The sequence below is a fragment of the Triturus cristatus genome, chromosome 4_2 (genome assembly GCF_964204655.1).
Source record: "Triturus cristatus chromosome 4_2, aTriCri1.1, whole genome shotgun sequence".
Taxonomy (NCBI): domain Eukaryota; kingdom Metazoa; phylum Chordata; class Amphibia; order Caudata; family Salamandridae; genus Triturus; species Triturus cristatus.
The window spans coordinates 144,044,291-144,116,379 of record NC_140586.1 but is presented as its reverse complement, the minus strand read 5'-3'; the positions used below and the strand labels follow the sequence as shown (position 1 = coordinate 144,116,379).

Sequence of the window (72,089 nt, the reverse complement as noted above, 5' to 3'; positions counted from 1 at the left end):
TAGGAGAGGGGCTGGGCGCTGATCAAACTCACCAGGGTTGTCATAACCAGACACCCCTGGGCAATGTAGGACCTCTGCTGCCCTACACAAAGTCTACAGATCACCATGGGTTCTGGGGGTCTCCTGCTACATAGACCCCTGATACATTAAATGGCATTGGCTGCCCAGTATCCTGCCCTACAAGGACTCTACGTCCTTCGGCTCTCCATCCAGAGTAGCGCCAGGACACAGAAGGCCTGAGTGAAAGTGGATCTCTGGAGCTGTCCAGCATGCACCTGGGTCAGGGGAGCGCTCGTATGACTGGATTTGCCATGGTGTGGGGAGGCTTGTGAGGAGCTCCACACCTTTATGCAGTTGTACCCCAATCTGACTTCTGGCCTTCCAGAGCACCCAGCACCACCCTGCTGCCCATAGGGTGTTAGATGAGTAAAAATGGCATCGGCCAAGGCGAAGAAGGAGCGATCGGTCCACTATTCACTCCTGAAGGGTGCTGGGGAATCCTTAGGTGAAAAAGTGCCTGCGGGTGAGCTGGAAACATCCGGCGGAGGAGAGGGAGCTGAGAGTCCAGTGACACTTGAATTTCTGGAGGCTGTGTTTGCTTCCCTGCAAGAAGATCTTCACGCAGTGAAGACGGATTTGCAAATGAACTCAGAGAGGTTCACCGAGATGTCAACACAGTTGGTGAGTGGGTCGTGGTCCTCAAGGAGGGCTCCGCAGCCAGCGATGAAGAAATGGAAGCCCTCCAAGAGGAAGTTATCTGACTGTAGACCAACTGATTGATTTAAAGGCACATACAGACGACCTGGAAAACAAGTCCAGATGGAATATTATCTGCATCCGTGGGGTCCCTACGAACGCAGAGGGCTCAACCCTTGAGGGCTATGTCCAGGCCTTGTTTAGCTTTGTCTTGGGCACTACAGCAGAGATCAATGTCAAAATATACCAGTGTCATTGCGTGGGCCCTCCCCGCTAGCCTTCCCATCCTCCCACAGATGTCTTGGTCTGCGTGCACTGTTTCACAGTTAAAGAGGCTATAATCAAGGTGGCTCAAAATGCTCAGAAGCTGCAATTCATGGACCACGAACCGCAACTCTTCCAGGACCTCACAGCTTGTACCTTACAGAAACGGAAGGACTTTCGGCCTGTGACTAATCATCTGCATGCAGCGGGCATTGCCTAGTCATGAGGCCACCCATTTTGTGTTTTTTTCCACTTCAAGGGCAAAACTATGTTCCCTGGCTGAAACTTCTAAGTTCCTCAACCTAGATCTTAGTCAGCAGGCACCCTAGCGATCCCCGGTGGATGACAAAGCACCTAACAGAAACCGCCGAAGAGCTCGGTTCGGATCTAGACTCGGGCACCACCGCCCTGATCTGGACACAATCATCAAAGAAAGATCGGCTGTGCTACGCTCTCACTCTGGCGCTGGTGGAGAAGAAGCTGACCCTCCTTCCTGAGATATTGCGCAGAATAACTGGTGGAGTTACTCAAGGTAGGGACTAATTAAAAACAGTGAGGCTACGTGTAATAAGTGAGGGTATTCGAGTAGCCTTTTGTTGTGATTAGGTCAACATGTTTCGTGTTTGGTGCTCTAGGGTAAAGCGACACTTCTTCAGGACCGATATGATCTGACCGCTAGTCGTCAGTCAAGGGATGGAAACTCCCCTTCTTAAAGACAAAATCCTTAGTCTAGTGTTCTTGATATGGCGTTCCACCTAAATAGATAGGGCCAAAAAAGAGGAGAGAAGGAATATGGATACCATCAGAAACTGGTATGGGTGGACTAGTCAGCTACATTAGACACCAGTACATCACCCAGAAAGGACCAGATAAGACCGGTCTCCTCTAGTAACAATTAGTTTGTGGAAAGGAAGGTTAAAAATATCTAATGAACTAACGCTAGATGAACGTTAAAAAACATGACATGACAGAGTTAAGAAAATGACATGACTGAGCTGAGAAGTAACACCTCATACAGGGGGAAGGCAACGTTGTCAAAGTAAAGAAACAGTTCTTACCTCCTAGAGGTTGGATGGAAGGCCTCATAGATGAGGGAAGACAACCCGACCACTGGAACGGGTATACTACATGACAAGGAGTAAATCAAACATAGAGACAACAACCAAACAACATGACACTGTCAATTGAGACAACACAGGATTACATATATATATAGTGAAACCAGGCGGGAGTGAACTGATAATTCGCATGCCTCTGGTGTGTGTCAACGTTAGTTGCTCAAAAAAGGGAGGTGTATCGACGTTAGTTGCTCACATCAAAACAGGGAGGTGTATCAACATAAGTTGCTCACGTAACAACGAGAAGGGAGGTAAATGATCTCCCACCTACCCGTAGTGCCGCGCTAGTGTTGGTGGGGGTTTTTTTTGTAACGTGAGTACCTCAATGTTAAGTGAGGAAAGGGGAGCGATTCGCCGGAAGTGTCCCGTCAGTATCACAGAGGGAGGACTATAAGTGAAAAACACCGGAGTGCCGTACCGGAAAAATAAAAAAATAAATATTAAATATTAGCCGTGTTCACAATATAAATGGCCCCGCGGTCTTGTGTAATTAGTGGTTAACGGGCTCGTGTTGCAATACCGAAGCGGGTGACGCGTATGCAGAAGCGTCTCAGAGTGCAAGACCGTGGACTATCAAAATGTAAACACAAATGCAGTGGGCCGACATGCTGCGGCTTCGTGCGGGTGGTCCATATAAACGGCGCCTATCGCAGGGGAGCGGAGGTTGCAAGGAAGCGTACACAGAGGAGCCGAACTTACCCTAAGTAGGAAGCGGGCTCGTAGTAGAACCTATTCGTCTGGTCTCACCTGGATGTTGCCATAGGAAGTCAGACCCCGGGATTTGAAGTTGCACTAGAATACCGAGATCTCGTGAGATTTTGCCACCCCGTCGGCCATGTTGTCCCAAAACGGGATGCCTGACCCAGTAGTGACAGGTTTGGCGATTTTCAAAGGACTAGTTGTCAAATGATAGTTGATCATAGATCACAAGTAGAAAAACATTTTTTATTAGTGGTCAAAGGTTCCCAAGGTCCCTTGATAAACAGAAAAGTGAAATAGTAGCCATGGAGGTGCCTGGTCTAGTAGGTGACGGTTTTATGATTAATTTAGAGGGGTAGCTGGGAGAGCAACAGTTCAAATATTCATCATGGTGGTATTGGGGTTCATCGTGTTGTTGTATTATTCACTTCTGTCCATGAAATGTCATCGTTAAGGCCCTGTTTATGTGTGGAAAGCCGGAAAATCCACCGTTGTTCAGTTTCAAAAAGTTTTTGACAGGACCAAGCAGGGTTACTTTCAAGTACTGTCCAGTGTAGTTCATTCGGACCGTGTCGGTTGGCAATAAAGTGGGTACTCATTTTTGTGGTGGTTCTCCCACATCGTATATTGCTCCGATGCTCCATGATTCTTGTCTTTACTGGACGTGAGGTCATGCCTATGTAGCGGAGGTTGCACGGGCACGTAATCATGTAAACACAATTTCTGGAATTGCAATTAGTATGGTTCTTTTGAGTCCAAACTTTGCCTAATTCTAGATTGAGTTCTTTTGTTGCCTTTGTCAAATTGCATACTCCACAGTCTCCACAGGGATAGTGACCTCTAACTGGTGATGATCCCCAAAGGGTACCTTGGGCTGCTGCTTTGGTAGTTTTAGGACGTGTATGCACCAAGATGTCACTTAAATTGCTTGTGCGTTTATTGGCAAACCTTGGTTTCGGTAAAGATAATGTACCTGTGGCAAGAATCTTCCAATTTTTTGTGATAATTCTTTGTATTTTATTGGATTCTGGTGTATAGGTGGTGACGCAAGTGAGAGTGTCATCCATCTTCTTAATTCAGAGCCTCTCGGTTGTTATTGAGAGCCCTTTAATTGCAGCTAGTATTGGTCATCACATTTTTGTGACAAAGGGGGGAGATGTAGTGTCCTGGAAGTGGACACTAGGACCTGGGGATGGGCGATGACCAGGAAGGTCATCGGACACCACATCCGGTCGGGGGGCGTGGACATACGCACAACGAGGGCAAGGGGACAGCAGGAAGGTCAGCAGACATGCGATCTGTATGCCAAGTAAATAAATAAAGAAGTACGAACGCTTACCTGTGTGTCGTGATCCTTTACTGTGGAGCGACACGACAAACAGTTTACCTAAAGAAGTGCTTACCTCAATTTAAGGGTACGTTTGCAGATGCTGTGTTTAAGAAGTGCATATGTATATGATGTCTGTTCAATTAGGGTATATAAGTATAAATTGCAATGTATATGCACACTATCATCTGAGAGGTTATTGTAATGCTGAGCAGGTGATTCTCTAGCCAATCCAAAAAAGGAGAGGAAGAGAGGACCAGCGATCCAGCACCAGTCCTACCAAATAGATTATATAGATAAAGTGTGCAGTTCAGAGGGAGTGATGAAGAAGTCACTTTATCCAAAACATGCATAGTTCATGCATTTCTGTACTTATCATAGACAACATAGTTGTGGAGCACAGGCCTTAATCCAACAAATAATAGCATGCATCATAATCTGGCTGTGCTTCTCGTTGGACTGGCATTGCAATGCCCAAACGGTGCCCTTGAAAGGGCTCTTTGCTGGAGATCCTTTTCAAAGAAGCCTGGAATGCCAGGTTAGTTTGGCCCTAGTGTTAATGATAGGGAAGGGGAAAGTGGAAAAAGTTTTAATAAACTAAAGACGCACTAATTATTCTTTTTTTAATTATAGGGAGTCTTTGTTAAGATTAAAAACGAAAGTAAGACCACATGGCTAAACAGGTCAACATGTTTCTTGCCTTTAACCATCCACAAGTGGATCAGAGGCAATTCTTCTGGACCAAAATGTGTGCTAAATCTACATAAACAGTTCTTTGATTCAGAACGTGATGGGAAAAATAATTGTGTGATATGTAATGCATACAATTTTGTAATAATACCCAAACGTTGCGGCCCCTATTCAGGATACTATGATTAGTGTTACAAAAGCTAATGAAAATGCAAATATATAAACATATAGAAATTGGTTACACATATAATAATATTGACACCCAAAAACTAGCATCCTTTTCAGTATAATGACTTGCTGAATACATGCAAAATGATATCTATTGCTGCGCGTTCTCAGCGGAACATGGCGGTCAGCTAGCAAGGCGAGTCAGGAGCTTCACCCATGGGCTCCAGGAGTGTGGTGAGATTGCGGCGTTGAGTGCTTACCTGCTAATCATCAAGGTGAAGGACGAAGGAGGGCATGGACTTCAGCTGTGGGGCAACATCCATCTATTACGGTTACCCTGAGGTCCTATGTGCGGGCTACCTGGACTGCCGTGGTTTGCAGCAGCAAGCGCACTCTCCTGCATCAGAGCAGCTCAGCGTGCCCTTCCCCAACAGGGAAGCAGTCCCTGAGGGGGGATGACTGCAAGAGTCAGCATCAGCACAGGAAACAATGGTGACTGCAACGTACGAGGGCTACAAGGAGCAACATACCAACACCAGAGAAAGAAGTAGGACAGGACCATTAATTGCCTAACAGCCTACCGAGCTGAGGGAGGGAAAGATGGCAGAAGGACACTGCCAGTCCTGAAAATATGGAACCTGTGATTCTTTGACTGGATTATAATGTGACTAAAGGGCAGGAGGTGGGTGTGACAGGAGAGCAAAAATAATTGGATACAGTAGACTTAGTAGTGAAGGAGCAAGCTTTGGGGAAAAGGTACAAGCTTAGATCAAATACCTTCTTGTCAAAGGAATTAAGTTCCGAGATTGAACCGATTAGAGGGAAGAGTATGTAGTCATTGGGGTTTACCTCATGGAAAGCCTAGAGGTCCCTTAATAAATCATCACAAAAGAAGGACATTGCTCCAAAAGAGAAAATAAATAAGACTGCTTTAGGAGGCCCTAGAGTAACACCCTCACTGAGATCTTACTTTAAAGTGAATATCATGACTAATGTAGAAAACACAAGACTGAAGGAGAAATTGTTAAGTCAGGAGAAGGATGAGCCCAGGGAAGCAGACAGCCTCGTAATTTATCCGGATGTACCTACTGCAAATAGATTCTCATCATTGGAGGGATCAGCTGTAAAGCTAAGTGATAAGGAGGAGAGTGGTGGTATAGAAAACATGGCAGAGTTGCGTGGGAGCTGTAAACATAATACCCCACTGAACCAAGCAGTCGCACGCTAGGTTTGGAGACGGTCCAGGGGATTGTACGTCAACTCTCGCCAGAGAATAAGGAATGATTCTCAAGATCCGAAGCTAAACAGAGATGGAGACAGGACATGTGTCGCAGGCTGGAGGAAAAGATGTCAATTTTAACACAATGCACAGAAGCTCTAGAAAGTAAGATCCAGGAGTTGGGGTTAAATGTGATTGATAACACCTGAGAGGTAGTAAGGTTAAAACAAAGGGAGAAGGATTTAACAGAGAAGCAAGAAAGAATGGACAATAATTCCAGAAGAAACAACATCAGGATTTTAGATGTTAAGGGAGGGGCAGAGGGGGGTTACATTAAATCATTTGTGGTAGATCTTTAGACCAAAGCTTTCACCCAAGTGATCTATGTTATGAACCTACAAACTGGGATTCAGAGAGTGCAACGAGATCCCTTTAAACTGGGCGGAAGAAGACTAGAAAAATTCTAGTCAACTTCCAGTCATATGTAGCCAAAGAAATAATTCTGGGAGAAGCCCTTATGGAGAAATCATTGCAGGTTCAGGAGCACACCTTCAAAATTAGGTCAGATATTTCCTGCACCACAGAAAATAGATGGTGGTAGCTGAGCAAGTGAATGGAGCCTCTCAGGGAAATGAGGCACAAACGCAGTTAAGGTTACCAGCAATCTTGAAAGTTACGTGGGCTAATAAAATGCATAACTTCCTAGCCCCAGAGGAGGTGGATAGCTTTACAGCCCAGAATACAGCAAGAGATAAGTAGGTTAGGCATATTGGTCAAATGAAGCGAATATGAGTTGGTTGACACTAGATTGTTAATTCTAGATTCCCATGGATGGTAGCTCGAATTGGGGGGGTGCACTTGTGGTTGGGAGCATAGGGAGAAAAAGAAAAAAAATCCTAATACAGGTTAGGTTGGGTCACAGGTTTTTGAGGGGTGTTCCATAGTGAAGGAAATAGGGTCATTCGGGTTACTAAACCACCTTTCGGCCTTACCTATATCTTTGAAGAGTCGGTCAGCCAGTAGAGAATGCAAACAAGCAGTTTATTATCAATACTCTGCAGAGGAGCCCAAATACAACAAGCCGCATGCAATGCTTGCTATTGGACTGGCTCTGTAATCATGCGCAGCATAGTATAATACATCAAACATGTCATGAACCTCTGGAGCACGCCTACAAGGGAAAGTTACAGATTTGGGGATGCGTATTTTAGGGAGGCAGAGGAGCGTACATTCACCAGCCCGAGACAGGCAAACGGTAAGGCAGTCAGCTGCATCCCTGCTCCTCCCCACGTAGGACAGGTGCTGCGAATAGAACATTGCTTACACACACAGAAAGGGCCTATTCATAAGCAAGGCCCTTGTTCAATAAAGAAACAAAACTGGGCGTATACTTATCAGGTGAACAACAAGTGTCATGGCGCAAATATCTGGGCCTACCTCGTTCGCAGTTTAAACTCACCGCGTGCTTATATATAACCATAATATAAAATGGCGGCCAGCATACAAAATGGATGCCACCTGTCCAAGACTAACCCATATTATAAAACATCATCTTTATTATTATAGCTCAGTGGGTTGTCAATATAGATGCTTGCCACTTCTCTATTTAGCTATATAAGCTAATCTAAATAGCGTAGGCAACATTTGATCCTTCAATATTTGAAAGAAAGCCCATCTAAGTAACCTTGTTACTAGTGACCCATCTACTATGATCAGAAAGTATGGGGCGTTTTACAAGGCGAAGATGGATAGATAAGTTAGTAGTCACAGATGAGCAACACTGTAGAAAAGGAGTATCTATAATAGTGTAGGCAAAATCTGGGGTAGGGCTGCGGAGGTCTAAGGTGGATGAAAGAGTACGCTGGATAGTAGCAGAGATCAAAGCTGGACAGACTTTGTACACCCTAGCTAGCTACTATGGCCAAAATGTGGATGATGTCACAACATTGAACAACTTGTTTTCTAGTCTGTTAGATTTTGAAGCCCCACTTATATTGGGAGGCGACTTCAATGTTTCAATGTTTTATTAAATACCAAACCTGACAGGTCCTCAACCCGTACCCAAATCAGTTCACCAAGAAACAGGGCTTATCTTTTATTAAGAATAGATCATTTGAATCTTTGTGATGTGTGGCGCAGAGTAAAATGTAAAACCAGAAACTACTCCTTTTACAATAAGAAGAATATTCACTATTCTAGGATAGATTATCTTTTTCTGGAGGCACTAGAAGTAGAAAGAGTTAGAGATATTGAATATCAAGCTATCCAAATATCTGATCATGCTGCAATATGTTTAAAGGTAAATTACCACTGTGTCCTGCACTAAGAAGGACTTTAAACAGAAGGCTACTCCTGCAATCAGAAATTATGAAAGGAATAGAAGGGGGAGCAACTAATATTTTTAGGTAGAATCTAGCTTCAGCTCCTACATTTGTGGTATGGGATACATTCACAGCTTTATTGAGGGAGATCTTAAGGAGCTTGTCTGTGGCTTTGATCAGAGAAAACAAGAAGCAGGTTTTGTTATTGGAAGATAAGTTGGGGAGAGGATGTAGCCTTATGGCTAGAGCAGTCGACCTCGAAGCTGGGGAACTGGGTTCGAATCTCAGCAACAACGCTCAACATCCTGTGATTCTGGGCAAATCACTTAATCTCCCCGTGCCTAAAAAAATGAATGCGTCCTCATGTAACTAAACTGGTGCTCATGTAAAGCACTCTGATACCCGATGTCTTGGGTCTAGTTCGCGCTATGTAAAACAAAACAAAAAAAAAGTTAGCAGAAGCCAATTTGAAATCAGGGCATTTCCAGGGGAATACAAGAGAACAAGTTGAGGACTTACAACTCCAGTTCAGATTGAAGATGAGGAGAGACTGCAACGGCAATGGGATGTGAATATGTTGAGGGAGTATGAGCAGGGAGAGAAGTGCGGAAAATTGCTGGCTAGGAAGACTAGGATGGACAGGTCACGCAACTATATAAGAAACATTAAGGTAGAAGAAGATAATTGAGTGGAGAAGGACTCAGAACGGATAGAGTATGCATTTTCTAAATTCTTGCAGGACTAATACCTAAAAGATCTCAAGTTAGATGAGGCTGAGTTAGATCACTGGCTCTCAAAAATACAACTACCAAAACCGAGCACTGAGGATCAGCAATATCTGAATCAGGAAATAACAGGGAATGAAATCCTGATAACAGTCCAAAAACTTAAAAGGGGGAAATCAGCTGGGCTAGACGCAATCCCGAATGAAATCTATATATTGTTCTCCGAGGTAGTAATCCCGATCTGGCTAGATCTATTTAAGAAGGTGTTGAGGAAAAATTCTCCACTGCTGGAGTCCTGGAATGAGGCTGTTATCTCGCTTATTTTTAAACCGGGCAAGATCCCACGCAGTGTCAGTCATACTGACCGATATCGTTGCTGAACTGCGACTGCAAAATATCACCAGCATACTGGCATAACGGTTATGCAAGATAGCTGGGACGCTAATTAATGAAGATCGGAAGGGCTTCCAACCAGGAAAACAGATAATGGATCTCATACATACTTTGATAGGCTCAATAGGTCTTGCCTCAACTTAGGTAGCACCTCAATCATATAGTAAGTCTGGATGCAGCTTAAGTTTTTGATTGAGTGAATTGGAAATACCTGAGCGGTACATTAAAATCGTTTGGTGTTGGTGAAGTATTTCAGGACATTCTGAGCAAAATATACAGGGCACCTCGTGCACAAATACAAGTCAACGGCAGCACCATGGCTCTGGTACAGATAGGAATAGGGATGAGATAGGGCTGCCCCCTGTCACCCATCCTCTTTGATTTATACATTGAACCCCTGGCACAAAGCTTAAGGAAGCATAGGGAAATATGCCCTTTCACCGTGGGCAACTTCTCTAGGAAGCTAGCTCTATAGGCTGATGATCTGATTTTGTTCACCGCAGACTTTAACCAGGCTCTTCTGAATTTGATGGCGGAGGTGAACTCGTTTGGGAGGTTGTCGGGCTACAGGATTAACAACAGTAAAACATAAGTGATGGCATGGCATTAAGATCTCCAAGACACCAAGCTATCAAAGGAACTAAGATATCTGGGGGTAACAATATTGCAGGATCTGGAAGAGGTCACCAAAGTGAATTTAGAGAAAGTTTTTTAAAAAGTAGATAAGATTATAAAGAAATGGCATGATCTCCCGCTTACCTTGTAGGGTTGGGTCAACCTGGTCAAGATGTCCATTTTACCTAAGTTTTCTTACCTGTTTGATAGCATGCCACTAGTGTTTAATAAAAAATGCCCTTATGAGAATACAGGGAATACATCTTTCATTTGGGCAAGAAAGGGGATTAGACTTTCCTGGAAGAAGTTAAGAAGGACACAAGAAAGTGGTTGTCTGGGGCTCCCAGATTTCCAATTATATTGTTGAGCATATCAATCGAAGAATAGCAGGATGCTTCTACTATGGCTGATAGCATACTCGTGGGTTGTTTGTATAATGCTAAGCTGGCTAATACTTCAGAAGTGGGCTTCATGTATACATTTGAGGCTATTTTAGAGCGAGGTGGGATGAGGACCATCCAGTCCCGCTGACGAATGGCCAGTTGAGGAGACCACTGGCACCAGTAGCAGAGGCAACAAGCAATTGTCAGTTCAAACTCATTTAGGTTTATTCTTTACACCGCACATATTTGACTCCACAGCGCCATGCACGGTTCGCCCCAGGGTTGTCCTGTTCGTGTCAACGATGCGGCATAGACCCCACCACGTTCCTACATATGATCTGGAGCTGTTTACGCCTACAGCAGTAACGGACCCAGGTGGTGCAATCTCTCCACACAGCAACAACGGTGTGAATTGAAACCTCCATAAAACAATGCATCCTGTTTGTACTCCCAACACCCAGCAAAAATACGGATAACGATCTACTGGATACGGCTGCCCCTCCACGTGGGATAGATGGAGAGATGACCTGCGTGAGTGGTGTGTGGCTGAAGAGTGCCATCTTAGAGCAGTATGAACCAATTAGAATGCAGAGAGTCATCTTTTACATTGGGGTTAAATGTGACTGCATTGTCTACAGCAACAACTCAAAGTGAGAATGAAAGCATACACAGTTCACCATCCACCCGGCCCACATCGCCATTTAATGCAACAAAAATGTAAGTGCCCTCTCACACCATATTAACGCGAATTACAAACCAGTCTCATGCACACTGCCAGATTGCACTTATCAGGAAATAGCAACACTTGCTGTTCTCTGCCAGGGGGGAGAGGGGGATGTACACATAAAGGGGAATTTAGTTTTTTTTTTATTATCGTTATTGTATTATTGGTATTATGATTGAGAGTCAATTCAAAATGAACTGTTCCTTAAAGCAACTCAGTTCCCGGGTAGTGAGGGCGAAGAAAAAGTGAAGTCATGTTATTAACTTATTGCAACAAAACAACTGTCGAGATGTAAATGTATGTTCACGACAAATGTTATAGATATTCTTTGATGCAGTGCTTAATAAAAAGCAAGTTAAAAAAAAAAGTTCTACCAAATGTCAGCGTGGTGCAGAAATCACTAGTGGTCTTCCCCAAGCAAAAATTAGATGGAGAAGAACCTTCCAGATTTAAGACAAAGAAAGAAGAAAGTTGCTTATTGGTATGGATATTTGGTTGCAGCAGCAGAAGAAAGCAAGAGACCCCCTTACCTGGTCTGGGAAGGTTGCTCGCCAAGTGAAGAGCTGGATGAATTATGGCAAGTATCTTTAAGTATGCTTTATTCTGTAATTAATCGGGTTGCATTAAGAAGAAATCACTTCATTACTTTGCACAGAGTATATTGGTCACAGCTGAAGCTGACTAGGGTAAGAGGCGGTGGGGAGGCCAAACGTAAAAGGTGTGGAGATCAAGACCGGATGTCATTTACATGTTTGCTAGCTGCCCAGTCCTGAAAAAGTTCTCGAGGAAAGTGGTTCTACAATGTCTGACATTCTGGGTGTGGAAGTGAAGGTAAGGCCCACTTTAATCATGTTTGGTATTGTACAGGATCTGGACCTGAGGGCTTTTCAAAGTTTCAAATTGAGTTAATATTCTATTTAGTCCTCCTGGCAAGAAGGGAGATACGTAAAAGGTGGTGTCAGGCCACACCTCCTATTTTGAGGAAGTGGTGGAACTCTGTGACATACTTTAGGGATCTAGACCAAATGTTTAATCTGAATAGAAGTAAGGCCGAACATGGTTGAATTAGCAATTTATTAGACCCTAACAGAAGATCATGAACTCCAATGATTAAACCTCTTGGTCAGCTTGTGATGTACATCGCTGGTTGGTCTTGCCATTAACACTGGTTGAGAATAGTCCCCCGATATAAGCACCAGGGTTAGTGGTGATCATGAGGGTGCTTCCTTATTTGAGGTAATATGAGGACAAAAAAAAGGGAGATGTAGTGTTTTGCATTCAAAGTGCCTGCTGATAAAATGGGTCTCACACAGGTGGGAAGTCCATGATTATGTGCAAAAGTGCCCCAAAGCAAAACATTCTTAATGAGTACATAGGTCATGTCCCCTGTTAAATGGTAGCGGCAGTTTCAGTCGAAAACCTTTCAAGTATTGCCCGGCGGTAATCGCCTCTTATACCATTCGATAATTAACCAACAAAAGAGGCAGGCGCCGGAGACTGGAAGGCAGGAAACAAAGTTTTATTCCGTCGGAGCAGAACACATCAGATCGGACAGCAAGGTATCGTCTCGAGGTGCTCTAACCACATCTCTGAGGCCTGGCCTCTTATACACAAGTTTATTGCTTTATTGCACGTGACACATTCTTGTTGAGACTTTGATGTACGGAAAGACATCCTTGGAATCCCCACTTCAAGCTCGTTCCCACACATATCTACAGTGGAAGTCCCCACCCCACCCACAGTAGGAGATGGCTATCACACAGCTGGACATTCCGCCAAATCCCGGGGGTGTGTGCGACTGGTCGGGTCTCAGGGGATGGGGGCCTTGATCTACTGTAATCCCTTTGATGTGAGGTGTTTCCCTTACAGTAGGGGCAATAAACTGCATCCGCAGGGCTAGGTGATGGCCTGGGATCGGTTCGGACAATCGGGCGCAGAGGAAGGGGGTTATCAAAAGGATGTATGACCATGTATGGGATGAAAGGAGGTGTTGGTCAGGCGCGGGATGTGGTTCCATGGCAGGGTCGCGCAGAAGGAGAGGGTTTATGGCCCATGTATGAGAGAGCGGGGGGTGGCCGGCGCGCGGGGGATGTTTGCAGCGCCTGAGGGACGCGCTGGCGATCGGCAATGAGACCATGGTGCCTAAAATGGCCGTCGCGCGTTTTCTGCGTGTGGCACTTGGGGAGAGACAAGATGGCGCAGATAATGTTCAGATACGAACTAAATTTCCACACCCCCAGATATCTTAGTTGAATCCTCATAGGAAAAGGGCCCCTTGGGAACACATAAATGCACAGACCTTAATATCACTTGCCTGTAAAAAGGTCAGAATTCAAGTAATGAGGTAAAAAACCCAAAAGAATAAAGAGTTTTATGCTGTGCCCACTGCAGCATAGAAAACCATTACTTGTAGTGTAAAGGTTTCTGGCAATTTAGCCTGCACTTATCCCATTGTTCCAGACACAAATGGGATCGCTGGAACATGTTGTGACTTGTCTTACTTAAGATGTCCATATTCAACCTCTATGCTATAATAAAAGAAGATCATCATTTAAAACTCTCTAACTTACTTTTTTGAAGCAATGACTGACCAATTGTTATTTCTTGGGATACCAATCTTGAGGCCTCATTTAGATCTTAGTGGACCGGTTACTCCAACACAAAAGTGATAGATATCTAATCCACCGAATTATAAATTACATTATATTCTGTGGGATTTATATTTTTCGGACAGGATATCCGTCACTGTTGTGATGGAGTAACTAAATCAGGCAAGATCTAAATTAGTTATCAAAAAAGGAGCATAAAAGAGAACTAATGACCAGGTTGCCCTCCACTCACGAACTTCACAACAAGAAAAACCTGGTTATAAAACCACAAATCACCTATGCATAATTTCCATCAAATGGGTATCATATCTCACTCCTTGGTAAGGCTATGCTCATGTATCTAGTCATGCACACCCATATGTGTTAGTCATTGTCAAAAGATCATCAACCACCCAGTTCAGATCACAGGCCCATCGGTCAACGGTCTCAAAATGGGCTCATCAATTATAATAAAGAAGAAATGTGAGGTGAGTCAGAAAGTGCCTCACGTAAGCACCATCCATTAAGCTACTGGTTGGTACTCACCAGTTTGCTCACTCTGTCATCCTCGGCACTTTCTTGACAGAAAAATAATATACCCTAACTCAAAAGCTAATGTGATGAAAAGGTGTGTAAATGCAGGTGATATCTATCCACCATCTAAGCCCTGTAATGGAACAAAAGGTGAACTAAACACCCCAAACATTAAAATAGAGATGTGAACATCCATCCCACATTTTTTTTTTATCTAAATCAGGCCTGTAGTCTCAGTGGCAAAGATCTCCCTAGATAGGGATAAGCAAGTGATAATGCTCCTAGACAAACTGAACTTAGTTAATATCACTGGCTGATTTTACTCTGGTAGCCCTGACCGTGTCACATTCAGAATTGGCAAGCAAACTGCACCAATTGAGTATTCCTTTGATTCATGTGAACATTTTAAGCCTTCCCTTGGAGTTAGTGATCATCTCAATGTAGAGGACATTTTAAGGATAAATATTCTAAAACTGTGAATTTTGTTTTTATAACTAGATATGTTTTACAGTCTTAGAGTCAAAATCTCTGATGATAACTTAGACACATTATTTAATATTAGAGCTGAAGAGCTTAAAAGAAATTTGAATGCAAATCTGGAACTTTTTGATGTTGAATTGTGTAACCGGCTCTTGAACAGAGTACTTAAGCTGATTTCACTACTTGAAATGCCCTTGAGGTGTTTAGGACAAGAAATGCTATGGCAAAACTGAATACTATAACCTAAGGAAGGAACTTAATTCAATACACAGTAAATTGATTACAACAAAAAGCCTTGGTAACATCTGTGTGCTGAGGAACAAAGGAAACAGATTTCACACATTTTAAATGAAACTCCAGTTCTCCTAGGTCAGCTGGTCTAAAATGAAAGAAGCAATAGTACAAGATAAGTCAAACACATTTTGGTCCTTGCAAATATGTGATGAAACTATCAACTGATATAGCTTAGAGTACACAGTGCCTGAGAATAAATCGGTTTGGTACATCTCCGCTTTACATGAAAGCACTTTATAGGTAGCAAATTATTCTCAGCATATTGAATATTGTTCAGACCCAGGCCTATTATAGCTTTGGGAGGTTGACTTTTTTGCAGAGATTCTTAAAATTATGAAACCTTCTTAAAAAGAAGGCCCTGACAGCCTTTCTACTTCATAATTTTGTGCTGACCACCTATGTTGGGCCTCAACGATAGGCCTCTTTTTACAGTGTGTGTGATACCTAAGAGTAACATTCCTGATTTATGGTGATGTGACTTTAGTAAACAAATTAATATAAAAAAGGTGTCACGAGCCAGCTAATTATAATATGATTTAATTGCTTGATATCCCCTTGAAGATTGTTCTTACAAGCCCCTTAAAATATTTAGAACACTGCACCACGGCATTGCTTTAATGCCAATGAAATAAGGGGGGTTCATGGCACATTATTCCAAAATAGACCACCGTACGGTGCTTTTGGTCACTTGCAAAGAAAACCATAGTAACGATTGGAAATCTACGCTGCTGTTTTGGGGATTTTCAGGCTGCTTTTAAGATGGTGGGCTGGAACCTTCTATAGAATAAACTTCAGTCTTATAACATTCCTTATGGCCTACTGGCTATGATCCAGGTGTTGCACTCAAGTAAATCGGTCCAGGCGGACCTAAATGGAAATGGCACCTTATCAGGTTGAATTTTTGTAAGGAATGGCTTGAGTCACAGCCCATTTTATGATATTGACATCTTAAATAAGACAGGTCATGATCAAATTTGAGTAAGTTCTAATCAAACGATGACACACATTTGGCAGATTATAAACATTAAAACATACAATAGAACCACAGGTATTTCGAGAATTGCTTAACAAAATTCACCTGGCTAATATCCAATTGTAGGTTGTGTCAAGTATTGCAACAAATCTAGTAAACATCACCAGTATAGGGTGTTCACTCAAGAAGCGACCAGTACCTTGCAATTTAGTGCTTTTAGTGCAGATAGTAAAACCTTCAACCACGGGGCTTGTCCATAACAAGTTTTCCTGAAACACATTATAGAATATTTGCCCACGTTTTCTCCCAATAGTATTTAATTCAGCACTGTTCTAAAACCATGAACATTCCATATCAGGATGGCTGGATTTGCAGACTGTTTTATCACATAAGAACAGACACTTGAACAGTCTTAGCCCCATGGGCTGCTATTTTGCCATGTATAAGTGCTAGGAGGAGAGGATATAAAGTTTGAAGTATTGTCAAATATCATGTCTTACTCTAACTGCGATTGTTTCTCTAGGTAGGTCTGTCTAGTCATGGGGATCCTTCTCATTCTTACTATGTAGGTGCCATAGGGTGTCATATTGCCATACTTGGCTGGAAACTAAACAACCACTCTTAGCTCTTTGCATTTCTCAATACCTATTCTGCTTATCTTTGTCCTGGCTTCTTGAGTTGTTGCGGCAACAAAATTAGAAAAGAACAGGTCTTCCCTCTACTTCTTCCGTATACCTCACACCTGTGTCCAGGATCAGCAGAGGACTCAGGCCGTCCCTGGGGGCCCTTGATCACAAATATACTATCCCTCCGGGTGTCCACGCCCCCCAGACCAAATGTGACTTCTCCCCGACACCGACCTCGTTTCTGGAGTCTGAATTCCAAATCGGCTTACTGTGCCGGACTGAAGTCGGAAGTCGAGCCGTATGACAGCCGCTCGGACTCTACGCCAGAGCCTTGCACCTCGTCCGCTGCAGGCTCCAACTCCTCCACACCAGTCCTCTTTCGCTGACGTCCACGTCTCTACACCCATCGGCAGATCCTCCTACTCCTCGATCCTCCCCGGGTCCCACCGGGAGGAAGCGTTACAATTTCGTATATCTCTCTGTTTTTACTTATAAGAAAGTCGCTGTGCTCTCACCGCTTCGTTTTGGTTATGCATCTCGGCAGTCTCACTCAGTCAGGGGACGGAGCTCCTGCAGCCAGCGTCAGCCCGCCGCCATGTTCCTCCTGTCAACCTTCAATATCGACGCATCTTTTTTTAACTCAAAGTGCGATAGATCAGCCCCAATTAACCTCCCCTAAAGAGTGCCCCGTGGAGCTAATACTTCACAAGGGAGGGAATCCAGACGAGCTTAGGGAAGGAGAAGCAGGTAGGATAGGTAGTTATCAGGCACAGCTCCCTCAGGATCGAAATCAAACAGCTCCACTAGAGGCGAGAAACAGATATTTACTCCGCTCCCAGCCTGAGAGGGAGCAGCTCCTTTCCCACACCAGCAGGACAGGGAGACCCATTCCCATGCCCATTATACCCAGACAGAAAAAGAGAGAGAAAAGCAAGATAAGCGAAGTTAAGAGACCTAAAATTCGCCCAAGCATAGTTAAGCCCACTCCTTCACTAAAATCCTATTTTAGGATAATGGAAAAAATGACGGCTCAAAAGACGCCTATAAATACGCCTATAAACACAAACCCCACCGTGGCTGTCTGCAGAAGCAAGGTAGCTAAGGTGGGCAAGCAAACTCTTCCCCCCACAACCCCACAGGCTTTGTCCACCCAGGCCAATAGATACTCCCCATTGCTCTCAGATCCAGAGACAGACCTTGGTGCTGCAGATTTGGAGCCTGCGTGTGCGGTAAAGGGAGGCTTAAGACGGCAGACAACGCTGGGGGAAAATGGTATGCCAGAAGCCAGTTCTACTCTTGATATTTCATCACTACCGCCCCGGGTGACTCACGTAGAGGAACAAGGAACTAGTCAGTCTCAGCTCGAGCTGCTTCTCCAGTCATTGCGTGAGGATCTTCTTTCAAAATTATTGCCTAAATTCGAAATATCGGAAGGCAACCAGAAGGAGATTAATGAGAAGTGTACTAACTTGGAGAGTAAACTAGATGACATTTGCTCCCGAACAGAGGCTTTGGAAGGGGAAGTTGCCACTCTCACCCAGGTCTCGCAGGCCCAAATAAAAGATATATCGGAGCTAAAAGCTCAGAATAGGTCACTCCAGATGGACATGGAAAGACTGGAGATCCATGCTAGAAGGAACAACTTAAAATTCTTAAAAATCCACGAGGGAGCCGAACACGGTGATGTAAAGTACCTGGTGTGTAAGCTATTGAGAGAGGGAGTGCTAAAAGATAAGCCTGACTTAGACATTGAGAGCGAAATACAGCGGGCCCACAGGGATCCCTTCAGACAGCACCCTGACAGGAAAGCGCCGAGGAGGATACTGGTGAACTTTCATACTTATGCCGTAAAAGAGTTGATACTGAGTAGGGCCCTAGTAGATACGTCCCTACAGATAGAGTCCACCAAATACCTCATACATTCAGATGTAGGTAGAGTAACAGCTCAGAGGCAGTGGGAGCTGGGGTCACGTATGGCAGAAATAAGAAGCCTAGGGGGTCAGGTACTAATGAAATTTCCAGCCTCATTGAGGGTGGTTTGGAGAAATAAAACCTATAACTTTACCTCACCCCAAGAGGTGGATACATTTCTGACCGATATGAAGGAGTCCATGCGCTAGTTTTTTTTTTTTTTCGTTCTACGTTCTGTGTTAAGACGCTGTTCTGGGGTTATTCTATCCTACGGCTATATACCTCTTTTATGTTTTTTCTTTAGAATACAATCTTTGATAGATACAAGAGATGGTACATTATAGGCCATAGGGTAGTTATACTCTATGAAAGGTAAAGAGAGAAAAAAGGACAAGGTGAAGAGAGGGGGAAAAGGGGAAAAAAGGGGGTAAAAGAAGAAAAGGAAAAAAAAAAAAAATATATATATATATATATAACATATATAAATATGGGGATTGTAGGTACTTGTAGGTAGCTTAAATTCTTAATTCTTATTCTTACTTTGAACTCAGAGGCAGATCTCATGTCAGGGACCGGGGCACCTAAACGGCGACATGATCGCCAAGGTTTCTAAGGGAGGGTTCCTCAAGGGTGGGGGGCAGGGGCAGGGGGGGATGGGTGCAAAAAAAGAAAAAAATATTCCTCATGTTACCATAACATCTGAGAGCAACTTGAAGCAATTCCTTTGTAGAAAAAAAATTTGGGGGACCTTTGAGTTTCCTATTCTAGAATCTCCTCTTACATGATAGATACAGCTAAAAAAATAATAAAGATAGTAAACTGGAATGTTAATGGACTAAGGGAAAGGAGGAAACTCTTTAGGATTTGCGAGTTCCTGAATAAATCAAAGGCTGACATATGTCTTCTCGAAGAAACCCACCTGGAGCAACAAGAGTGCAAGATAGCGTTCAGGGGCCAAAGGTGGATTCAGGATCTCCTCTGCTCCAACCAGAGCGGAAACACTAGGGGAGTGGCAATTATAGTCCGAGCCAATAGTAGGATTAAGGTAGAGAAGGTTGAGACCGACTGCTCAGGTAGATGGCTGACTGCATCCCTTGCGATTGATAGCTCACGATTCACATGCGCAGTTTATTACGGACCTAATATTGATTCCCCAGGGGCTCTCTCCAGCTTAAGAATGAGTCTTTTAAATTATGAAACAACGATTATCTTAGGAGGGGATTTTAATTTGGTCCTTAATGAAGATCTGGACCGTACTTCAAGAGTCAGATTTACCCCTCCTCGTAAAACACAAACAGAGATTAAAAATATCATTAAAGACTTTAATCTACTTGATATCTGGAGGGTTAGAAACAGTAGCAGCAGGGAGTATTCTTTTTATAGCCACAGACATAGACACCACTCCAGAATAGATTTTTTCCTGTTAGATCAAATATTATTATCTGGGGTAGACACTGTATCCTATAGCCCAGCCATACTTTCAGATCATTCTATGGTCGAATTAAGGCTTAGGTTTAAGCAAGAAGATCAGGTAAGGAGGTGGACTTTAGACAGGTCAATACTCTTGAAAGAGGAAAGAAGAGTGGATTTGGAGGCGGAGATGGCGGAGTTCTTTAAGATAAACAGTGGTACTGCGACTGATCAATTGGTCTGGGAAACATTTAAGGCATGGTTGAGAGGATATTTAACCTCCCTAATGATTAGCAGAAATAAATCACGAAGGAGAGAGGAAGATGACCGTCTTGCTAAAATTAAGCTGAAAGAACAACAGTTGCAGATGGCCTCATTAGATCACCAGGCCAATTTAGGCATCATACAGAATGAATTGGATTCTTTGAGAGCCAAATATCAGGCTAACATTGACAAAATAGTCAAGGATAGGTGGGATGCAAGCAAATTGCAAAACTTTTCGTACGGGGAAAAATGTGGACGACTGCTCGCCTGGAAGGCCAGGTCTGATAGGGCCAGAAATATGATTAAGGGTCTAGCTCTATGTGGCGCCGGGGTTATTTCCCACGACAACTATCTCATATCTGGGGAGGCAAGACGGTTCATGCAGGATCTGTACGCAGAAGAGGGCGGTCTCTCAACTTATGACGCAGAAGATTGGCTAAATCAGCTTGATTTACCACAACTTTCAGAGGCTGATAGGGGACATCTGAGCTCGGAAATAAGAGAGGGGGAAGTGTATAACCAGATTAAAAAAATGGTAAAAGGGAAGGCAGCCAGTCCTGATGGACTCCCTGCAGAAATCTATCAAATAGGTCTAGATAAAGTTGCCCCGGTTCTCACGTCTATGTTTAATAAAATATTAGTATTAGGGGCGATAACTCCACAAACCTGGTCAGAAGCGACAGTCACTCTGATCTTGAAACCCGACAAGGACCCCGCAAAGATTGAGTCGTATAGGCCAATCTCACTACTGAACGTAGATTATAAGATCTTTGCGGGAGTTTTGGCGGTGAGACTGGCTAAAGTCATAAAATCTATAGTTCATGGAGATCAGAGAGGCTTCATCCCAGGCAGGCAGCTAAATGAATTAACCTTCCAGGCTATTGCTGCCATAGATGTTGCTACTGATAAAAAACTCCCTTTGACCATCGTAGCCATTGATGCAGCCTAGGCTTTCGACCAAGTTAACTGGGCATATTTATGGTTGGCTCTGGCCAGGTTTGGATTCCCAGAAAAATTTATAACAGCAATCAGATCACTCTATCTATCTCCTAAGGCAAAAATCTTGATCAATGGTTTACTTACTGACTGGGTCGATATCTCGCGTGGAACAAGACAGGGGTGTCCTCTCTCCCCTCTATTGTTTAACCTTTATATTGAGCCCTTTGTCTGTCAGCTGAGAGCTGACCCGGTAATTAAACCCTTTAATATAGCGGATCTCACCTTAAAACTTGCCCTATATGCTGACGATCTATTACTGTTTACTTCTAATCCTGAAGAAGCTATCCCCAGGCTATTTGATCAGGCAGAGTCCTTCGGGAAGATCTCTGGATATAAGATCAATAAGGAAAAGACAGAGATTATGCAATGGAATCAGGAGGTGGCAACTCCAGAAGCAAAACTACGTATGAGATACCTTGGAATTCATCTAGTTCAGGATATCTCAGAAATATCAAAAGTTAATCTAAATAGAATACATAAGGATGTATGTTGCCTCCTGCAACGGTGGTCAGGCCTCCCGCTAAATAGTGAACCTAATTAGAATGATTATATGACCTAAAATCACTTTCTTGTTTAACTCCATCCCTTTAATGTTTAGTCCGTTAGACATAGCTAAACTCCAGGGGAAAATAGGCTCTTTTATTTGGAACACAAAGACATCGAGAATCTCCTGGAAGAAAATGAGGAGAACCTTGAAAATGGGAGGGTTAGCTTTACCTGACCTATTAATGTACTGCCACTCCTTTCATTTTAAAAACTTCAGACTTCTGGCAGATAAGACAGATTCCTCCTCTTTAGGTTTATTGTTCCAGGCGCTCCTCCATGGTATTCCACAAGGGCAGGAATACTTTCTATTTAAATTTGGAGACGCTAAATACTACAAAAAGGTCAGATTAAAAACCTTAGGCACGGCACTGTAAAATTGGATGTATATCAGGAAAAGATTGAACATCCCCTATTACACCCCTAAAGCCCCTATATGGGATTCACCGGGGACACCAGATTGTCTCAAGGATAGGCTTTCATCTCCCCTCAAAACAGCAGGATTAATATACTGGAGTGACCTACAGAAAGATTCCAAGCTTTTAGATTGGGAATCCCTCTCGAGTATGACCAGGGGAACACTTACTAGATTTAAATATTACCAGCTTTCGGGTTGGTGGGCCACTATCCCATGGAATATTAACATCCCAAACCCGAAGTTCGATCTAGTAAATAAGAAGGGTAGATGGACAAAAAGAGTTATCCTACTGGTATTGGGCTTTGATCGAGGTGGAGGGTGTGACGGAGTCCGAACTTCAAAGACTGTGGGGTAATGTTATAGATTTAGATGCTAACAGCTTAGGGGATGTATGGGCGGATTCCTTTACACTGCTTCATGCGGTGGTTAAGCCTGCCCCCCTAAAAAGAAATCACCTTTTCACAATGTATAGAGTGTATATTTCACCCAAAAAATTAGTTAAAATCACAAGTTTGAACCACTACTGCCCAAGATGTAAATTGCCGGCTGCAGATGATCTGCATATGTTTGTAGAATGCCCAATGTTAAAGAGCTATTGGATTAAAATACAAAGATTCTTGTCTGAGGTACTAGACAGTCAATTAGTAGTCACTACTGGGATGATTATGTTCGGACTAACACCGCATCTCGAATTGAATAAATTGGCTTCTAAATTTATTTTTTATGTCATCATCCTGGCACGACGGGAAATATGCAAGGCATTGGAAAAGCGAAAATGCCCCTAACTTTGCAGAATGTCTGAAGTACCTCATATATATAAGTGAATCAGATATGGCCTGTGATAGCACAAGCCATGATAAGATCTGGGTGGCCCTTGTGGCATGGCGGAACAGATGAGAGTATTCCAATGATTTTCACCTGGACACTGCTGGTTCTTTGTCTCCAAACCATATATGGTCAAGCAGATCGAATGGAATGGAGTGGAATAAGAAAACATTGCCACTAGAGGGGTGTCACCTCCCTACCCCTCCTCGGACTTTAAATACTGGGATCGGAATAATTCGGTCTGAGGGGAGGGGGCGGGTTTCCCCATCTAGAATGCCCACTTTGGAATATGAGGAATACAAAAAAAAAAAAAAAGAGAGAAAAGAACAGGTCTTTTTTGACCAGGCACCCTTAAGCAAAACAAAAGCCCACCTCATTCAGATCTTTCAAACTTATGTCTATACAGGCTTTGTGGCTGGAAAAGCTGCAAACAGCCTTCTCCTAGTTAGTGAACAAAATTAAAATTTCCACTGCCTGTTGTTTTTGGGATTAACAAACAGGCTATCAGTAGTAATCTGCCGTGGTGGGGAAGTCATGATCTTGGGGTCTGAGCTTTCACTGAAACATGACTATGCTATTTACCGACCCACAGACTATCCATTTTGCATAATGAACTATATAGTAGTAGTAGAAAATACTTTATGTTGGATGTAGGCCATTAAAGTAGCATAAAATATTTTATATATACATATATATATTCACTGAAAAAACCATAGGTTTCAGGGGTGTTATAGTTAGCTGGACTTTTCACTCGTACAAAACCATTGAAATTCCCCCGTTTATAGTTAGTTCAGCTAACTATAACTCGCGCGCCGCAATGCACTGCTGATGACGTCACATATTACATCACTCATGACATGGTCAGTGACATCACTTATGACATCACTGATGACATCTCAAATGACATCACTGATGACATCACTGATGACATCATCCAGTGAATGTGTGTTTTTCTGAAAATTCCAAATGTTTTATATATGTATATCTCAAGGTCGATGGAAGAATAAATGGGTATATAAGTGTCTAAATGGATGATTTGTTTTTGAAAAATTGATTGTATAACTGACTGATTAAGTGTATCTTAGTGAATACATGGCTTAGTGAGTAATGTTTAAATATGTAAATATCTGTATCAGTCTCTCACTTTGTGTATAAGTGGCTGCATGGGTTGGTGAGTAGCTACATGAGTGTCTATATAGGTTATTAGTTGGTTTTTTGAGTATCAGTATGAGTGTCTGAGTGTCTGTATGGTTCAGTGGGGGGTATTGCGTAGTGCATAGGTGTATGAATGAGTGACTCACTGGTTGTATGTGTTGAAGACAGCATGTGTGCAGGACTGTATGGGTGGATGAGTGTGTGCATGGGTGTGTTAGTGAGTGAATGGCTGTCTCAATAGTGTCTTTATGAGTAACTACATATGTTTTAAACTAGTATATGTGACTATTGGTGTATATAAGTGAGTATATGTGAGAGTGAGAGATTGAAAGAGTTCCTGTATGAATAAGTATGTGTTTCTATAAGTGATTGTTTAAAAGACTAAGTATGTGTAAGTTTCTATAGAAGTATGTGTGGTGGTGTGTGTATAACTGTATATGCAAGTAAATGGATGTCTGATTCTTTATTAGCATGAGTGACTATGTGTGTGAGTAACTTTATGGATGAGTGGCGTTGTGTAACAGGATGTATAGGTGTATGAGTACATATGATGAGTGAGTACATGTATGAGTGACTGTATAGGACTGTTGGTGAATGAGTGGATGTGTATGTGGATCTTAGAATTACTGAATAGGTTGTTGTAACTGATATTGGTATGTCAATTGTTTTGAAAATTTTAGTTTCTATTTTTGAATGTGTGTATCAAAGGTCATATTAGGGGGAGAGGAGGTCTGCCACACTATCACAAGGATGATGTCATCAGTGATGTCATTTGAGATGTCATCAGTGATGTCATGAGTGATGTCACTGACCATGTCATGAGTGATGTAATATGTGACGTCATCAGCAGTGCATTGCGGGCGCGCGAGTTATAGTTAGCTGAACTAACTATCACAGGGGAATTTCAATGGTTTTGTACGAGTGAAAAGTCCAGCTAACTATAACGCCCCTGAAACCTATGGTTTTTTCAGTGAATTTCTAAGGTTTCTTAAATGCTAATTCCTAACTATAACGTGCCTAAAACCTATGGTTTTTTCAGTGAATTTCAAAGGTTTTTTTAAATGCTAATTTCTAACTATGCCTACAGAGATAGGACATGTGAAGAAAGAAGAAAAAACGCACAGAAAGTAAAAAAAAAGAAATGCAGAAAGAAGCAACAGAAGTCCTCAAAGACGAAGAAAAGTGCAGGAAGAAGGATAACGTGCAGAAAGAACAAACAGAAGAGCAGAAAGAAGCCTTGTTGCAAAATCATCCTGTACCCTCAACTTTTTCAGACGAATACTGGTGGTAACTGAGTCTGACTAGCCAGTCCTAGAGCCAGTGCTATGTTAAAATACACTCAGAATACAGTGAAACCACCTACATACACTATGGAACACTATGCGTTGGGATCACCGTGTGATCAGCATGACCTCCTCTGTAAGCCCCTAGTATATAACAGGGCAGGGGATTAAAACTACCTCTTAAAACGTGCCACAGGGCGTGTTTGCACACGTCATCTCAGGCCCGTCCCCTCACTTCCCCACTGTGTAAACACGCCCTGTGGCTGTTTTAAGTTGGGAGATTAAGTCCCCTTGATTCCTGAGGGTCCCTAGGGTTCAACTAGACCACTAGGTACCTCCAGTAAGCGCCACAGAGCTGCGTTGCAGAGAGATGTAAAAAGGGGCACGGCCTAGACCACCTCTCTGCAACGCAGCGCAGTGGTGCTTGCTGGAAGCACCTGGTGGGCTAGTTGGCCCCCAGGGTCCCTCAGGATTGAAAGGGAATTATTTCCCCAACTTAAAACACGCCACAGGGCGTGTTTTCACACGTCACCTCAGGCCCTGTCCCCTCCCTTCGCCACTGTGTAAACGCACCCTGTGGCCGTTCTAAGTTGAGAGATTAAGTCCCCTTGAATCCTAAGGGTCCCTAGGGTCAAACTAGCCCACTAGGTACCTCCAGTAAGCGCCACAGAGCTGCGTTGCATAGAGGTGTAAAAAGTGGCATGGCCTCAGAACACCTGTCTGCAACACAGCTCCCTGGCGCATACTGGAGATACCTGTTGGGCTAGTTGGCCCTCAGGGACCCTCAGTATTGAAGGGGAATTAATTCCCCAACTTACAACTGGCCAGGGGGCGCGTTTTCAGAGTGCTGCAAGGAGGGGGCATGGCCTCCGGCGCGATGCCGGTCTTTTATTTATTTTATTTTTTAAGAAGGAGGGCTGTACTGGCCCTGGGGACCCCATCCCCCAAGGTCTGCACCCTAATTTTTTTTGTTGAAAAAAATTAATTTGGCCCTCCCAAGGTCTTAATCGGCCCTGGGGACCCCAACCCCCGGGTCATGGCCTTTTTTAATTCTTTAGGAGGGGGCTGCGTGGCCCCCCTCCTTAGGCCACTTATGGCCCCGGGGACACCATCCCACGGGGCCGGCCTTTGTTTTTTTTTATTTAAAAAAAAATATATATTTATAGAAACACCTAGGACATGCTGGACAAACCGTATATACCTATCACTATGACGATTTGCGTGATATTCATTAAAAGGCGACTATGCATAGAATGAATCCACGTGGAATGTATTTACACCGGTAGTGAAGCTCTGACGTGTCTGATGACCCACCGTGCCTAATCCCGGCGTCCCCGCCAGTGGGTACTCTCCAAGTAGACACCCTTGTCGTTTATTTATACAAACATGGATAGCTATTGACGGGCACATTTAATATACATGCACACCAAGCCATTCAAAGGGGATTCGACAAAAATTCGACCAAACTATGCAAGAAACCCCCCTCACGGTTAATAAAATACACATCCACCACCGGATGTGTAATACTTTTTATTTTACTCTCTGGAAAGGAGATGAATCTCACTTGAGAGTCACAGCGTGCTCCGGGCTGAGCCCAATGCTGTGTTACACCCACCAGTGCCCGCCGAGTGCCTCACACCTCTGTGTTGTATTCCACCAGCTAGTGCGTGTGCTATGACACTCTCTAGCCCATGTGCACTGTAACACCACCCCGTGAATATGTCATGCCACACTTGCCTTCGCACGGGTTATATTGCCCCATCTAATGTGCCTTCCTCGATGCCTATGTTATAACGCACAGCTCTATGCCATACATATTACAATCTGGGATCCATATCTTTGTCACAGTGCATATGCAACGTTACACTCCCCAGCACATTTTTTATATTACAACTTTAGAGACTAGTTAGGTTACACAACACTGCCCTGTGTATATGACACTCCAAGGCGCATATTGCATAGCACACGCTAGCGCCTGTGCTATCTCGCGCTCTCCAATGAATCTGTCATTGCGCACAATGTATTGCATATTATATTTCAAGCCCCGGTTCATCTTATATCACACTTTTTGGTGCATAGTTTATACCATATACTATATCTAGTTTTCATTTTCAATCGTGCTCTCAGGACTATGTTCTATATAACACTGCGTCCACCTACCCTTTTCACAGGTATTACATTTTCCGATGGGGGAGCTAAGGGTCAGGGGGTGTTTCTGCCAAGTGAGCCCGGAGTCACAGTCACAAACGTCCTCTTCTTCCTGAATAAAAGTGAGATTATGCTGCATACTTGTTCATATTTTAAGTAGTTCGCACAGACACACATTTTAAAAACAATAAAGTTCCTAATACCCACCTTCTCTGAACAGTTAGCTTGCTGCCCCATCCACCTCCTCCCTATCCTCTGTTGTCTGAATCCATGGACTAGCCTCCTCCCTCCTGCCATGCATGGTCTGATGTGCTGCCACTGCCCTCCATTTAGCATGATGTACCAGTCCACTCCACCTGCCCTCCATTGCCCAATTCTATGGCCCATCATTGACCTACTGCTTAGCCTCTGTGCTTAGCTTGCCGCCCCTATTCTCCTTCCCCCTGCCCTCCGATGTCTTTGTGCATGCCCCTGCTCCATCCTTTTTGCCCACCATGTACCATGGACCTGCCACTCCTATCTACTCTGAGTGTTCTGTTGAGCTGCCACTCCCCTCCCACCTGCCTAGCATTGTCAGATGACTGTAACTTGTCCCTGCCACCTCCACCCTGCCTGTCCACATGCCATGCCCCTATCCCCTTCTTCCTGTCCTCCAAGGTCCATTTTACTGCCACACCCTTCTGCCCTCCCTGGTCTGTTGTGCTGCAACCGCCCCTCCTGCCTGCCCCACGCGGTCTGTTGAGAAGCCCCTTCCCCTGAACTCTCTTGTCTGTGCCAGGTCCTGACCCTCCCTTCTATCCTCCATGGTCCTTTGTGCATGTCCCTGCACCCTCCTTCCTGCCCATCATAGCCATTGTGCTGCCACTAACCCTCCCGCTTGCCATGCATGGTCTTCTGTGCTGCCATGGCCCATCCCACCTTCCCTGTGTGGTCAGCTAGCTGCCCCTGACCCCCTCCCACCTTCCCTCCATGGTCTGTGTGTATGCCATCATAGTCTCATTGTTGCTCTCCATGGTGTGTCTTGTTTCTAGTGCCCATCCTGCCTGACCTCCATGGTCATCTTGCTGCTCCTGCCCTGCCCCCTTGCCCCCAGCCCTCTGTTTCCATGTGCAGACCCCTATTCCCCCCCCCTCCTGGCTTGTCTGTTCCATTGTAATGCCCCTGATCCGTCCCTCCGCCATTTATGGTCTGTTATGCTGCAGCTTTCTCTCCTGTCTGTCCATTATGGTCAGCTAGCTACCATTGCCTCTTTCCCCTCTGTTCTCTGTTGTCCATGTGCATGGTCCTGTCCCCTCCCTATTGCTTTCTATGGATTGTTGTGCTGCACTCTCGTCCCGCATGCGCTGTGTGGTGTATTGTGCTGCTGCAAACCCTGATGCCTGCCCTGGAGGGTCAGTTTGGTGCACCTCTCCATGTCCCTCCTGTCCTCTGTTATCCGAGTCCATGTCCCTACCCCAACTCCTCCTGCCTACCATGATCCAATGTACCATACTTGCGAACATTTTGAACTTGGTAAGAGGGAGATTTTGAAAAAACTGAGGTATTGATGTTCCCCTTTGAGTTACATTGAAAAAGAGGAGATTGTAGACAGGAGACAGATCAAATAAAGCCCATTTGAGCTTAAAAACATTGGACGTTTCCTGGCTGAAACGGGTCTGTTGGCATGTATGGTTGTACTACCATTGCCTCTTCCTTCTGCCCACAATGGTCTTTTATATTGCCACAGCCTCTCTTGCCAGTCCTGTATTGTTGGTTTGTTGCCCCTGTCCCCCTTTCCACTGCCCTCCATAGTCTGTTGTGCTGCCACTGCCCTTCCTGCCTGCCCAGTGTGGTAAAATTGTTGCCTCTGCACTCTCCTACCTGCCTTCAATTTTCAGAGTCCGTGCCCCTGGCCTCTGCCTCTCAACAGTATCCCAATGAACAACTAGATTGCTAACATTTGGCCTCTTTTGTCTCTGGAGGCCGTCTTGGGAGATTTATTTGTTATGAAGTTTCCTAATTTCCTCATTTACTGCAGTCTCCTCAGTAGGAAAAACTTTCAGTTTTTTACTTTGGTTCCATCAAGAAGGCATTCAGATGTGTCACACATTTGCCATAAATTCAGAATGTTAGCACACTAGTTGCTTATTAGATCACTGCAGTAAAGCTACTGCTCACCAGGGAAGTCTGCATGTCAGAATTTTTTAATGAAATAAAAGAGGATTTGAGAAGTCACTCAAAATGTGCCCTAATTTTTCTTTCTGCAGCACTAATCATCTTTCTATGGCAAAATGAACCCCCTCATTTTGTTCCTTTTTAAATTAAATGTTTTAAGAGTTACCACTTTATTCCAACCAAGATGGCTTCAGTTGTGCCATACGTTTGTCATAAGTAGGACTGTTAGCGCTCTAGTTGTTCTTTAGAACACTCTGGGAAGCTGCAGTAGAACACAAAGGAATCAACTGACAGTCTCTGCCCTTGTTGGATGTACATGTTTTCTAGAGAATGTCAGACTTCATTCTCACGTGACTGAGAAAGATAATGCGAATTTACAGAAAATATGCTCTCAGTTTAGCTTATAGATCACCTTCCAAACCTCTGTGGGAAAAGCATGAGAAAATAGTTTTCTCTCAAACATGATTCATGATATCACAGCAGAAGGCTTTTTCACATGGTAAAATCACCTGAGAACACACCACAATACCTAAAATAAGTATGGTACCATCAACAAATGATTTATAATGTAACTAAAGTCTTAAAACCTTCTATTAACTGCAATGCTTTTTAATGAGGTGCTATCATGTATATTGGTCCCAAGATGGCTGCCAACACTTCTTGGATGAAGTGCTGACAGCCAATCAGATCTCACGATGAGATGTGTATTTGGGCTCCGCCCAGATATATATGTGATTTTACTTCTGATTTTCTCAGGAACTACTGAACAGATTGACACCATATATGCAAAAGGCACGTGCCTGACCTGAGGACTACCTCTTTGCCAAATTTCAAGTAATTCTGTTCAGCCGTTCGGGCTGTACCTTCGACTAAAGGTCCTATGGGAAAATGCATGGGGAAAATGCGTTTTGGGACCCCCCTTTTTTCTCAGCCCCCACTTGACGAATCACCGTGAAATTTTCAGGATAGGAGCGGATTGGAGGTGGCCAAAAGTTTTGAAACTTTTGCGAAGATTCGTCAATCGGCGCCAACGTTATTCCAAATAGAATGTTGCGGATTTGCTATGGAAAATAGGTCCTAACTATAACTACCTACTGGCGACTGCCAGTAGGTAATACATATATATATATATATTATATATATATATATATATATATATATATATATATATATATAGCTGGCTTCGTCTCCACAACATCCAGATTGTCCCAGAAGAAGACAAACACTGACCCAAGGTTTCTGGTGCAAAGGTTATTAGTTGCCCCGCACCGCCGCCATTACGTGTTTCGTACACTCAAAGTCCTTGATCACATGACGCATTGCTATGTGTTCCCCCTCCATTTAAAGTGCATGTGCAACAAGTGTGCAAAACAGGTGACTGAACCATAAACATGGAAGAGTTACTGTTGTAAATGACAATAGCATAAAGACTAAAATGCACCAAAATACAGGTTAAAATTCATACACATATGTGAATACATACCTATATAAATGTATAAATACGCATTTTATGGCTCATCAATTAATATATCTTAAAATAAGAATTATTAAAAGCGTTTAAAAATCGCCAATCCTAGAGGTACTTTATGGACAGCCCTCCAATTACCACATTCTGTATTGAACCTGTAAATTATTTAAAACACTATGTATATTCATAACAATACCAGTGTTAAAAATTGTGCTAAAAAGAAGTAATAAATAAGATAAAAACAATGCTTAACAGTAAGTACTTAGCTACTCTTTATCATACTTTTTCACCAACTAGCACTATCTTATTGTGCCTGGAAGGTTGCCATTAGTTCTATTATATATATATATATTCGTGATCAAACGTTGGAGTGTGTGTGTCTGAAGGATTTTGAAGGTTTGGCGTGTCTGGCTAAAGTAGGTGAAGGATTGGGTGATTGGTCAAGAGAGAGAGCTCTATTAGAGGAACTAGGTCTGGAAACAAGAGGGGTGGCACCTACTAAGTTCAAGCCCAAGTCTACTTTTAACCCCATCCTGCCACATGATGGTTTTGGATACTTTTCATGAGGTTGTTACGCGGGACCTTATGAGGATATGGAATAAGACAAAAAATATGGGATGGGGGAGAAACAGCTGGTATGGATAGAGAGAAATGAGCATTTGACCAGGCACATCATATTCTGGATACGGTTCATTGACAATGTCTTCATGATATGGAGTGTACCAAAACTGACTTAGAAAGATTCTTTTGAATGATAGCAGACAATGAGATCAATCTTTGCTTCACATACAGGTATGATAAGAAAGAGATGTATTTCTTAGACGTCTGTGTTAAAACTGAGAATGGGATAATTTTGACAGAGGTGCACAGAAAAGCTACCTCAGGCAACGGCCCCCATCCACCTAAACTCAGGTGGAGTATTCCCTTCGGCGAATTTGTCAGGGCGAAATGTAATTGTAGCACACAACAGGCCTAAGAGAAAGAAAAGGACAACATGATGGGTAGGTTCAGGAGAAGAGGGTATCCTGAGAAAGTCTTGAGAATAGCAAGGGAGAAGGCAGCCAATATATATATATATATATATATATATATATATATATATATACTCACTTAAAAAACCATAGGTTTCACACATGTTATAGTTAGCTGGACATTTCCCTCGTAAAAAACCAATGAAATTCCCCCGTTATAGTTAGTGCAGGCAACTCACGCAATCCTCTGCTGATGATGTCAGATATTACATCACTGTATTTAGACACCTATTTACCCATGTCTTCTTCCATTAATCTTTAGCTATACATATATTACAAATATTTATTTTTCAGAAAGACACATATGTAATCAGTGATGTAATATCTGACGTCATCAGCAGAGGATTGCGGTCGCGTGAGTTATAGTTGCCTGCACTAACTATAACGGGGGAATTTCATTGTTTATTTACGAGGGAAATGTCCAGCTAACTATAACATGTGTGAAACCTATGGTTTTTTAAGTGAATTTGCAAGGTTTTTTAAATGCTAATTCCTAACTATAACGTGTGTGAAACCTATGGTTTTTAAGTGAATTTGTACGTTTTTTGAAATGCTAAGTTAGGTATTTATTAATATATATTTTTTTTCAGGTTTTTCACCGTGCGCGCACCGTTTTGGGACCCCTCTTTTTTCTCAGCCCCCGCTTGACGAATCCCCCCCGAGACTTTCAGGGTAGGAGCGGAGCGGAGCGCCCCAATTTTGAAAATTTTGCGAGGATTCATCAATCGGCGCCAAAGTTATTCCAAATAGAATGTTGCGGATTTCCTATGGAAACACGGTCCTAACTATAACTATCTACTGGCGACCACCAGTAGATAATATATATATATATATATATATATATATATATTATCTACTGGCGATCGCCAGTAGATAGTTATAGTTAGGACCATGTTTCCATAGGAAATCCGCAACATTCTATTTGGAATAACTTTGGCGTCGGTTGACGAATCCTCGCGCATTTTTCAAAACTAATGGGGCGCTCCGCTCCGCTCCTACCCTGAAAGTTTCGGGGGGATTCGTCAAGCGGGGGCTGAGAAAAAAGGGGGGTCCCAAAACGCATTTTCCCCATGCATTTTTCCATAGGACCTTTAGTCCGAGCTACAGCCCGAAGGGCTGAACAGAATTACTTGAAATTTGGCAGAGAGGTAGCCCTCAGGTCAGGGATGTGCCTTTTGCAGGTCTTGTGTAAATCTGTTCAGTATTTCCTGAGAAAATAGCATTTAAATCAATATATATATCTGTGGGCGCGCTCCGTGCGCTTACGGTAAGCTTACCGTACGCGTACGGTGCCGTGCGCGAGCTCAAATCTGATTGGTTGTCACATGACTGTAAACATTCGAATCGGACGAAATCAGGAAGTGTCGGCCGCCATTTCGTGTGTTTCACACAGAAAAAAAAAGGTGGATGACGTGAAAAGGGGGCAAGGAAGAGAGTTACAGACCCCCTAACATTTGAAAGGGGGTCAAAGAAGGACACAAAAGTACGAAAAATACATTTATTAATTTTTAAAAAAAATCGCGGAGTGCGCGTACGGTAAGCTTACCGTACACGTACGGCAGAAAAAAAAAAAAAAAAAAGAAATAAAATTCAGATTTAAGTGTTTAGATATTAGGGGGCTCTAAAAAGAGCCGTTGTGTTTATGAAGTGATTTTTTAGTGGTACCTACAAGTAAGTACCGATGCAGAGTCTAAGGTTCAAGAGAAAGACTCTGTTCCCTTCATTAGTGAAGTGTACACCATCTCCTCTATAAATGTCTTGCATGTTGTAACGCAAGTTGTTGTGGTAAATGGAACCCATACCATAGTCTCGGAGGAAAACAGAAACAGATTTGTTGACGTGCTTTCTTGCTTTGTCAATCTGTGGACAAAAATGATTGGACCAGTTCCATTTTTGCCTTTGGCATATGTTAGAATACGCAAAGGCAGTTTTAGGGAAAAGTGAAAACAGTTGTGCAAAGGTCTCCTTCATAAGCATTTCCAGACCTACCCCAGTCAAAGTGCCTAGGTCATTGCCACCACAGTGCACTATTATGAGGTCAGGGTGTTGGATTTGCATGAAGGATTTCACCAATGGCATCAATTGGTGCCACTTTAACCCTCTCTGACCAATCCATTTAATGTCTACATTTGGCAAAGCAAGGTCTCTCACCATACCTGTTTTCTCTGCATACTTTTCACTCCAGAAGACATAGCTGTGCCCTACAATCCACACTGTGAACATCTTCAAAGGAGATCTGGACGCACTCAGGAGGTGTATTTCAGTAGAATGGGGAAAAAAAATGAAAGACAGTTTGGAAATGGAGGCATACATATTTTTTTAAAATAAAAAGAACTCATTGGCTGTTTCACACCATTCTACACTAAAAACTAGGCTGTATGTGTAAATTTATAGAAGCATGTTTTGTATTGGTACAGAAAAATGTGTTACCAAAGAACATTACTATGGATTTGCTGTTAGGTTTGAAAAGTCAAGCACTCTTGCTCTTTGGAAATGAAACATTGTGTGGTGAACTTCTGACCTGACTCCACACAGCAGTGTTCCATGAGCTGTTGCTATGGTAGCAGGCAGAAGTCAAGTTGGGGGAAGGGTAAGGAGATCTGGATGCACTCAGGAGGTGTATTTCAGTAGAATGGGAAAAAAATGAAAGACAGTTTGGAAATGGAGGCATACATATTTTTTTTAAATAAAAAGAACTCATTGGCTGTTTCACACCATTCTACACTAAAAACTAGGCTGTATGTGTAAATTTATAGAAGCATGTTTTGTATTGGTACAGAAAAATGTGTTACCAAAGAACATTACTATGGATTTGCTGTTAGGTTTGAAAAGTCAAGCACTCTTGCTCTTTGGAAATGAAACATTGTGTGGTGAACTTCTGACCTAACTCCACACAGCAGTGTTCCATGAGCTGTTGCTATGGTAGCAGGCAGAAGTCAAGTTGGGGGAAGGGTAATTTTGGAAAAGGGTTGGTTTTCAACCAATAGAAATGTGTGATTTCATTTGAAAAAAAGGGGGAAGCACTGAGATTTGTAATTAACATGTATATGTGTGGAAAAAGAGAGGGAAACATTGCCATTATCTGGTTCTGCTGAGAGGAGAGAGGTGTACAGAACAGAGATCCTGGCTCTGATAATCTGCTGTTTGAGTGCCACATTTCTTTCACAACTAACTAATTTTAAAGGTGAGTTAACAGTTTGAGAGGGGATGTATGTGGTAAATTTAGAAATGAATAATAGAATTGGAATTCATTTTGTTGAAGTTGTGTTTTTCAATTTGTGTTTTGGGAGAAATTTAAATGTAAGGAACAAGTAAAATATTATGGACTATGTTTTCACCATAAATTAAGATGTACTGGTATGAATGAGGAATACTGTTTTCTGCATAGAATCAGAATAAATTGATATTTAATTTTTTGGGTGGGTCAGGTAAGTCAGAAATTTCATGGTCCTTTTTTTCCACTTCTCCTCAATCAGATTTTCACTTTTTCATTATTAATCCCTCAAGGACTTTGTAATGTGGTAATTGTTTTTTAGTGTTTTTTAAAAAAAAAAAAAAATACGCTTACCGTACGCGTACGGTAAAAAAAAAGAAAAAAAAGTTTTTAAAAAAAATTTTCAAAAAGTTGAAAGGTAAGGTTGGCTCTTAAAAGAGCCGTTGTGTTCATACAGGGACAGAGGAAAGAAAGAATGGGAGTATTAGCTGGTAGGACAAATGTGCTGGTCTATTCTGTTGTTAATTAGGGGAACACTGGTCTCCCCCCGAACAATTAGACCATGACAATTTGAGCACCGCATTGTAACCCTCGCAAATCGATGGTTAGTTTCCAGAGGACCAGAAAAAGGTGATTCTCCCCCCACAGATGAAGGGCTCAGCTGAGATGCCGAAGATGGACTCGGCTGAGCTGCTGTGGATGCGCTCGGTCGACTTACTGAAGGGTTTGCTCCAGTATGTCGAGCATTTGTCCTAGGGTGTACATCCTCAAGGTGTCTTAACATAGTGTGATTCCCAAAGGAATACTTCTTGTTAGGATTACCTCTAGAAAGTACACGCTGGCAAAGCTTGCAAGTCACTAAAGGAGCATTTACCTTTTTTTGGCCATCAGGAAACGTAAAATACTCCCATATAAAAGAGCTCTTTTGTTTCCTCCTTCTCTGCCTGATGGTGGTGCTGCTAGCCTCACTCTCAGAAGAGGACTGCTGGTCTGCCATTGTATCCCAAAGACAACTCAGCTCCTTCTCCTAAGGGATCACAAGCAGAAATGAGGGGAATGGGTGTGGTGTTGGAGAGTTCTAGAACTGAAAGTAGTTTAAACCAATCAAAAGTGTTGTTTCTTGATCACATGACCCACCATGCGCATACGTTACGCTTACGGAGCGCTTACGGAGCGCTTACGGTAAAAGTACGCATGCGCGTATAAAAGACACGCGCACGTGCGCATGCGCATAACAGGCACGCCCCAACACTTCCGCGTAACGTGCGCATGTAACGTATGCGCTTACGCGCCGCGTACGCAGTACGCACGTCTACGTAAATTGCGTAACCATACGCAAAAAGCGTAGAAATATTACGTACGCCAAGCAAAACGTGCGCTTACGGGAAGCTTACCGTACGCACACGGAAAAAAAAATAAATAAATAAAAAAATTGGAAAAAAAGAATCACTATGTTATACTAATATATCTTACTTGTTTGGTTAAAAAAAAAGGAGGAAAAAATATATATTGCAGAATTTTTAAAATTTTACCACAGTGTTTAAAGAGAATATAAAGTAAAAATAAAAAGATGTAAAAAACCTTGCAAAAAAAAAACAAAAAAAAACACGTTAAATATAAGAATTAGCATTTAAAAAACCATACAAATTCACTGAAAAAACCATGGGTTTCACACACGTTATAGTTAGGAATTAGCATTTAAAAAACCATACAAATTCACTGAAAAAAACATGGGTTTCACACACGTTATAGTTAGGAATTAGCATTTAAAAAACCTTGCAAATTCAGTGAAAAAACCATAGGTTTCACAGACGTTATAGTTAGGTGGACATTTCACTCGTAAAAAACCATTGAAATTCCCCCGTTATAGTTAGTTAAGCTAACTATAACTCGCGCACCCGCAATCCACTGCTAATGACGTCACATATAACATCACTCATAACATGGTCACTGACATCACTCATGACATCACTGATGACATCTCAAATGACATCACTGATGACATCACTGATGACATCATCCTTGTGAAGAAGTGGCAGACCTCCTCTTACCCTAATATAACCTTTGATACACACATTAAAAAATAGAGACTAAAAAATAAAAAAATAATGGAAATTCCAATACCAGTTTCAACAAACTCTTCTGTAATTCTAAGAACCACATACACATCTACTCATTTACCAACAGTCCTATACAGTCACTCATACATGTACTCACTCATATGTACTCATACACCTGTACATCCTATTACACAATGCCACTCATCCATAGAGTTACTCACACACATAGTCACTCATGCTAATAAAGAATCAAACATCCATTTACCTTCATATACAGTTATACACCCACCACCACACTTACTTCTACGGAAACTTACACATACTTGGTCTTTTAAACAATCACTTATAGAAACACATACTTATTAATACAGGAACTCTTCCAATCTCTCACTATCCCATATACTCACTTATATACACCAATAGTCACATATACTAGTTTAAAACATAACTAGTTACTCATGGAGACACTATTGAGACAGTCATTCACTCACTAACACACCCATACACACACTCATCCACCCATACAGTCCTGCACACATGCTGTCTTCAACACATACAGTGAGTCACTCATTCATGCTCCTATGCACTACGTAATTTCTTCCTCCAAACCATGCAGACACTCAGACTGATACTCAAAAAACCAACTAATAACCTATATAGACACCCATGTAGCTACTCATCAACCCATGCAGCCACTTATACACAAAGTGAGAGACTGATACAGATATTTACATATTAAAACATTACTCACTAAGCCATACATTCACTTTGATACACTTTATCAGTCAGTTACAAAATATATATTTTTTTAAAAAACATCCATTTAGACACTTATATACCCATTTATTCTTCCATCGACCTTGAGATATACATATATAAAACATATTTAATTTTCAAAAAAACACACATTCACTGGATGATGTCATCAGTGATGTCATTTGAGATGTCATCAGTGATGTCATGAGTGATGTCAGTGACCATGTCATGAGTGATGTTATATGTGACGTCATCAGCAGTGGATTGCGGGTGCGCGAGTTATAGTTAGCTTAACTAACTATAACGGGGGAATTTCAATGGTTTTTTACGAGTGAAATGTCCACCTAACTATAACGTCTGTGAAACCTATGGTTTTTTCACTGAATTTGCAAGGTTTTTTAAATGCTAATTCCTAATTATAACGTGTGTGAAACCCATGGTTTTTTCAGTGAATATATATATATATATATATATATACATATATCTGGCACATACTGGAGATACCTGTTGGGCTAGTTGGCCAGGGGGCGCGTTTGCACAATGGTGAAGGAAGGTTGCGTGGCCTGAGGTGACATGTCTGCAAACATGCCCTGTGGCGCGTTTTAAGTTGGAGAATTAATTCCTCCTCAATCCTGAGGGTCCCTGGGGGCCAACTAGCCCACCAGGTACCTCCAGTATGCGCCAGAGAGCTGCGTTGCAGAGAGGTGTTCAGAGGCCACGCCTCTTTTTTACAACACTCTGCAACGCAGCTCCGTGGCGCTTACTGGAGGTACCTGGTGGGCTAGTTAGCCCCCAGGGACCCTCAGGATTGAAGAGGAATTAATTCCTCAACCTAAAACGTGCCACAAGGCGTGCTCGCACACGTCACCTCAGGCCCCGCCCCCTTCCTTCACCACTGTGCAAACACGCCCCGTGGCGCGTTTTAAGTTGAGGGATTAACTCCCCTTGAATCCTGAGGGTCCCTGGGGTGCAACTGGCCCACCAGCTACCTCCACTAAGCACCACAGAGCTGCGTTCCAGAGAGGTGTAAAAAGGGGCGGTCCTCAGAACACCTCTCCGCATACTGGAGGTTCCTGATGGGCTAGTTGGCCCCCAGGCACCCAGTATTCAAGGGGAATTCGTTCCCCATCTGCAAACGCACCAGGGCGCGCATTTGCAGAGTGCTGCAAGGAGGGGGTCTTTTATTTATTTTATTTTTTAAGAAGGGGGCTGTGTGGCCCACCTTCTTTTTCTAATTTATTGGTCCTGGGGACCCCATCCCCCAGGGCCTGCCCCCTAATTGAAAAAAAAAAAAGAAATTTGGAAGGGGGCCGCGTGGCCCCCCTCCCGAGGCCTTAAACGGCCCCAGGGACCCCATCCCCAGGGGCATGGGCTTTTTTTGAAAAAAAATGTTATAACATTTTGGGGAGGGGAACCACATGGCCCCCCCTCCCGGGCCACTTGTAGCCCCGGGGACCCCATCCCCCGGGGCCGGCCTTTGTTTTGTTTTTTTATAACATTTAGGGGAGGGTATCCACATGGACCCCTCCCGGGCCACTTGTAGCCCCGGGGACCCCATCCCCCGGGGCTGGCCCTCTCCGTTGGGGACTGTGGGGGTTCCCAATACCCCCACGGTCCGACCGGCTCCCCGCGTCCCTCGGGAGCCGGGATTGCGTTCCCACATGGGGAGATACTAAGATGCAGCTCCCCGTGTGGAAAAGCAATTTGGTTTGCATTTTGAAAGAGGTAGCAGGTTTCCCTGCTCTCTCTTTCAAAATCCAAACCAAGTTTGCTATAGCAGGGCGGGAGCCATAGCAAACTACAGTGTCCCCGGGACACTGCAGGAGCCGGCCCTGGGGGGTGGTGGTCACCAGGGACATGACAAGGCTCCAGGAGGGGTGCCGTGCAGCCCCCCTCCCACAATTTACAAAGCCCTTGGGGGTGGTGGTCACCGGGGTTGGGGGGGTCTGTCACAGACCCCCCCAATTTTAATATTTAGAGGCCTGGGGAGGTGGTGGTCCCCGGGGCGTGTGGGGGGGCTTGAGCCCCCACACAGGTTATTTTGTTTTTTTAAAGCCCCGGTGGGTGGCGGTCCCTGGGGCTGCATCGGGGCAGTGTGCCCCCCGCATTAACAATTAAGTAGAGCCCCGGGGGTGGCGGTCCCCGGGGCCTGGTGGGGCCTTAGAGGCCCCCCGAACATTAAACTAAGAAGCCCCGGGGGTGGCGGTCCCAGGGGCTGGGGGCCCCCATTACATAAAAATATTGCCCCAGGGGCTTGGCCCCCCGGGGGCTAAATAGTATCAAAGCGCCGGAGCCCGCGCTTCATTTTGTTTCCCTGCGGCTGGATCCACGGATCCTCCTCGAATTTTTCTTGTGGGACCCCCTAAGCAGGCCTAGGGGGGCAGGGTGTTTATGCCCTGCCCCCTTTTTGCGTTTTGCGTACTTGTATGACTGATTTCTTGTGCCTCGGTTCTACCGAGGCACAAAATGGCTGCCAACACTTCCTGGTTTGGAGTGTTGACCGCCAATTAGCATACAGCTCGTGATCAGGAGGGTGCACGGATCCTCCGCAGCCATAGATATATATGTGTTTTTACATTTAATTTTCTCAGAAACTATTGAACGGATTTACACCATCTAACAAAAAGGGTTCTTTCTGAACCAAGAACTACCTCTTTGCCAAATTTGGTGTAATTCCGTTCAGCAGTTCGGGCTGTATCCGTATCTAAAGTTTCCTACGGAAAATTGCATGGGGAAATCATGTTTTGGGACCCCCCTTTTTTCTCAGCCCCCGCTTGCCGAATCACCCCAAAACTTTCAGGATAGGAGCGGACCGGAGCACCCCACGAGTTTTGAAAATTTCGGGAAGATTCATCAACCTGTGCCGAAGTTATTGGAAATAGAATATTGTGGATTTCCTATGGAAAATAGATCCTAACTATAAATATCTACTGGCGACCGCCAGTAGATATATATATATATATATATATATATATATATTCACTGAAAAAACCATAGGTTTCACACATGTTATAGTTAGCGGAAATTTTACTGATAAAAAACCAATGAAATTCCCCCGTTATAGTTACTGCAGGCAACTATGACTCACGCGACCGCAATCCTCTGCTGATGCTAATACTGTATTTAGACACTTATTTGCCCATGTCTTCTTCCATACATTTTTAGCTATACATATATTACAAATATTTTTTTTTCATAAAGACACATATGTCATCAGCAGAAGATTGCGGTCGCGTGAGTTATAGTTGCCTGCAGTAACTATAACGGGGGAATTTCATTGGTTTTTTATCAGTAAAATTTGCGCTAACTATAACATGTGTGAAACCTATGGTTTTTTCAGTAAATTTGCAAGGTTTTTTAAATGCTAATTCCTAACTATAACGTGTGTGAAACCTATGGTTTTTTCAGTGAATTTGTACGGTTTTTTAAATGCTAAGTTACTTTACGCCATTCGTGGCGTGCGCGCCCACTTAACGCAGTTCGTTCTGTGCGCGCACCGTGCGCGCACAGTGAGCACGCGGTGCGCTTCGCGCACCGCGCGCCCACTTTACGCAGTTAGTGCCATGCACGCACGGTGGGCACGCGGTGCGCTACGCGCACCGCGTGCCCACGTTACGCTAGATGGGCCATGTACGCACGATGCGCTTCGCGCACCGTGCGCACATGGAGGACATATGATGTACTTAGTTTTGAAAGGTAATATTTTAATTTTTCGTATATTTTATAAGCCATGCACAAATGGTGCCCTTCGGGCACCATTTGCACACGGGGTGGAGAGAGTGTGGATAATTTTTTTTTTTTTTTTTTCTTTTTTTAATATTTTAGTTTATCTCAATGGTGATAAGCCATGCACAATTGGGGGCCTTCGGCCACCAATTGCACACGGGGTGGAGAGAGTGTGGATGATTTTTTTTTTTTTTATAATTTTTTACCGTACGCGTACGGTAAGCGTAATCGGCGCCCACTTAACGCAGTTCGTTCTGTGCGCGCAATGCACGCACGGTGGGCACGCGGTGCGCTACGCGCACCGCGTGCCCACGTTACGCTAGATGGGCCATGTACGCACGATGCGCTTCGCGCACCGTGCGCACATGGAGGACATATGATGTACTTCGTTTTGAAAGGTAATATTTTAATTTTTCGTATATTTTATAAGCCATGCGCAAATGGTGCCCTTCGGGCACCATTTGCACACGGGGTGGAGAGAGTGTGGATAATTTTTTTTTTTTTTTAATATTTTAGTTTATCTCAATGGTGATAAGCCATGCACAATTGGGGGCCTTCGGCCACCAATTGCACACGGAGTGGAGAGAGTGTGGATGATTTTTTTTTTTTTATAATTTTTTACCGTACGCGTACGGTAAGCGTAATCGGCGAAATTACCGAAAAAATACAAATTCCGTTTTGGCCTTGGGGGATCTTTGGGGACTCCCTCACCATGCCTATGTGTGTGGGAGCTGTCGAAACAGCCCCTTTACATGTTTTTGGGCTTTAAATCACTCTCAGTGCGAGAGAGAAAATGGCGGCCGCCGCTTCCTGGTTTCGGCCGATTCGAATGTTTACTAAGATCTAAGAGCCAATCAGAATCGCGCTCGCGCACGCCACCGTACGCGTACGGTAAGCTTACCGTAAGCGTACCGTAAGCTGGCTCAGATATATATATTGATTTAAAGGCTATTTTCTCAGAATCTACTGAACAGATTTACACCAAACCTACAAAAGGCACTTCCTTGACCTGAGGACTACCTCTCTGCCAAATTTCTAGTAATTCTGTTCAGCCGTTCGGGCTGTAGCCCTGTCTAAAGGTCCTATGGAAAAATGCATGGGAAAAACGCGTTTTGGGACCCCCCTTTTATCTCAGCCCCCGCTTGACGAATCCCCCCGAGACTTTCAGGGTAGGAGCGGAGCGTAGCGCCCCACCTATTTCGAGAAATTCACGAGGATTCATCGACCGGCGCCAAAGTTATTCAAAATAGAATGTTGCGGATTTCCTATGGAAACAGGGTCCTAACTATAACTACCTACTGGCGACCGCCAGTAGGTAATATATATATATATATATACATATATATATATATATATATATATATATATATATATATATATATATATATTTTATACCAATCCTGGCTGCGGCGAACACACAGGCACTGACTCTGTGATATGGTGACAACAAAGAAGGTTTAATCCTACAAAGACCTAGACGCGTTTCGAAGGCGTACCGCCTTGATCACTATATATATATATATATATAATTCATTGCTTCTCAACATTACATTAAGCATACATCAATTTACATGGATACACATCCAAGTCCGATTGCACACAATTAGTTAAAATACGTTGCCAAAGACAAAAACCTACAACGGGCCACCATGCCTGAGAGTGAAATTCATACATAAAAGTTTAACTGAAATTAAATTAGATATCTGCATCATTTTTCCGGTTACGACTGTATTAATGTAACTTAGCTAGCGGGGAATAACAATTGCTCATCTTTCATAATACAAATGATCTGTAGAGGCTATCCTTTTATCTTGGGTGGGACTGTTTTACGAAGACTAGACCATTTCTTTGAAAGGTTGTAAAGCTGGAAAGGAGAAGTAAAACTTTTCCTATCACTAATTAGATAGTTGGGCAATAAGGCTTTTATATTATTAAAAAGCTTAGTTGAATTTGGAGACGTATGAGTTCCCTGATTCAATTGAATTCTCGGCTACTAGATGCGTTGCAGCATTTGGAGCTTCTAAACTCCCCTTTATTCCCTTGTAAAATCCATGAATAATCCCTAATTTTATGGCCTGAAGTGGAACAGTTTGTTTTGCTTGTTGGGTATTCATTAAAACAGTGCCTTCAGCATGCCTAGAAATGTTGTCTGCGTTAAGGATAACATATTAGCCCTGGATACCTTAGTCAGTGCTTAGACATTTAGAAGCCTATTAATTGATTCACCAGTTTGGGTACCTTTTAAAGGCATTGATTTGTCTTCTGAAGGACCTGAATTAAATCAAACAGACCAATAGACAATATCATCTGCAGGCGTACTTGAGGCAAGAATTTCTTTAGAACTTAATTGCAAACAGGGATTTGAAGAAAGGCGATGTTCTCTCACATCAGCATATCCAAAGGAAATATCTACACCAGCTCTTCTAGTACTTTCTATTATATGCATTGGTCCCAAAATTAAGTTATGTTTTGCAGTGTCTTTGCAAAATTAGTTACAGTCTGAAGGTTTCAAGTGATTTGAAACAAAATTCCATGATGAAATGTTAAAGTCCAGTAGAATGTGGGATAAATATACCCATATTCACTAAGCTACTCTCACTGTCAAAATCTTTATAGGAAGTCTGATTTACAGAGTTATGTTTTCTGGAACTTCTTATTTGAGCTCTGCTTTCAAAATGGGGTTTAAGGCGTTTTGTGTTCTAGATTCCTGAATGGTCAAACATCTGCCTTCCCATTTTTATATCTGTAGACATTTTGGTAATCAGGTTGAGATGAATGAGTGTTGTCTCTGGCTGAAACAAAATGAAGAGACAACTTTTGCATGTACCCAGGACTTGTTTCATTATATCTTATGGGTCGGGTAAAGAATTTTAACTGTGATCTCTGTCTCAGATTTGTACCATTGGGAGGCACTGACAGCTAGTTTCATCTGGTTATGTTTCTGAGGGTTTAGAAAAGGTTTGGTTATCTAATTTTGAAACATTTACGTTTCCTCCATCAGCTATGTTGGTAGCCCTGTGTTTACCATGTTATTGTAATCCAGTTGAACCATCACTGGGGAATGTGTCAGTTCAATCTGGTGTTTGTTTTGTAGGAGATGAAAGATTTTCCAGAGTATGGACAACTGTAAATTTAAGCCAAATACCTTTGATGAAATCTATGAGCCAATGCAGTGTTTAGGGATAGATACAAGAATAAGTTTGGCCAACCTTCAAAATCTATATAGTAAGATCTACATTTACATGCCCTTAACATGTAGCTGTTGAACAAAGAAACTGAGTAGAAGGAGTTTTTAAAGAGACTCAGAGAGGTCGACTGCCTTGGCACTTCACCTATCAAAATATAAATAGTGATATATTTAATGATGGTTATGAGTATAGCTAAAAAGCTTTGGTGCTTCAAGTTAAAGGGTCTAGAGTAGACCATACGGTATATCTTCTAAACTATAGTACTTGTAATCAGCGGAAGGCATTCACAGCCTTTATTTCATAACCAATGTTTTTTTAGGACTAAACCATCAATAAAAAGAACAATCTTTGACAAACCCAATTTTTTTTGCGTTTAAAATGTGCCGGTACATGTATGCTTTAACATTAGCAACACAAAAATGCATGTGCATGCATCTGTATGGATAGGTGATTTCTTGAAATATTTTTTTAAAGAGAAAACCATTCCAAGATGGCTGCTCACATGGGCAGCTGTCTCAGAATGGTCTTTCTATTAAAGAAGATACATTCAAAGATGGCAGTTGAAACATGTGCATGCATGTCCATGAGTCATGATGCATCAGCACCTGTTTTGGATTTTTTTAAAAATGATATGTTCCTGTTCTAAGAAGGATGATAGACATTTTAGAATAATTATTTTAAAAAAGCAGGCAAGTTTTCACTGCAATGCACAAAGGACTGGAGGTTTTCTGACTCTTCCAGCATAGGAGATTGACACTTACAGCAACAAAATAAGAGTTGGGAGTGAAAATAAGAATTAGTATTGAAGCAAAATAGTTAGTTTAGATTGATGTACTCCTTTTTTCTCAGGAAAATCGTCATGACAGTCGCACTCTTTCTCGGGCATTACTTACACCTATCCCTCACTATGGACTTTGCACTATCTAGCCTTAAACACGCTACAGTGATACTGCTTTTAAAAAAGTCTGGCATTCACAATGTTAAATAATGCCAATTAACTTCAGGCCTAGGCCTTGGTTCCGCTTCACAGATGGGATTATGGAATGAGGATTTAATTCTGACTCAAGCCTTCTTCTGATGGCAACTGCTGAACAATCAGGGCTCCATCTGGTGTACAGAACTGGATCCGTTATAGTAGCAGCTCCACATATCGCTCATTGGACTTCAGTATGCCTGAAGAGTCTGTTCTCAGTTCAACACTTTTGATACATAACCATAACGTCTCTTTAACTGTGAATATCAGTGGATTTTCTAGATTTTCTCTCAGGAGAATGTTGCATGGTCCTATGGTTATTTTAAGTGTTGGATTCATTGAGGGCATACGTTCAGTTTGAAGAGAAGTGATCCACAGGAGGCTGAATGACTAGCCTAGTGACAAGAAAGTGGGAAACCCAATATACCCTTGGAGGCTTGGGCAGAACATTTGGTAGTGGGTAACTGTGCCTTCAAGGGATTTTGTTCAAGAAACTCAGCTTTAAATAATTATAAACAGTCAGTTATTTGTCAAGTCCCTATTGGTGACTGACTATTGATCAATCTGAATATAAATGCATCACTTCAAAGTACAATAAATCTGTAACAAAAAAAGAAAATGGAAAACAATATCACAACACGGGAATGTACTTTTCAAACTGTAAACAAATTTAATATAAATAAATCATGAAGGGGTACATAAGGTTTATAACAAAACACTATGATTGAGGGTATTGATGTTATGCACAAACTAGACCTTCAAATCATAAGTGCGAACACCTATTCCAAATGGTAATCTATAGGATTTGGATCGATATATAACGAAAAATAAATCCTAGACATGAAACAAATTACTGAGGAAATAGATGAGTGTGTCGACGTTTTAGTCTTTCTTGGTAAATGTGCCCATCAGACCATCGTCAGGACAAAGAATATGATGTCAAAATAGTCCCTTATGTATGTTTAGATGCTGAATGACTAGCCTGGCACTTACCTAATCTATGGTGGCTGGCACTAGGTCACCAGATTATAGGATCTTACTCTAGGATATGTAAATAGCTATGTTAATATATCCCTTTTCCTCTTCGCCCAATGTGGGTTTACATTGGAGCATAATCAGTATGCATGGAAGAGGTAGTATGGGATGGGAGTAACAGGGATGCATGTTGGAGATTGCACAGAATTTCCTGTTAAAGTTAAAATGACCAAACTTTCCCTGTTCCCTAACCCAACAATTCATAAATTGAATATTTTTCTGCTTGTAATTCTTCATGGGACCTGAAAGATTACTTAGTTGAAATTGGGAGTTCTTTTAAGTATTTATATATTATTCCTGGATACTGGCTCCTTTCATGCCCAACCTGCTTGTTGATTCAAGAGTAAAGAAAATTGAAAAGGAGGAGGAAATGCCCTTATTGGGCAGTGTAAGTCTAGCCAAATAGATAGTATAGAACTTGGTGACCAAATCCTACTTCACCGTAGAAATAAGCTTCAATTGCATAGGGTTTGTAAAATGCATGTGGACTGGTCAACATAGCTGCCCCACATACCCTACTCTGCCAGGCACAGGCCTAGAGAATTGTGCACATTACTGGAGTAGGCTTACCAGGGCAGGTTGGGCAGATTTATTTCATTATAACCCACTTTTATAGTGATTCATACTAATTGGCACTTTACTTTGGTGCATGTTCTTCACAGAAAGATTAGAACAAGTGATGTTGGCATTGTGCAGCAGAATTTATTCATCAGCGCTAATCAACTCACCCACACATTCCTTAATAAAGTCCCAATTGAATAAGGACAAAATGCTTTGGCTGAATGATGTTGGGTATGTATTGTCACTGTAGCTTGATACACGATGAAGGTAAGCTTATTGAATAAACTCACATCTGATTAAACTTGACTTTTTAAAACATTCTGATAAATGGGCAGCCCACATAGTATATAACCCCAGTAATCCTTTCAGAGGGTGCTTAATAGTCCCGCTATAGACCAGTTCCATGTAGTCTGCATTGCAGATATCTGTCTGGGCACTTTTATCCACCCAGATGTCTTAACAAACACATTGAGCTCATCCATGAGGCAAGTGAGAGAGATGAGATTCTATAGCGAAGCCCAATAGCAGATATGTAGCTATTTACTCTTGTGCTGTGGTGTGGTGAAGTTGGTGAAGGGTGTCCTGCCATCTGCCAGAATGTCATCATCCTCTGATATCATAGTAAAGTCCAATTCCTCAGTAACCCTGCAACATTAACTAATAGTATGAAGGGTTATAGAACTCTTGCTCTAATAATAGGAGGTTCATCTGCTAATCGGAAGAAATGTTAGATGTGAGAAGCATACTTGACACAGTCAAAATTACATAAACAAGATGACACCCGAGCCGGTAAGGTACTAGTGCACAAATGTAAGGCAAGAGCGATACAAATTTATGTGCATGAGATTAAGAAGAAGGTGGGTCTTTTCAATTTTGAGAAGATTATATATTTTTATGAATTTGTTAAATTTATTAGACTTTTAGCAGTTTGGAACCCTGGGAAGAGTTGAACATTGTGAATTATTTCAAAATAATTTGACAGTGAATGGGTCCTTCTGGAGGAACCTATATGGAAATTAGGAGCACTAACGGCAATCAAAACTCATAGATTAATTAAAGAATGGGGTCTGAATGGCATTTCAAATTTAGTTAAAAGATTATTAGAAATTATTTCCAAAAACTGTTGGGTCCGCTTTTGGATTTAATTCTTTGGTGGAGAAAGAAGCAGTGTCTTTGCCTGCACGAGATATCAATGTAACAGTCCTTTCAAGATTGTAAAATAATCCCCAGCTTTGCATCTTGTGTCTCCATACTGATGTTGAGATATTTTGAAAGATATTGGCCAACTAGCACGATAAAATTTGGTTATGGAATATGCCAGGTTCCGGTAGGGTTGTGGAGGTCATTAGAAGTAGAGAAGTCACAGACAGATATGCATCTTGTAGATTTATCAAGAAGGCACCAGAGTCCTGCAATATTAGTTCAAAAGGCTAGAGGAAAAGCCTCTGACCATGTGGGCGATCATATTTGGGGAAGATTCTGAGGACACTGGGCTTGGGACCCAGACCTATGAGAGCTATACCAGGTATTTATTGTGCCCCGTGGCAAAGCAAAACTTTAATGGTTATTTATGAGGGCTAATGTCACTTGGAAAAGGAATGAGAAATAGGTGTCCTCTCTCGTCCTTGCTCTTTTCCATGCTGGTAGAGGTTTTCAAGGTGCACAGAAGGCTAACATAAGGTGGATATCATACTCAAACGGCAAGTGTAATATTTTCTTACTTACTTTGACATATTGTCACTGATAAAAGACCTTCCTGGTGAATCCGGTACTTGTACGCACCTGCTCTCTTGTTGGCTATTTTACTCAGTATATACTACACCCAAGTTCAGAAGGAGTTATCAGGTTGCCCTTCTTTGTTCATCAGTATAATTGTCGGACATCAAAGGGAGATGGTGGTCTGCTGGGGACAGCAGTCCACCATGTCAGTAATCACATTCTAGTAAAGTAAACTTTTTTGTAAATGCAGCCTGTTTTCCTAAATGGATACACGGCTGCATTTAACAATATATATTTTTAATGTGTTTGAGAGTTACCAATAATCCCATGGATCATTAGTTACTGCTCAACAAATGTTACTCCTTTCCCTTTGTGAAAGTGTTTCCAACCCAACTTGGGATAAAGTAACTTTTCAATACTTTGCGACTGGATTACGGTCACAAAAAATTGATATATACCATACTGAATCACTGTTTAGAAGAAATGCCCTAAAATATGCCCATTCCAGATAGCGATTTGTTATGCCTTTCTAAACTCATTATGTGATTCTATAAGATTTTATGAAATCACAAAATGGGTTTAGTAAATTTAAGAAAGACATTTTGCAGTCACAAACCCGGTGATTATGAGAATTGCCGGCTTTGACACCACAAAATGGCTTAAAACATCAGCCCCCTCCTAAGTATCAGGGCTGGACTTCTGGGTCAGTAAGGTATGTGCTTTATTCTGCAGCAGCAGGAAAAAATAATGTAGAGTACAATACACACTACAGTTTACTGTTGATTTTTCTGTAACAGCATGTAGTATTAGTAGTGTTACACACAAACACACATTGTAGAGTTCACTTGTTGATTATTCTTTCACTACATTCAACTCGTGGAATGCACATGTATAGACAGTCTATACCTAATGGGGCTATTATACTGCAACATAATGCAAGCTCACAGTGAATACACACGTTATACTTCGAAGATTCATTACTCTGTAATGGTATGCAATAACAGCGTAATGCGCAGGCAAGTGCTACATTTCATTGGTTCATTATTTTGATTCTGTTAATTGTATCTCTCTGTTTTCCATACACATGCGGGTAAAATATTTGCCATGGTGGGCATGGCCGATTTTAAGATATGAATATTTGTTAGGCCTGCAAGGGCTAAGACTGGATCTCACGGTTCATCAATAATTGATTGTTTTCTCTGCTTTAAGATATTATTTGCGAATTCCGTTAATTATTTTGGTTACTTTAATGACAGCATGGCCTCCGAAGATGATTTCCGGGAATCCTTATAAACCGTTTTCTGATATGTGGAAAGTACAACACAAACACGTTAGAAATAAACTTGATAACACATCATTTTGTGGCATGTATAGTTTAATAGATGTATGCCAGGTAGAGAAAACATCCCAAGAAGAAATCCAAACACAGACAGGGGTTTAGAGTCGGTCACAGGTATAACAACACAAGAATGTCGAGTTGACGGTATTATACAGTCCAAGCGAGGGCAGACAGTGCACACAGAGTGGGTGTAGGTAGTGGTGTACAGTACAAATATGGCTTTGGCATACACTACACAACAGGCTATACAACCTGCTCAATAGAACTGACATTGAAACACCCTGGGTGACGAGATATTACGCTGAGGGCGTGAAGATTACCATCCTAGCATCGAGTGACATCTACAGCGACCCGAGAAGGAGATTCTGCAAAGGAGACCAAGACCTAGCAGAATAACCCATTTGTCTGTAAACTATAGTTTTGCTCCAGGAGTCGAGTTCTTGTTTTCTTCTCCAGGGCAGGACAGGATTTGTTAGGTTGACTTATAGTTCTGAACTGTGCCGTTCAATCTCGTAGGCATGGCGTCAGGTTCTAAACATTTTATCACCTTGCTGCTTAAGCTGGTTTAAAATGGGAATTTAGAGGCAGTGTTCTGAGTTTTCGGTAGGGAGGGATGGCGAGAGAGGGTTGTATGTGGTGAGGCCATAATACAGTGAGCACATTTCAATCAGTTGGTGAGCAGCCATTCCGCACTTTACATTTAATGTCTACTTTGCCTTGAAGTACTGTGTGAGGTTGTTTGGACAATTGCCACCCCAGAGCTGCTTCTGCCTCCTCCACCTACTCCACCAATACTTCCCCCACCTGCAGAGCCATATCCACTGCCACCGCCGAACCCACCACTGCTGCCTCCCACACCATATCCTCCACCACTGACAGAGCCATATCCACTACCACTGCTGAACCCACCACTGCTGCCTCCCACACCGTATCCTCCACCGCCTCCCGCACCAAACCCGCTGCCACCACCATATCCACCGCCTCCTGCGGCAAATCCTCCACCTCCTCCTCCTCCTCCTCCAGAGCTGTAATTTCCACCACTGCTGACCACAGCTGAAAGAAAAAGCACATCAGAATTACATTTGAGCATTTTTGGAATCCTACAACAGAATGTACAAAATGCAGCACTGCTCCAGAAACAGTTGGGATACTTACAGATGCTCACTGCATTCTGAATTTCTCCAGACATCCTGTAGGAGAAAAAAACAACATTGGTGAACAGGAGGTTGAGCACACAGACCTTCGATGAACATCTTTTTGCTTGTGTGTTTTTTGTTATATAATGTCCCAATGGCCACAGCATAGCATCTATACACACCATAGTAAGAACAGAGTAAAGTGATTAGTGATCGGAGGAAGTGTCATTAAATGACTGCTTTTGTTACAGGGACTGTCATACGCTTTGAGATATGGCGCAGTAGGCTAAACCAACATCATAGGGTGCACCTACATCTGACAAAGGCCAGTAGATATTTGCATGAGTGTCAATGCGAACGGTGCAGAATTTAGGCCTGAAGCTCGAGAGTTAAATCAGAGGTACATGTAATGGAAAGGAAATATACTTTTCATTCAGAGTCCTTTTTGTGATTCCCTTAAACACTGTTTTTTCATATTTTTTTCCAATTGATTAACTGAGATTTCATTTCATTGACCCAGATAATGTGTCTCCTCTCCTAGTTCAGCCACTCACTGGTATTTCTTTTGTAGTTCTCAGAAGTTTCCATGAATTATACCAACGGTAGGGATCCTCCCACCCCTTTTTCAGGGAGCATTAGTGACTTATGCACATGTATGTTCATGCATTCGTCTTGGCGGTTCCTTGCTGTTAATCGTGAGCATGCTTGAAAACCTGTGGGCACGGACTATTGATCACATGAACTAGCATAAGGCCTTTGTGGTGCCCATGTGGTTTTTGGATATCACCTGACTTTAAATAGGATTTCCGTAAGCAGAGCACTAGACACATCCCAAAATACAATGAATTGATCACTTCCACGTTGTTACAGTTCACTCACCTGTATTCTTCGCCCTCCAGCAGGGTCATATAGGTTGCAATTTCAATGTCCAGGGCTAGCTTAACGCTCATCAGCTCCTGGTAATCCTTCGCCTGGCGCGCCATCTCCTCCTTGGCCTTCTGGAGCGCTTTTTCCAGCTCTGCCAACTTTGCCCTGGCATCCTTCAGGGCAAGCTCTCCGCGCTCTTCAGCCTCAGCGATACTAGTCTGCAGTTTGGCACACTGTAAGAAAGAAGAACATATTAGTTAGCCTACTTTTACCTTTAATGTTATTAATTTGCTACCACCTTTACCACTTCTATCTGGATGGTGTCATTCCTGGATACCCAGGTTCATTATGGGGTGTAGTCATTGTCTTCTCTTGAGAATCCTTCCTCTGTGGGGCATTCAGTGTATGATCAGCCAGGGTTGTGCACAACTGATATCCTCGTCTTCCCTCCACTGGATGGACTTCACTGAATAATAGCTCTAAAGCACTTACCCACGTTAAATAACATTACTGCTTTTCCCTCTTGATCCGACGTAGTGGTAACTAGAAGGGCTCACTCTTGATGATTCATCCTTAATGCATCCTTCTTTACCCACCTCTCAGGGGTCTTTGCTTATGAATATTCAATACTAATTTTATATTCTTAATGGACTTATTTCTGGCTCAATCGTTTGACTGCCTTGTCTTTTGATGCCATTCTACAGGTGTCAATGAAACTGTCAAGCTTGACCTGATACAACGATTGTGTCACCATAAAGATATTGGCTTTAGATCTCAGAAGTGTTGCGGCCACGTGACAAAGTTATGGGGCCTATTCGAATGTATTTCTAAACTTATATTCAAGTAAGCCTGTTTGCACATTTGAGGCCGGGGAACACCATTCTCTTCTTGAGAAGAGGTCCAATGATTGCACAAGAAAACCCCTCCTGTGCTTGAGCATGCAGCACAATGTGTGCAGGGTGGCATCATCTCCATCAAAGGTTGTGTGGGGCACTCAAAAATGGTGCATGTGTTAATAGCTACGCAAGACGTACCTGTTTTTTCACACTGTCAATCTCTGACTTCAGCCTCTGGATTGCCCGGTTTAGCTCAGAAATCTCTTGTTTGGTGCTCTTCAGATGGTCCCCGTGCTGGCCAGCAGTTGCCTGAAGCTGTTGAAACTGAAGGGCACAGAAATGGAAAAAGAGGACTGATATAAAAGCATTTATTTGGCTAAAAAAAATCACATTTTGCTTCTTAATGTTCTTTGGTGTGGTTTCTTTAGCTCACAACCTATCCTGAAGCCTTCACACGCTTATGGAATAACATGGAGCCCCAGAATACCCATGATCCTCTTCAAGCTCCGGCAGTATGGGCATCAGAAACCTACATCTGGGTCATCACTGCGACATTTGCTTCTCTCTTTGAGGCTGGAAGCCTCCTATTTGCTCTCAGACTGGCCCTAGAAACTCAAATGCAAAGGTAGAGTCTGCTGAGTGTGACCGCTGTACTGTGTTGGAAATTGGACACTTCTATCAAAATACATGTCATGAATGATTTAGGCGCATTTATCAACACGTAGTAACGAAGCATTTAATGACGCAAGGCACTGTTGATGAGTAAGGCACGGCATTGAACTGGGATTAAGAAGTAACAACCATTTGCAATGTAATAGGTCTTGAATTTGCGAGAGTTTGAGCTATTGGCATTGTAAATGACAATGCTTTTATTTATGTGTTTTGAAAACCTGCAAGCGCTGCGTAAACACACACTTTGTACTTATAGTCCTTGCTTATAAGAAGCAAGGCTGGCAGTAAAAGAGGTGCAATGGGGTGGGCTCCAGACGCGGGATGAGGTGCACTGTCACAGTTGTTTGGGTGATCTAGTAACAAAAGAGCTGTTGGCACAGCAGATAATGATTGAGATGCACCAGTAGAGCTCTTTGCCAGTTCACTAATGATAGAGATGAACTAGCAGAGATGCATGTATGTGGCATTTTTGGAATAAACAGTGGTATAATATATAAGTATTTTAGGTTACATAACTGAGAGTTTGAAGATAGGCTAGTCGCCCAGAATTAAGGGCTTGTGGGAAGCCCTGAGGAGTCACATCTAGCGACAGGAGAGTGGACGGCTCTAGAAAGTAAACAGGTGTTGCGTGCTGAGATAGGCTGTGGCGAAGTAACAATGAACTGCAATCTCAGGCATGGAAGTGTTCATGTACATTCCAGTCATTGTTGTGTGGCGAAAAAATAGCGGCAAGCGGGCAGCCTCACCAACCCCGCCGCTTTATTAGCGAAAGTGGTTCATCATTTCAATAGGCTTACTACAGAAAATACTTTTCGGCATCTTTGCTACTAGGCAAATTATATTCATGACAAGTAGCCACTGAAGTCCAGAGAGAAATGTGGCCTGACTCCTGACAGAAAGGTAGGGTACATTAGTGCCATGGTAAAGTGGAGCAGGGAGATCCCCGGGAGTGGAGGGAGGAGGTCGGGCATAGCAGCAAATGCTGTGGGAGGGAGGAAAAGTAAAGATTGAAGACACATTGCTGCCTTATGAAGGGAAAGGCTGCAGCCATTCTGAAAGTGAGTGCATCGTATGGGTCACATGATGTTTTCGTGGAGGGGGGCGGTTGAAGCAAGGAGAGGCACCCATATGAGAGGTTCTAAAAAAACACATTTGTTTGTAGAAGTGAATACGGCGAGCTGTGTCTAACGAAAGGGGCGCAGCCGCCATTAAAGTGAAAGTGCACCATGGTGCGCTTTAAAAAACCTAAAAAGACTTTGCTTGTAATTATAGCCATCCTGTATAAAGAAAGGCACGCGGCCACAAGGCAGGCCTCTCAGGTAAAAAAAAAAAAAAAAAAGAGGTTGCCATATGAATCTCAAACTTATTGGCTTTACAAATGCCATTTTCTCATGATGTCTTCTAGCACAGAAGTCACGTCAAATGTCCCTCTATTCTGCATCCCGCTTCATGTTTTGTGATATACTGTGATGCTATTCTTGAGCCAAGGCTGGTCTGATATGACATCCTCAGTGAGTTAATAAATAGTTTTGAACTCTGAAAAATCCTACTTTTCTTTTCACCACAGTATGTTGGCAAGTGTGGGGCAGGGAAGAACAACCTCGGGAGTCGTGTTCCAAGAAAAACACCCCCATGTTGCTGTAGCTGCACAGTTTTGTCACCTTGGCATGTGCATGTTGCACACCAGGGGCTTCTCTTTGACAACCCGCGCTACAGAAAATGAAAGTCGGCGTTGGCATCTGTACACAACGTGATGAAAAAAGAGTCCCGTCGCAGAGATTTAGAACAGTTGCCATGATGTGAGCATGCATTTGAGTGAGCTGTCAATGGAAAAAATAATGAGAAAGGAATAATTTTGTCCTCCATGTTTGAATTACATTTCAGTAGATAAGGGTTTTGTTTTGTTTGCTGTTTTAAACACAAGTCCAAGAACAGTTCACCAAATGTAGAACTATCTGGGCAACAGCACCATGTTAAGTCTAATTACAGCACTCAACAGAGTATGGCAACTTAACTTTTGTAGAGTCTCGTGGGAATAGCACCTCGTGTGTATAATAGCCCTTGAACCATTGGAGCAAGTCGTCCTTGTTCTTTGGTTTTTTTTTATTAGTCTCTAAATTATACAGCAGTTTATGGAAAATGTGGTGAGTGCGGAAATTCACATTTATCTAGAAAATGTCACTGTTGCACAATCACGTTTTCAAGTGCAGTTTTGCAACATAGGCCAGCCGGCTGATCACCTCCCTGTGACGTAAAAAAAAAGACTATTGCATGGTTATCACGTTGAGGATAAGGTAGGACATATACTTGTAGTTCAAAATTGAACTCGGATTCCCAGCTGAAAAGATTTTTACCTCCGCATTTATCTTAAAGAAAACACAGCTTGATGTGAGAACATCAATATGTCAATTCCTGCTCCTACTCAGAGTTCTCACCTTTTGTATGAAGTCTAAGCACAGAAGAACTGCTAAACAAATGCTCACAGAATATTTACTTTTCAATATCATCTAAACGTGAGCAGGAGGGGCTGATTGAAAAGGAGCTGCTTTCTCTTTTTTGACTGGAGTAGGTCACACAATACACAATACAAATAGTTGGGCTCTAAAGGCAGCCTGGAAGTTTTGCTTCTCAAAATAGGAGAAGCCACATGGGCGAGAATCAGGCAAAGAAGAGAGAGATTTGAGCTGCTGTGGGACTGGGTTGGTGAACAGTTGAAAACAGACTGCAGGAGAGATTCCAGGTGCCTCAAGTATTCAGGCCCTACTGCATTTGAATAGAATGTGGAAGCAACGAGGATATAACAAGCCCTCATGCAATGTCCGGGAATTGATTAGAAAGATAAAGGCATGCAAGCAGCGTGGGCATGGCTGCTCGTTCCAGAGGCAATTCTCCATGGCAGTTAACTTGTAAGAAAAGTTGGGGCATGCACCAACCATTAGCCATTTGCAGGCTAGGATTTTGGAATGACACAGACATAAGCCTATCCAAACCGGTGGCATTGTTCGGACCCCACAAAGTACACCCAACAGATCACCTGAGAGCGCAAGTGCTGCAGGCTCGACCTAAAAAAGGGCATTGAAGAATGGGAACCAGTGGAATGAATAAAGAATTGGTGTATAAATGAAAGTCACATGACAGAACGTGGCATCAGTACTGATGGCTTGGCATAGAACACAGGTTGCATGAAAGCAGACAAGACATTGAAGTGGCAGCACTGGAGGTAAAAAGATGGTGAGCGTTTGAAAAGCTTGTCTCTCTTTTGAAAGGTGAAAGATTATATGACAGTTTTAAAACCTAAGGAAATTGAGAATTGGGAGATTTAGGGTGGCTAAGCAGTGGAAGACCAATCTTTGGAAGACATGGTGGCATACATTGCCACAATTAAGGGCATTGCACTGGACAAGACAGTAAAGCCAACCTTTGTGACTCCTGAGATATATGGTAGCATAGAATTAGTATATATAATACTCCAAATGGAGTAGGAAAGTGTCTTAAGAAAGTGGCATGTGCTCAGTGGGAAAAAACTGCCCTCACTCACACAATTGTGACATCCTTCATGATTGGGCTTGCTTCCTAACTCCCCTGCGCAGACCAACGTCTGGGGTGGAGCAAAGGGAAAGGGAAGACAATACAAACAATAAGATTTGGGATCACCAATAAAAGTGCAACCAGTGAAGGTTAAAACTAGCTCGGATTTGTCCCCTCTCGAAATTGTATTCCTGGCCATCCGGTTAAGTTTAAAAACGTGAAGGATGGTAGTGATAGAAGTAAATTAGGCTTGCCACACCCCTCCTTACAGCCAATGTGTCAACATTTTTCTGCCATTTCTGTTGTGCTCACAGTGTCCGGTTACCACCCTTTGATCCTGGTTCAGGTATCTATGGAATGTATTCTTTCCATATCGGGTAAATCTACTTCACACTCTCTCCATAATCTGTGAGAAAAGCACACATAGAAGAGAGTAATATTAAAATTACATTTCTTTCTCCTCCTCCGAAAACTGCATATTCCTGAGTGCATTTTACCTCCTTGTTCAACATCCAAGCATCACCACACTAGCTATAGTACCCAGTTAGCTGAAATGTAAGCACCTGGTCCAACATGAACCATGCATTCAATATGGAATAATCTCCACTCTCTATAACACGCATGAAGGGTTTCACTCACCAAGTTTCACCAAGCGAATTTCTCTAATTAGCGAGGTGTTGGGAGTGATCCCCTGTAGTCAACCTCTATAGGAAGATAACATTTGAACATATTGATGTTATAAAACGGCATGATTACTAAATGATCTCTCAATGGATAGTAAATAAATCAGGTAGCATTTGATCGTGCCAAACAACGTAATCACCAAAAACATTACTGAAGAGAAATCGGGACAGTCATTATCAGGGTGAAAACGGAATCTATTGATGTTATCGGTATGTGTGGATCTATCACCATCTCGAGTAAAAATCAGTCTGGTATCAAATGCATGCTAAGGACAGTTTTATTCTCCTCATAACCCGTGTATCTTTATCGCAACCTCGTGGCGATGTATCAGCCCACGGGACCCCCACCCTTCGCACCTTACTTCACCAAGGTAGGTACAACTCCGAGAATATCTCCAACAATGCCAGGAGGCCCCTTTCCAGAGTGGTTGAGAAAGGGAGCAGGGCCTCTGATGATGTTTCAGGAATCCCGCTGTGGGGGACTTACTTGTGGCAGCAATAGGGGTTCTTGCCCCCAACCCCCCGCCAGCAGCTAAGGGGACTTCATTCCCCTACCAGTAGTGCACCAGAAGCTTCTTTGCTGAGTGGTTGAGAGAGGGGGCAGGGCTTCCGATAATGTCTCAGCAATCCCACTGTGGGGGAATTATTTGTGGCAACAATAGGGGTTCTTGGCCCCCAACGACCCTCAGCAGCCAAGGGGACTTCATCCCCCAACCCGTAGTGCTCTAGGAGGCCCCTTTGCAGAGTGGTTGAGAAAGGAGCATGGCCTCCGACGACACCCCAGCAATCCCACTGTGGGGGACTTACTTGTCCACAATAGGGGTTCTTGGTCTCCAACCGCCCCAGCAGCGAAGGGGAGTTCATCACCCTATCAGTAGTGCACCTGAAGGCCCCTTTGCAGAGTGGCTGAGAACAGGGAGACGTCTCTGACGACGTCTCAGCAATCCCGTTGTGCAGGGACTTACTTGTGTCCACAACAGGGGTGCTTGGCCCCCACCGACCCTCAACAGCCGAGGGGACTTCATACTTCAACCAGTAGTGTTCCAGAAGGCCCCTTTGCAGAGAGGTGGAGAAAGGGGAGCAATTTCAGACAACGTCTTAGCAATCCCACTGTGGGGGGCTTACTTTTGGCAACTATGGGGGTTCTTGGCCCCCAACAACCCTCAGCAGCCAAGAGGACTTTATTAGGGGTGGCCGAGCAATACTCCACCTGCTCACAAAACTCTGCTGAATTTGGCAGAGTTTTTCGGCAACTCTTCGGAATTCCACAGAGTGAAACTCCACAAGCTCTGCCCTGGCCTAATTCATAGTGTTAACTAGGTTGCATGTTGGCTCTTTCCCTTGTGCTTTATGATGACGACATGGTTTTAATGCAAGACCTAAAAAGGCTCTAAAGGTTCTGTGGGGAAGCTAGGAAACGGATATGTCACAATATGGCGAGACGGGTTGATTATTCGCTCTTTGTTCAGATAGTCAGTTAGTGCATATAACCTAAGGCTGGAAATGGAAGTGGACTCTGATTATCTAGCAGCTATCAGAAGTACCTAGGATCATAACTGGGCTCTACACACTCACAGCAGTGACGTTCTACTTGAACCCAGACACACTGAACACCCTCAGCTCCACTTTACATCTCCACAAGGCAAGCTCTACTTAACTGCAGCCATGCTCTTCACACTCACACATGTACATATTATCCCATTCTGCTATATGCTCCTTTTGTTATTCTGTACATAAACCCACCCGGTCATGCTCTGCATCCTCTACCCACCTGCCGCACTCTCCATAACTCCTCTGTCTGTGCACTCTCCACCACACCCTAAATAACAATAAGCATGCTCTACATACTCACTGACACATCTACATCACCTCAGCTATACTCTGGACACTCGCATCCATGCCCTAACCCCAACCACGCTCTGCACACACCTGCCATGCTGGAGAAACCCAGTTATGCTCTGCACGCTTCCTCCCATGCTCTACATAACGCCAGACAGCCACATCTTTGCTTCAGGTGGGGAGAAGTGAAGAGCTTTTCTGCCTCATGGGATGGGAAACTTAGAGAGGAAGGCATGGCAGACACACACCACAACCCCTCATGTAGGGGTGGTGAAAAACGCACAGAGGGTAGAAAAGGTGACTGTTTAGGGGAGCTGTACAACTTTTGAAATCTATTATGCTTAAACTGAGAGAAGATAAAACCAGTTGGACAATGTTAAGTTCATAACCTCATCCATTATCACCTGTAATTTACAGAGCTTAGAAACAGAAGCTTAATATGAAGCACTACATAAAACACAATCTACGGCTGTGTTACTTGATTAGCTGTGTGTGGCTCGACTCCAGCCTTCATTTCACACTCTTTTATTTAGATTTACATTCAACCATTGCAAATCTATCATATAATTTATTCCTGTTTTCTCGCCACCTTTTTATTTGATATTGTTATCTTAAATTTATGAAATACTGTGCAATCACGAGAAGAATGTGGTTGGCACTAGAGGTACGGCACAAGTGACCACATGTATGATGAATTTTTGCAGTCACAAATGGGAAATCGGCTAGTTTGCGAGCTCTAAATAGGTCTGTGGCATGTACAAACCTTATTTTGTGAGTTGTTAAACTATTACCGACTCGCAAAATAGGGCTTGCGACTCACTATTAGGAAGGGGCGTGCTAAGGGCAACCCTTCCTAATGGCGACTCACAGTGCCATGTACAAATGTTTTGCAACGAAAATACGGTCTCAAAATATTTGCATTTTACCACCAATGGAAAGTTACTAGTAGACCAGTTGCAAATGGGAAGTGGTCCCAAAGGGACACCTTCCCCTTTGCGAATGTGAGTGCAAATATTTGTTAAGAGCAGGCAGTGGTCCCACAGACAACTGCTTGCTCTTAAAAAATGAAACTGAAACATTTCATTTTTCTTTTTGAAGCGCATCCGTTTTCATTTAAAAAAAACTGGCTGCATTTAAAAAAAACTGCTTTATTAAAAAAGGAGTCACATACATGGTGGTCGGCTGACCCCAGCAGGCCACCATCCCTGTGAGTGCTGGCCACTCCCAATGGGTCGCAAATTGAGACCTGCCTCATGAAAGTTAATGAGGCAGGTGCCTTGCGACCCATTTAAGAATCACAAACAGTTATTCAGACACTATTGTGCATTCCATTTTGCAAGTCGCAAATTGTGAGTCGCAAAACATTGCAATTTGTGACTCGCAAAGTGGAATGGTCATATATCTGGCCTTAAGTCATGTGAAAAACATGTTCAACTCATAGATATCTTTTCTTTTTATGGACTATTCTAAAGAAATCATTGGACAGCTGAGTGTTTTACAACTGTGAACCCTGAAATATCTCATTCCAGTATTTAAGACATATAAAACTTGGAAGATCGTCCACCACCTTAAGTTATGTCACACCATGTCATGTTATGTTGTCAATATTGCAAATTGTGGAATCCATATATTGTTCTTATGTGCCATGCAGAAGATGATATCTTACCCTAGATTCATTGATGCACCCTATCCCTCTAGTGCCAGGCTGCGTGTCACATACCTTGTTGGCGTAGGCAGCCTCTGCTTCAGCTTGACTCCTCCTGGCGATTTCTTCATACTGAGCTTTCGCACCAGAGATGAGACTTTCCAGATCCAGGGCTCGGTTATTGTCCATAGACAAGATGACCGATGTGTCCGACATCTGTCCTTGGAGCTCTGCAAGTTCCTGCAAGTCAAGCGGTACAGCACTGAGCAGATGTTATGCTACACCTTGATTCTCCCCCTTCTGCTGTCCTTGCTACTGCTCATCTTGTGCTCTCTGTTTTTCTTCTATCCAAGGCACATACACTGCACCTTTTATCTTACTATGCCCTTTCTAGACATTGAAGAGGTTAGTTGCACACACCCTTCATATTGTATAGTCATAAATGCATCTTCCTTTTCTGGATTTAGGAGCGGTCAGGCACAACAATACACACATACATGGACTTGATGCACTACAGACTTTTAGGACTGCAAAGTGGCAAAGGGGAGAGATGACAAGGGGCCACAGTATGTTTAAATATAAGTGCACAAGGATTCAACAGAGGGCCAGGCAATTGTGCTGAATGTTATATGAACTGCTGGTGGCTGGATGTCCATTTGCCCTCTTTGATTACAAACAATTGGTTCTGTAGAAGCTGGATGTCCTGCTGCTATCATTGATTGATGAATCTAAGTCTTGTAGGTGTTCCATGTTCCCTTGCCCTCTTTCACTAGGGATTAATCAGTGCTGCAAGAGCTAGAAGTTTCTCTGTGCTTATTGACAATGTGTGAATCAGTCCTTAACAGGTGAATGTACCTGTGTCTTTGGTATTAAGGGATTCTCAGTGCTGTAGGAGCTGGATAGGCCTCTGCCCTCTTTGATGTTGGGTACTCGGCCTTATAGCAGTCTAATGTTCTGCTCCATCTTAAATTAGAGCCTCAGTCTTACAGAAGGATGCTTTTCTCCCTTCCCGAATAGGGAGTGGTCAGTTCTGTAGGAGTTGGATGCTTTTCTACCCTCTTGGATTAGAGGTTCTCAGATCTAGAGTGCCTGACATTACTTTGCTCGAACTGATTAGGTAGCACTAATCTTTGTAGGAGATAACTTCTCCTCTGCCCTCTTTCATTGGGAGCTTAGCACCAGTGGGGTGGAATATCCCTGTGCCCTAGGGTTTATTGGGTCTTAGTTGAGTAGGAGCGGGAATTTACTCTTCCCTAACTGATTTAGGGTGCTAAGTAGAACAGGAAATTAAGGTTTCTTTGACGTCATGGATTAGGGAGGCTCACATTTTAAAGCAGTTGAATATTTCACTGCCCCTTTTAATTGGGCCGGCGTTGATTAAGGGCTTGAATGTTTCTCTGCCTGTTTGACTAGGGGATGCTCAGTTCCAGAGGAGAAGGCTGGTATCTGGACAAATTATGTTAGAAAATGTAAGACTGCATGTTTTGTAAATCATCCCTGAATTAAGCCATTTTATGACTATTCCCTCTGAAGAAGAGGGTGCTGATAGTAAACTTCAGGGTGAAAGAGACTGTGTACTCACCATTTCGTATAGATGCCTGAGGAATGCGATCTCATCAGTCAGAGATTCCACTTTAGCCTCCAGCTCCACTTTTTGCATGTAGGCAGCGTCAACATCCTGAGAAATGAATCACAAGAAGTTAACAGTGCATTAAATGGTGGATCTAATTAGATTGCAACTTGGTGGCCTTTACAGACTGTTTAAACTTCTTCAGAAATATCGAGAGGCTTTCCCTTTATGCACTTACAGGAGATCAGCTCAAACCTCTCTGCTCAGGTGACTTACTCTATGCTTAGGTGCTGTCTCATGCAATGATACTGACCACGTGGTCCTCATATTTCTCTATCACCAGTGACTCCTTATTAATCCTCCCCCTTCCCCTTCCTGTGAATTTGCACTTCTGTTTTTGGTTCCGGAGCCCCAGCTGTTGTGGAACCTCCATGGCTTTGAGCGCTGCTTTTCCCTTCTACGGTACCTGTTCTCCTCTCCACTGTTCTTCATCCTGGACACTGCCCACATCCTGCCCTTAAAGGAGGATAGGGGCACACAGTGCTCGCTCACGCATACTCTACAATGAGACCAAGCATCCCTGATCAATAGTGCAGACCCTGTGCCACTGGGACCCCTGCACATGACATCACAACACAACCCCAGTACGTGGCAGCCCCTGTGCCTCTGGGAACCCTGATCATGATATCACAACACAACCGTAGGACATGTGCATAGAAACCCCTGTGCCTCTGGGACCCTTGCACATGACATCACAACACAACGTCAGGACATGTACATAGCAGCCCCTGTGCCTCTGGGACCCCTGCACATGACGTCACAACACAACGTCAGGACATATACATAGCAGCCCCATAGCCTCTGGGGCACCAGACATCACAACACAACCTTAGGACATCTACATAGCAGCCCCTGTTACTCTGGGACCCCTCCAGATGACATCACAACACACCCTCAGGACATGTGCATAGCAGCACCTGTGCCTCTGGGACCCCCTGTGCCTCTGGGACCCCCGCACATGACATCACAACCTCAGGACATGGCCATAGCAGCCCCTGTGCCTCTGGGACCCCTGCACATGACATCACAACACAACCTCAGGACATGTGCATAGCAGCCCTGTGCTTCTGGGACCCCTGCACATGACATCACAACACAACCTCAGGACATGCACATAGCAATCCTTATGCCTCTGAGACCCCTGCACATGGCATCACAACACAACCTCAGGACATGTACATAGCAGCACCTGTGCCTTTGGGACCCCAACAGATGACCTCACAACACAGCCTCGGGACATGTGAATAGCAGCCACTGTGCCTCTGGGACCCCTGCACATGACATCACAACACAACCTCAGGACATGTAAACAGCATGCCCTGTGCCTTAGGGACCCCTGCACATGCCTTCACAACACAACCTCAGAACATGTACATAGCAGCCCCTGTGCTTCTGGGACCCCTGCACATGACATCACAACACAACCTAAGAACATGTACATAGCAGCCCCTGTGCCTCTGGGACCCCTGCACCTGACATCACAACACAACCTCAGGACATGTACATAGCAGCCCCTGTTGCTATTGTGTCTCAGACTACTGACCTTCTTCAGCACCACAAACTCGTTCTCTGCTGCCGTGCGCTTGTTGATCTCGTCTTCGTATCTGTGGGAGTAAGACACGGATTAAAGATGAATACGTCATGGCAGATTCGCTGCAGAGTGTTCTTAGTTATAGGTCTCAGCCAAAACGCAAGACTCCTTGTGTTTGCATTTACTGCAGCACTTCATTTACTAGATAGACCCCGATCATGTGCACAACCCCAAAACTGACACCTTTTTATTCACTGTATGAATCTGATTAATATGCCATAAAAATGTACAACACATTTTCACACCTGATTCTGAATGAGAACCGGGACGCACTGTAAAATACAGCAACACTTGAATGTCTGAGTTTATAAATGCTACTTAATTCTACATATATTACCTTCCTTATACATATATACCTTCCATGTACCTATGTGCCTTTATATTTATTACTTTACTTCTAATTCTGTATCTCCAATGCACTACCCTATATATCACCCTATACCTCTCTCAATATATCTTCTACCTCCTCTCTCTGACTCATCCCAAACCCCATGCTACTACTATAATCCCCAAAATAAACCTTTCCAGACTCTTCCCTCCTCTACCCCTCCTTGCATCATCTCATACTTATTTTACTATTCAAATCTCCAAAACAAGTCTTTCTAAATCCTTCCCTTTGACTCTTCCCCCTCCACCTCCCCTTTAACCATCCCAAACCTCCTCCTACTGCTATGAGCTCCACTATCCTTTTAAATTCAACTAACAGACTAACATGTCCACCACTCTAAATATTTCATATTTTCCTATACTAATTCGCCACTAATCCTGTTTGGATTCTGGAGTAGAGTTCTAACTGCCAAAAAGTGCTTGCACATCTCATCAGGCGTAGTAAGCTCTATATAAATGCAAACCCTTCCCACTTGTATCCCTCCACTATCCTTTTTTAATCCAAATAAGAAATACATATCCACCGCTAAAATAAATGTCATATCTCCCTATACTAATTCACCAATAATCCTCTTTGGGGTCCAGAGTAGCGTGCTACTTGCAGAAAAAAGCACTTTGATGCATCATCCTGGGTGGTAAGCGCTATATAAATGCAATTGCAATTACAAGCTGTTTCCTGTTTGTTATCTTTCCAGGGCTCACCAACCAGAAGCACTTTTGTGTTTATTTCGCACATGGTGCTTCACAATTATTTCAGCTAGCGGCAAATCAGGAATTCCAAGGAGAGTGCCCTATACCGCTCGCCCCCTAGGTCTCACGCTCGCCCTATCGCGCATGCGCGCAGCACCCCTCCTCCTGCAGAATGCCCCTCACATACTTGTTCTTGTAGTCCTCTACATGGTCCTGCATGCCCCGCAGCTCGTTATCCAGACGGGATCTGTCACTGACCAGCTTATCCAACTGCCTCCTCAGGTTATTAATGAACATCTCGAAGAGGGGCTCAATGGTGTTCCTTTTGACCCCAGTTTGGCCATGCTCCTGCAAAAATTTCCACTTGGTCTCGAGCACCTGGTTCTGCTGCTCCAGGAATCGGACCTAAAAGTCATAGGACAAACACTAGCTAAGTCTCTGGGCAGTAGATGCTTCACTTGCCTGCATTTCATCCCTTTCGCTACCTTTTTTTACTCACTTTGTTAACACTTTGGGATGGGGAGAGTTTCTCCCAAACATTTGCTTGTTAATTTTTGACTTGTTCATCTAGTAGCATAAATCAGTCATTAAGCCCTTTCACCATCTACGAATGATATCATCGAAACAGCAGCCTACCCAAGCCAGGCAGGACCTGTGAGCTTGTGAGTGGCAATATGCCAGTAAATATTGACTGAACAGGTTATTAAAACCCTCAGTGCATACACACCTACAAATTAGGCTATTTTTCAAGATCTTACATCCCAGAATCGAGGCACACGAACATGTTCACTAAGCAACAACCATGAACATGTTCTTAAAATGAAGTATTTGTAAATCCATGAAGAGTTGCTAATATCAACATTCCCTACGGTTTAAATGTTTTGTATTATTGATAATAATGTTAGTCTTGTTGACTGCTAATGCATTTGTATTTTTAAAGTTATAAGTAAACATAAAAAAACAATAACTCTTTGAAAAAAGCATCCTCAACCATCTAAAAAGAGCCTATTTCATTATTTTACATGATAGAAAATCACAAATTAAAAGATGTCTCTATAAAAATGAAGGAAAATAGGTTCTTGGCTTACCTTGTCAATAAATGAAGCGAATTTGTTATTGAGCGTCTTGATTTGCTCCCTTTCCTCGGTTCGCACCTTGGAGATGTTGGGGTCAATGTCCACATTGATTGGTGTCAGGAGGCTTTGGTTAACGGTCACTTGTTGGATTCCACCAGGAGGGCAAACTGGGAAAGCAGGAGCAGCACCTCCAAAGCCTCCTCCGCTGCCGAAACCACCTCCACCTCCAACACCATAACCTCCACCGCTGCCGAACCCACCTCCACCTCCAGCACCAAAACTGCCACCACCACCTCCACCTCCACTGCCATAGCTCCCAGATCCCCCAGCGAAACCACCCCCACCCCGGACACTGCCTGTGCTGATGGAAATTCTTTTAGTGCCCCCTAGGTTATAGAGGCTTCGGCTGCCAAAACCACTTGCACCACCACCTCCACCGCCACCACCAACACTAGTACGCCCATAACCACCACTGCCTCCGCTTTGGGCTACAGAAGAAGAGCTAAAGCTGACTCTTCCTCCTCCGCCTCCTCCTCCTCCAACTGAGGCAGCACTGAAACCCTTGCCTCTTCCTCCAGACTGAGAGAATGAATATTGGGAGTAACTCATGGTGACTTCCTGAAAGAGTAGCAGAAGCAAGGAATGATCAGAAAAGTCACAGTGCACAGGAGAGCCGAAAGGAAAGGAGACAGTGCCGTGCCCCTTTGATTTTAAGAGAAGGTGTCTCCTTTTATATGTTTTGGCAGGTAGGCTGGGCCACAGTCAGCGAAACAAGCCAATTTACTCATCAACAGGGGCTTGGCACATTGGCGTGCCTGGCAGCCACCATTCCTTCACAACTTGTTTAATGGAGTGCTAAATGAAACACGCCTATGGCACAGTTCGAGGTTTAATAAAAGGGATTTGCTTGCAGGCTTCGGCGTTGTGAAATACTTGCATCTACTATTCCTGCAGCGAGCGGGGTTCAGTTAAGGTATGCAAGAAAATGTACATCTCTGGGCGAGTGTTTATCTTATAGTTTTTATCAGCTGCGTCTGATGCAAGATGCATCCTACACCCGTAGGGGCAGTTTCATCTTTTTTTGTGCAACAATTTAAGTAGTTAAATCTCTCTGCTTCAAGAAAACCACACTCCACCGCTGTTTCGCCAGTGGTTCCTAAGTAGCTGCCAAAGATGCCCTTTATTGATCTTTCAGAGAAATCTCCAGGAACTCGAAAGATTTGCAAGGGACCGTGACTTTCTCATAGTCTGGTTTAGGAACTGTTCCCCTTCAGGCTAACTTCTTAAGCTGGGGATTGTATTGGTAATTAACTGTATTGTTCGTAATTTGATGACAGTGGGCTGTCACTGTACCCGATCAGGCTGTTTGATCACCGACATCACAACTACAGTTGTGTACCTGTACAACAAATTACCTTGGGACCTGGATGACGTGTAACAGCGAAATCGGACTCCTTGTGTGTTCTTAAATTTCCTGCATCTCTAGACAGTGGCTTGGAATCTTAACATTCTGCTCTTTTCGGCATGTGTACAATGCCGTGCGTAGTTAACAAGTGGTTATTTGGTGCTCTGGATGCGACTATATTACGCATGCAAGGATCATAGGTTTAGACTTTGAAGCCCGACTCTCTTAATCCCAGATCTGCAACATGCATTTCAAGCATCTGCGCTGTGTTTGACTTACGAGGTAGAGGCGAATTTAGGTACTGTCTGGGAGTATGCCTGAGTGGAACAGGTTCATTCCTGTCATGGACTCATTGGCTTCAACCAGATCCTAATAAGAAGATCGTCTCTTATTCTTTCTTACCACCACTGGGTGCACAAACATTGCTATGTAAATAAGGGAGGTGCCCGCTGTTGCACACACCCTTGAGCATCAAGCCTCGTTAGTTATGTTCTAGCTTTAAGACTTCCTTCCTTCGCGTTTTCTGAATTTTTAGTCCTAGCAATGATATCTTTACGATTAAAACGCGTGCCCGAGACCTAAGGTTCCTGCGCTATCACCCTTCTTCAGACATGCTGTCTGTCGGTAGGATTGCTAGTTAGCAGCTTCACCAAGGCTTCACTCCGGAAGAAGTGATGAGCACCTACTTTGGGAACTATTTGGAATGATTGCTGTCATTTCACCAAAGTCCTGGTGTAGCATAATAACAATATAGAATGTGGCATCACATTATAATTGACCACGTAGTCGGTCTATGTATGTTTTTGAAACAGCTTTTAACGTAATCTTAAGAATGGTTGATAATAGACATGCACAATGTGCTAATAAAAATGTCAATTTCAGGATGCAGATAGATTTTAATGATCAGGAGTTAGATGCTCACAGGAGACTGGTCGCAGCGCAATACAGTCCGTCTGTGGAGTGTTTCTGCTACTATCGTAGTACTTTTTGCAGGGACAGCTGCATAAATCCTTCATTCAGCAAAAGATTTGGAAGCTCAACGATGCATCCTAAGGCAACCTCTTCAAAGGTGACATATGGAAGAGAAAGAAGCCTTCCAGGTTCAACTGATGTATCTGCCTGTTTTTAGTTACATAATGCACTAGCATTTCACCCCTGCAGCGTAAAAGGGACAGAATGCCATTGTGATGGGTGCATTGTGACAAGGGCATTGGGGGAGCATGCTGTGGTGTCGGAGGATTACTGTGGCCGTTAATTGACCAAGTTGCTAGGAGCAGTGGATGTGACATCAAAACCCTTTGACGATTAATTCACATGGTTAACCCATTGTTCTGCCCTCAGTGCTTTGATACAATCTTTTCTGCTCTAAAGGGGATAGGAGATGGATAAGAAGTGCAATAAAGCAGAAAGTCAATGGGGCTCTCGGAGCCCTGGTCTGCTGTTTGTCACTACTTGCAGGACCCTTGAACCTAGGAGTAGTAAGGGCAGCCCAAAGGCAAAAAGGGCAAGCTGGGTTATTCCTAATTGGTTTCCAGATGGATCATTGCCTGATCCTTCCAATGACTCCAGTTAAACATTTGCCAGTCGCGTGAACTAGTTTAAAGGATTCTTCCCATCACCTTATCAGTGTTTGATGTAACATCCCAAGTGGCCAAGGGTATCCCCAGACATGGATTCCTTGCTCGTAGTGGCACATGATACAAGCTATTCCTTAACTGGCGACATATAAAGTCGAAAACTGTCTAAGGTTGCTTGTGTTCTATTCTGGGGGGAGCCTGGCAAGGTAGTTTGTGATGAGCAGCAGTCAGTACTAATTTGTGTAGGGCAGAGCTCTATCTAGCGTGACACAGTGGAAAAAACTGACAGGTTGGAACGTTATCGAGGGTGATTACCTCTGGTTTAGATTATTTGCAAGCATTCCTCTAATCACATTCAGTGGGTTTGACCAGATGAACCACACAGAAAAGATATTGCTCGCCGTGACCAGCTTCTGCTTTGTGAATGATTCTAAAGTCTTTGAGCAAGCTGTGTTTTGCTGCTTAAGTGGTTGTAAATATTAATGAATTTCTTCGTAAGTCGCAGAGAATGGATCAAGCCCTTCTCCTAGTGAGTCACAAGAATTCTCTGTGCGGTTTATTTCTATTCACATTTCAAACAGGAAATCAAAGTGCACATTTTGTGCATCGTACTGCAAAGCAATCCATGGGAGTTGCAACCAATCAGGGGCGGCTCCTCCACGTGGGCATCGGAAGATCGCCCCGCTGCTTTCTCGCAGTGCGAGAAGCAGAAACGTAAAATGGTATAAATACCATTTTACGTTTCTGCTTCTCACACTGCGAGAAAGCAGAAGAAGGGTATGCCTGGTTGGGGTTGGGCGGGTCGGGGAGGAGTGGCTAGCCCATTATTATTGGCGCTGACTGTTTGGTCGTACCCAGGGCCGACCAAACCAATCATAGCACTCTCCGTTTTCTTCATGTAGGCTCCTGCACAGCCTGCATGAAGAAACGGCCTCCCCATAGATGTCTGTAAGGATGGCGTCCTAGCCAATCACAACACTGCCATTGCAGCGTTGTGATTGGCTTAGGGGAAGAGAGGGCGGCTGCCTGCTTCTGCTTCCTGTGAGCAGAGAGCAGGAGGCGCGACGCATAAGTCCGGCACCGGAGGCGAAGGTTAAGTTTAAACATTTAAAAAAAATTTAATTAACAACCCCAACCCCAACCCGCGCGACCCCTCCCCCCACCCGCGATTCATGCCAGCCGCGACTGCAACCAATAACATTGGATTAGAAATGTCTACCCCTAGTTACTCTCTAAGGACACTCCTACGCTGTTATTAGTGATGACTACTTCAGGTTAGTTCTTAGAATTGTGAAACACTAAACATTTTAACATTCACAAGGTCACCAGACGCAGGTGGTACGGCAAACGTAATCATACATTTTGCACAGTTTATTACATTGACGCCGATTTAGAGATAATCTTTCAGGTTGTGTGACTGAACTGACCAGCAGCTTCTATCTGGTGTTAATTGTGAGCACAAAGCAGGAAAATTAGGTAACAATGTGTGTAAAATAGGTGCAGAGACCAT

The 72,089-nt window shown here is 43.2% G+C and overlaps 1 protein-coding gene across 1 annotated transcript; it reads right to left on the bottom strand.

Annotated features, from left to right (window-relative positions):
* Positions 1-51,035: 51,035 nt before the first annotated feature.
* On the bottom strand, positions 51,036-68,303 carry LOC146833187 (keratin, type II cytoskeletal cochleal-like). The gene is made up of 9 exons (XM_085600844.1): positions 67,610-68,303; positions 66,709-66,926; positions 65,397-65,457; positions 63,806-63,901; positions 62,299-62,463; positions 54,055-54,180; positions 53,033-53,253; positions 52,173-52,207; positions 51,036-52,070 (listed from the first exon to the last, which is right to left on the bottom strand). The coding sequence occupies exons 1-9, from the start codon at positions 68,204-68,206 to the stop codon at positions 51,718-51,720; spliced, it is 1,872 nt and encodes a 623-aa protein (XP_085456970.1). The 5' UTR covers positions 68,207-68,303; the 3' UTR covers positions 51,036-51,717.
* Between the last annotated feature and the right edge of the window lie 3,786 nt (positions 68,304-72,089).

What these genes read in the sequence shown, in the direction of transcription:
- LOC146833187 (XM_085600844.1), bottom strand. Translation starts at nt 68,206, where the DNA reads ATGAGTTACTCCCAATATTCATTCTCTCAGTCTGGAGGAAGAGGCAAG. An exon ending in AGGCTGCCTACGCCAACAAG is followed by an intron (nt 54,181 to 62,298) that starts GTATGTGACACG and finishes TGTGCCCTTCAG; the next exon opens with TTTCAACAGCTTCAGGCAAC. An exon ending in TTGACAGTGTGAAAAAACAG is followed by an intron (nt 53,254 to 54,054) that starts GTACGTCTTGCG and finishes TCTTTCTTACAG; the next exon opens with TGTGCCAAACTGCAGACTAG.